Raw genomic sequence first — 72,089 nt, forward strand, 5'->3', positions numbered from 1 at the left:
TTTTGGTCTTCAGTTTTACAATGTTCTGAGATTATCATTATGTCTCCAGTGTTGTTATTTTGGCATCAGGAAACATGAGGTCAAACAGTGGAATTTGGGGGGAAAGAGGTTTAAGTCCACTGTCACTATCTTTAACATCTCACCCAAGAGTGATCTAATCTTTGCAAAGCCTTCACCTCAAAGGCACTTTTATTGTTAGGTCACACTGGGAATTCTCTGTTGCATTACCTTTCTGTTTAAAAAATAAATTAAAACAATCTAAGAAGGCAGATGATGTTTAATGGAAAAGGGCAGCGATGGGCTAATGGTTGCCTAGCAACCACCAGACATTGTTTTGCTGCTTCACTCTACAGAAGCCAAAATGGCGGCTATAATCCTCCTATAGCCCCCTGGACAGTGTATATGTGAGTGACAGTTCCCTCTGGGCCCAAATCATTTTCTTCTTTGTCTTGGGCAGCAGATCGTTCCTTTCTTAGCTTCCAAATGGGGAAAACTCTCTGCCTAATTCTTGAATACGCTAATACGTACACTTTCATCTTCTCAGAAAATCTATGGCTGAACTTTTCAGGTTCTTCCTTTGGGCAGTTCTACTTAAGTGTTTTCACACATTCCCCATTTTCCCCTTTGAATCCCCCTGTCAGTCAATTACCAACCCTGGTTAAGTATTTTTCTGAGGTCAGGCAAGGCACTTGACATGATTTAGTTTGAGAAAGTCTTGCCTTATCCTCCTTTCTGCTTCCAGAAGGGTCTTGACTGCTCAGTTCCCTAAGGGCCAAGAGAAGCTTGGTTATTCTTTGACCATTGGATGCAGAGAATCCACAACTGAGAATGCAGGGGGAGAAGAAATATGGTTATAGAAAGTATGTTTAGAATTTTCAGGATTGTAGGCATGATCAGTAAGACTGAATTACTTATTTTTAGAAAATAACATTTCCATTAGCTTAGCTCAAAAACCACAAGTCTGTTGTAAGAAACCCAAATGACCTGAATCACTTTAACTCTTTGCAACCCCTAAATCACAAGTAGATTGGAAGTCAGTCTTCTGTGGCCTTGACAAGAGAGAGGAAATGGCCACTGTGATGTGCACTGTCCATGATAGCTTGCTGATTTGGGACAGGATGTGATTTCATAGCCACCTTAGTGGGCTGGGTACCCTAGCACAGGAGTGTTTAAGCAGGGTCCTCAAATGGGAAGAGTTTAAGAGGGCTGTGAACCATTGGAATCATGTCAAAATGCAGTGTGTATGTTTACATGTATATCCGTTCAGAGAGAGGGTCTGTCTATAGGTCTAGAAGGTTAAAAACCAGCGGCAGAGGAGAAAATGAGAGAATAAGGAGATTTGTCAAGAATCCTGTGGTTTCAGACAAAGATAGCGATGGCCCATTAAAGAAGAAATGTTTCCAAGGGAGATAAAAGAAAATAATAATTTGTTAACTCGTTAGGAGTTTTGCTCATGAATTCAGTCAACAAATATTTATCGAACACCTGCTGTGTACCTGGCATTGTGAAAGGTCCTGGGGATACAGTCATGAAAGGAGAACAGTCCATTAAAGCATGGTGTTGAGGCCTAGGGGACTAACATTAGTTGAACACGTATTACGTGCTAAGAGATTTTTGCACATTAATATAATCGTCACAACCAACCATACAAACTTCAAATTATTATATTATCATATTAAGTCTTAAATTATAAATACAAACTGAGAGTCTTTTGACTCCAAAGACAGTTCTTTGTCCAACTCACCTATAGGAACTTAGCTTTGGGGATTTCTTTGGACAGAATCCAGAGATATACCGAGTTGGGGTTTGGTTAGTTCCACATAAAGCAGCTTCTGCCTGCATTACAGAACAGAATAGGGATCTTCTCTCCCTAAAGATCCAGGGAAAGCACAGAAAATGCCCTGATTGTATTCTATCCACAAAATAAATACAGTAACACCAGCTAATGGTAAGTGTTTACTGCATGCCAGGCCTTCTGCTAAATTCTCTACATGCATGATCTTAGTGTCCCCAGCTTCACAAGGTAAGCATTCTGATTAACATCACCTTCCAAATAAGATATCGAGGCTTAGAGAGTTCCCATATCTAGTCAGAATCCAGAGCCTACATTCAAACCCAAGCTTTACTGTCCTTCATGTCAACTTTATGTAAATTTGAATTTAAAAAAATTTTTTTTAAGGTTTATTCATCTTTTAGAGACAGAGAGAGACACAGCCTGAGTGGGGAAGGGGCAGAGAGTGGGAGGCACAGAATCCAAAGCAGGCTGCAGGCTCCGAGCGGTCAGCACAGAGCCCGATGTGGGGCTCGAACTCACGAACTGAAATCATGACCTGAGCCGGAGTCGGACGCTCAACCGACTGAGCCACCCAGGCGCCCCTAGGTAAATATTTAACCTCTTTGGGTCACTGGGAAACTCTTTGAAGTCTGGAGCCACCAGTCACATTTCTATTTCTTTCGGAAAATTGGCACACAGTGGGGAGTAATAACAGTAAGAGCAACACACGCTTACAGAAGCCTGGACACAATATCATCAAGAACTGTGTGGGAGCAGAGATTTCACCCTCCTTCAAAGTAGCAAGTTAGCCTGACACTGTTTTGTGGCTGCTGGTGGGAGACATTACATTCCTGGACATTAGAAGTGGCTAGATTCAGAGGCAAAGGGACAATTTGTTTCTCACGAGCAGCAGCCATGGTCTCAGCATTGTTTGTCCCGATTTCCACAATGTGATACTGAGAGGCCCAAATGCCACCTGCTCGCCGCGTGCCTCTCATTAGAGGAGAGGAACTCTGAGCTCAGGCAACTGACTCTCTTACAATGGGAGTAAGCATGGTTGCCTTAGCTCCAGAGGGAGATGTTTGCTTTATTATACTGGACAGTAAACACGGCTGCTCTTTGCCCCAGAGGGAGGCACTATCTCAATCTTCCAAGGCTGTTTATATACAAACACCCTTGCAAAGATAGTTTGGAACAAAGGGCAGCCCACTGCCTTGCTTGCAAGATGTGCAGAAATGCAAGAGACCCTGGAGAACTGTCCCCCCACACGGATATGATTTGCCATGTGTCGGGATCTCGGTACTTTCATATTCATTAATTCCTTTAATCCTCGCTGCCCTATCAGATGGGTACTATTATCTCCATTTTTCAGAAGGAGAACCCAAGATGCAGAGAGATTAAGTAACCCGCTTGAGGTTACACAATTCATCGTGGCAGAACTGGAATGTGAATCTGGGTTGCTCCAGAGTCCAGTGTAGGACCCCTTCACTCTTTGAACATTTGCGGGGATCAGCGTGACCCTCTCTGGATGCTCTTTTTCTCCATAGCTTCTCACCATTTGAGAGCACAGAGATTCTCAGATGTGAGTGTGCTGGAGGGCTTGTTAAAACAGTTTCTGGCTCGGGTCTGACCTGGGATTTGAGAACTTGCCATTTCTACATTTCCCAGGTGCTCCTGGTCAGGGACCCCACTCTGGGGACCATTGTGATGTTATACAATTAAATTACTATCTGCCCTCCCCACTAGAATGTGAGATCCATGAAGTTCAGAATTGTTTGTTTGTTTGTTTCAGGGCCATAGCCTCAGAGCTTACGATAGTGCCTGGAACATCCCAAGTCCTCAATACATATTTATTGGAAGAATCGGGAAAGAAAGTCGGGGGGGGGGGGGGGATCTATTTCTTCCAGGTTCTGTTACATGCCCTTAACTTTGGAGAACACTCTAGTGCCACCAGCCCTGAGTGGTCCTTACAGCCACGAGGCTAGAAGTAAGGAACCAGGACACCGAATCCAGATGAAGGCAGCTTGTTCCTGATGGAGCTGCCCAATTTACACAGCTTTCGACCTCAAGAATTGTTGGAGCCACTTCTGGTAATTTGTGGATTTCATAAAAATGCCTTCCAAGGTGCAGAGAAACATCTGAGGACTTTAATTAAGCCCTCCACCATGGGGAATGGAACTTTTATGTTCAGGGACTTTGGATTTTCGTTTTCTTTTTTATTTTTGAGCATTGTTGGCAAGGAGGCAAGTACCAAGTAAGGATTCCAATTGAGTTCTTTGACACGGAACCTTTTCTTCCAGTACTTTTTTTTTTTTTTTTTTAAATGAAAGTGGTTTACTGAGTAAGAGCCAGCCAAGTGGGGGGATATGGCCACTTATATTAATGGAATTAGACTCAGTATTTAAACTACATAGTACACCTCCCCTCCCTACGGTTTGTGATAAGGCGTGTGCAAGTTTCAGTGGCTTGCTTTCCTTTCCCGTTCCTGCTTCCCTGTGGAGCAAGGAGGTGCTACTCCAAGACGATGATCCTTCAGTGTTAGTAGGCATTAATCACAGGCAGCTTATTAAAATGCAGCATCCCAGGCCCCAACCCCAGAGCGGGACCTTGGAATTTGCATGTTTAACAAGCAATACTTCTGCCTGCATGGCTCACACTTTGAGAAACACTGGAAGAGGGAGAAAGAGCAAAGGCCTGGCCTGGGGCTAATCCCGACCTTTTCTTTATGCTGCGGGTATGGTTTTAGTGTTCTCTCTTAAAGCTCCCGGCATCTCAATTTCCTTGTCTATAACACAAGTATAATGTGTGTTTGGTTTCCAACAGCAATGTATGTAACGAGAACATGTCAGCTTCTCAACCTGCTAGACTTTCCTGTGATATATGATTAAGGCATTTCTCTAAAGACAGAGCAATACAACCCTGCATTCTCAAAGAGTTTTTAAAAACAGTCAGTAGATGAGTTCCTTGGAACAACAGTTCCAAGGTTTATGTTCTCAATCAGTCATGAATATTTAAGAAGACAGGATTTCGAATGGTTCAACTGGAAGGACCAGGTATGTATATATTCACCCAACCACCCATCCTTTCATCCACATAAAATGTTGGCCTGCAGTCCTGTACCCAGCTAGCTGCATGAGAATCACCTGAGAGCTTTAAAACAAAAGATCCAAACCACACGCTCATTCGGTAGGTCTGGACTGGACTCAGAAATCTACACGAGGGTTCCAAGGATGTGATTTCCATGACTTGGAGGGAGATGTCAAGGAAAACTTGGGAGTATGAGAATTTAAGGTGAGCCTCAAACAAAGGATGGGTCCTACTAGATGGGGACGGGAGTTCAGTACAAACAAACACAGAATGGAAAATACATACAGCCTCTTCCCAAAGTTTCCAGAGCAAGAGAGCTGTGGGTCTCAAATGTTACTATTCCATAGTTATTGTACAGTTAGATTGTGTTTCCCAGAGTGTTGCAACTAAATATGTGAATTGTTAACAAATGGTAACTGACAAAAAAAAATCCGTATTTTAGAACAAATTTAATAAGCATTGTGATAAGAGCCTTTGATATGCTGATGATGGGCGCTTTCAAGGTCACAGTGACAGCATGCAATGTTTCCCAAACATATTTGACCACAGAAACCCCTATTGGACCACAGAAACCTGTTTTTTTAATCGGTTGAGGTTCCAGAGAACTTGTTTTGGAAGTTACTCCTCTCTCGGTTTATATCTGTATTTATTTATCTATCTGTAGTTATCGATTTATCTACACATTTAAGCACATATAGTAGTAGGTGGTTTCCATTTTTACTCCTCTTCCACTGTCCAAACCTCTGCTCTATGCAAGATTGTGGGTGATCATGAGGTGGTGGTGTTTTTTTTGTTTTCTTTGTTTTTTAATCTTTAAACACTCACTAATTTACATAGTATCTCAGAGACGGTTATTAAAGAGTTTAACTTATTCTTGGAATCAATACTCCCAACACTCAGTGCTACATGGAAGCCTGCTGGATTTGAAATCCTATCAGTCCTATCAGCACCATCAATTCTCATTTACTCAGGTCACCGGGCAAGGTGTGGATTATTAACATCCCCTGACCTCAAGTCCAACACCCCACACTGCTTGTCCAAAGAGTCTCCCTTGGACAGACCTGGGCCGAAAGCCCCGCCCACGATGGTCTGTGCACACACCCACACACATATTCACATTCCTCGTATCTCCCCTTTACTGGGTCAGTGTGTCCGTCCCCAGCTGCTGTTTAGGCTGCTAACAGGTCCCCCTTTCTGGAGAATTGCCCACCACTGAGGGAGGCCACCTTGCCCCGGGAAGTAATGCCCCTCTGCCCCATAGAGCCTGACTGACCGACATGAGGGCAGGAGAGGCCGGCTCCTTTGCTGCAAGGGCGGGGTGGGGGTGGTTCACAGAGCCAAGGCTCTACTGGCTCTTTCCCTTCCATGCCAATGTCACTCCCTCCCTTACAGGTTTTTTCCCAGAAGCACACACCTTTAAAAAGAACTTCCATAAGACATAGGAGACATCACTGGTAGGAAAACTGGAACAAAGTCACCGTCTATTGTGATCATGCCTTGATCTTGGATTTGGCCACGATACCCGGGGCCCTCTGATGTTGACTCTAACAGCCCTCCCCGCACTGGGTCCTTGCTGATGGCTCAGAGGTATCCACAGGCACCCCGACACAGTGAAATTCCACCACCTACACCGCTGAAGGTGACTTACTACCAGATGTCAGATTTGGCAAGACTAAATGGGAGTAAGTTGCTAAAAATGGCCTACATTACTTCCTCACGCCACACGGCCATCCAGAGGCACCCACCCCTCCCCACACCCCACCCACCCCACGTGGTCACCCTGTCTTGTCAAGTCTGCTGCCCGAACACCTCCGGGATTCACGCTGTCCATTCCCACAGCCCTGGGTTAGGTTCTCATCTCTTCCCCGGGCTACAGAGACCACCTAACCGGCCTACCTTGTTTGACCTTCCAACCCACCATTTCCTCATAGGTGAGTTGGCCTATTTCTCGCTCGCTTAGTACGTGTGCATGTCCCCTCGCTCCTGAGACTCATCAGTCCAAACTTTCTAGCGTGTCTCACAGGCTGGGCAAGCGCGTTCCAGCCACCCTCTCTAGTGTCGTCACACAGCTGCTTGACCTCCAAACTCCACGCTACCCGCCCCCCCCACCTCGCTCAACTCCCCGGGGAGCCTCCAGGGTGCCTCGCAGCTCCTCCTGCCCGGGGTGCTCACGCTTCAACGGTGTCTCCCGGGTACGGTCCCAGGTACCCTTTACGACTTCCGCCGCACGTCGCCTCGGCCACGAAGCCTCGACTGACTCTCCGCAGGTGAACACCACATCCTCGTGTGAGCCTCGCTGAGCACATAATTCTACTCCAGCACTTCTACATCATGGCCCATCCGTGGCACCTCTGCCACGCACATCACCTGGTAACTGACTGGCTATTTTGATCAGCTCTGTCAACACATCCAAGTGAAAATGCCTACATCGAATCACAAAGAGCAGCTGGTGCTAGTCAACGTCACGCCTCGGCGGAACTTAGTTACCACGCCAAGTCGGGGTCATTTGTGACTGAGGCAACGTGGCAGACGCTGCTATTTACTAAAAGAGGTTTCGTCTTCTTGAGAAACGGCGGTCTGCATGTCACTGCCTCCCTTGCAGTTAGGCGTGGTGGCTTAAGGAAGCTGCAGCCAGTGCAGAGTGAGAAGTGACGTGTTCCGCTTCCAGGCCGGGCCCCAAACTCCCCGCAAGTGCTCGCTCTCCCGCGCTCGTTTCCCTCCCAGCTTGAGACGGGGACACCAGGGTTACTAGGTCGAGAAGGGGGCAGAGCTGCCGTCAGCCTGGCTCTCTCAAGACCTACGTGGGGCAGAAGCCTCCTTTGTCCCACGAGCAAGAAATAAACCTCTACTGTGTCGAGTCATCTTATTTGGGGGGCATATTCGTTGCAGTAGTTGACGTCGCCCTAACGCGGGCAGACACTAGGGCGCAGCCATTCTAACGTAAAGGATGTGTTGATGCGATTTCAGAAAAACATAAAGCTTAAAATTACCAAGTACTGGGCAAAAACAGTTGCATGCGTTCCCCAGCCTGACTCCGTCGATGACCCTCACCTTTGTAGCGAGTCTCGGAAAGAGTGAAACTCAGGGGTCAACGCCACTCGCCGTGAGGTGGGCACGTGTGGATCAGTCACTAGGCTGGCGAGGGAGCCTTAGCCAGCTGCCCTCCAGGAAACTCCTTCCTAGAGACAAAGCGTGCCCACCCATGGGACCAAACTTTTAAGTTCAGGTTACTTATCACATGTACATCACTCCTTTGCATTTGGCAAAGAAAAAGCCACAGACAGGTAAAAATCAAGTTGTCTAAAACATGGGTTACAAATGCTTCCCATCAGACTGTGCTGATTCCTCTTTGCAGCCACAAGAGGTAGCGTGCTCTCTGGCATACGGTAGGTATTCAGTAAACGCTTCTTAGATATTATGTAGGGAGGAATTCACAGCAATGGAAGGCTTCGTTGTTTCACTACTCCTGTGGCATTCATAATTACTTCTTCTAGTATTAGCACATTACAAATGAAAACTTTGTATTCTGGGCAGTCATAATTATACACTACCCGTCAAACCATAAAATGTTTATAGCCGAGGCACATTCAGCCTGAAGATGAGGTGATGTATTAACTTCTTGATCAGATGCCAGAGCTTACAGATGGATACGAAACAGACATCAATAATTACAGCTTGTGCTGTAGCTGCTGGTTTCTAGACCTTTAAGTTCAATGAACAAGTAATAACTGGACAGACACACCCTTCAGAAATTAGAGGTGGGAAAAGATTACCTCATTCCATACCTGTCACACAGCAGACCCCCTGCAGCAATTCAGCAAGAGGCAGCCCATGGCCCCTGGAGGAGGTTCGGGCCGGGGCTTCTAGAGCAATGCCAGGGAGTAGGCACAACGCAAACCGGGCTAGGAGCACCCAGGAGCCGAGGTTTTTCTTGGGCACTACCCTCTGCTCTCCTTCCATCCCCTTTTATTCTGCACCTCCTTAAGAAACCTGTTCTGGATCTAAAAGGCAGGTACCTAAATTCAATGTTTTAAAAACGTCATCTCAATGAGGAACGTTTTTATGCCTTTTCTAACAAATCTAAAAAGCGGCTACTAACACTAATAAAAAGAGAAGTATCCCTCAGCTAATTCTTCATTTTACAAGCACGTCTGAAAACACTGCAGACCGCATGGCATTTAACGGAGAGTCTCCCCGAAGGCCTGTAGCTGTGTTCCGGGGATCAAGACCGCAGGGGCCGGTGTGGCGGGAAGCGACTCTGATGGCACCACTGTATTTGAAGAAACGCTAGCAAAACGAACACTTATCTCCTTCTACTCAGAAGGAGAAACACGCTTCGTTTTAACGCTGGCACACAATGGGTTGGGGGCTCCTTTCTCAGTCTCTCCATGGCCGTCTAGATTGGCTATATACTGACTGCCACGTTCTTGACGGGAGTCACAAATCCCTTTCACACCGAGTCTCGATGCGGAGGACAGCTCAACGCTGAGAGTGCGTGCGTGTGTGCGTGTTTCTTTCAAGGTGAGTAGTATGGAAGGAGGATAAAATAATAAAGACTAAAGAATGCAGTTCTGCTCATTTTATCAAAATCTACAGAGAACATCCCAACCTCAAAAATGGAAAATGGGTCTTATTGTCTCAGTATGCTACAGAGGTCATGAATAGATACATGCTGATAAAGCAATCGTTTGATAGTTCGTTGAAATTTACTCTAACATATATTCCACTTTCTAGCAGAAAGCCTCTCACTAATTTAAATCTGAAAACCTAGAAAGATGCTCTGATTACTTCATAATAAAAATTAATTCCTTGAAATTCATTGCCCTGGGTTTCTAATGCTTTAGACTTTCAAAGTGCTTTCAGATCCATTACCATGTTAAAAGGCCTTGATGCCACAAATACCAATCTACATTTGGTTTTGGAAAAAGATTTTCGTGTACATATTTTGTCCAAATATTACTATTTGTTTCATGAAAGTCAGGACTAAGACTTTTAGTAGAGTGTAAATTTTAAGCCAATGAATAAACAGTTGGCTTGAAAAAATATTAAATTGACATGCAAAGCATTTGTTGCTGTGCCAGATACTAAAAATAAAAGCAACTTCTGCCAACATGGAAAAACTTGAATTGTTTCAGTTGGTTCTGAATTTGACTACTGGGTTTCACGAAGCTAATTTTCCAAAATGAGGTCTGACATAACATTACCTTGTTTCCCCCAAGCCTTATCTCATAAAAAAACACACACAATTGGCATCTTACTCAAATATCAACCTCATACGGTACTTTTTATAGGTTAGCAGGACATAACATTTCTAAAACAGTGGTATCTTTACCTAACAAACAGAAATTTGGACATTTTGAAAATTAACTTTCATATTTTAAGAATTAAACTCAAACTTGTCTTAGCGTAAACAGTAAGCTATGTTGTTAAAATACTGAAAAGAGGGCATTTTAGACCAAAGGTATCAGGGAAATCAGTAGATTTTAAATGTGAGGTTCTAGGCTGTTACTCAAAGTTCAGATAACATTTTATTCCCACCCCTGGCCTGCCACTCCCGTAGCTGTCTCTCTAAAAAAAAAAAAAAACAAGTGTGCTTAAAATACGGAGTTTGAGATTTATGATCAGTTGCAGAAACCTGTTTAACTAGTGATTTACAGTTTGGGCCAAGGTATTTAACTCTGTCATCAGAACTAATTATAGCAAACCTGAGATTATACATCCAAACTCTCCTTTTGGTGAAAGAAATAGAATGTTCTGCTGAAAATCAGAAACATCCTGAGGGCTCCCAACCAACTTTACTTCTCAGAACCAGCGCTATAAAACTCAAAATTACTGTTCCTTAGTAAGTTGTTTTAGCCTGAAGTACTTAAACGGTAAATCATAGTTACGTTAATGCCATACCAACGACCTGAAACATATTAATCTCAGTTAACAATAACTGACGTTTACACCCCTCATCTAATTCAGGCACTCGAGCAGTAGTAAACGCACATGCTGAAGCTTCAGGAACTGAAGTTATTACTGATCCAAAAAGAATCCTCATTTCACTGTGGACAGATGGAGAAGACAAATGACTATGCTTTTTGGGCAACATGGGTGCTCTAAGAATAATGTTCCCATTTTATTGCTTTACTGAGCAAAATGTCTAATTCAAATTAAAGCTGGTAAAATAAAACCGGTCCCAAATGACATGTCAGCAGGGTCAATCAACCAGCCCTTTCCTCTCCCCCGAACCCCTCTCTTACCCCCACTCCCCCTGCTGTACCGTATTTTAGAGCTTTTCACAAACCAGGTCCCCCCAAAAATGGAGACTTATGAGATCCAGCTCCCCTCATCGAATGAGTCCGCTGCTACATCCGATTCCACCAAGGCGCCTTCACCGGGTTCAAATGCTCCGTGTGTGTGTCCGAGCCCCGGGGCGGGGCAGGGCAGGGCAGGGCGGGGCAGCACAATTGTCAGCGAGGGACAGGCTGAAGAAGGGCTTCAATGGCTGGACTTCAGGCCACAGGCTCCCTGATCAGCCCCCAGAGAGGCCACTCTGGCAAGGCCTCAGCATGAGCAGAGGTAAAAACATGCCTGCAAGGGCCACTAAATGCTCTCAAGAAGGGGACACAGGAGAAGGAAAATGAGGCAGAGGCTGCAGGGAGATGCTGTCTCCGGGCCCGGTGTGCCCAAACGTCTACCCCACCCGCCTGCCCAACAACAGCTTCTTCCTGTTTCAGACAAAACACTGAACCGTGTAACGGCACGTCCCCCACGATGGATTTTTTTAGGGAAAAGATTCCCATACCGTCAGTCTGTATTCACCTATTAGGAGTTTGAAATGTAATGTCGTGGGTAAACGCAACAGGGGATATTAAATCATAAAACATGAGATTTTCCAGTATTTGGCCTGGACACCTTTTCGTGATGAATTCTGTAAGCAGAAACACAACCTCCTAAAATCTTGCTTTTTCCATACTGGCTTTTCTCACCGAAGCGGAAGCAAGATAGGATTTTTATTCTCTTAAATACCAACTGGTTATTGACTTATTCCAGAACACAGAAAAAAACATTAAACACGCTACCATGAGTTATGAAAATTTTGTTGCTACTGTAAGTCTAAAAATAACAAAGTAATAATAATGAAACGATCATCATGACTCATTTTCTGTGTTCCTGAATTTACATTCTCAACCCCGAGGAAGTTTACGCCAGACAGCTAGAAACCCTCTGGCGGAGGCTGAGGAAGGCAGGTGAACGGCCAAAAGCTGCGATGGGCAATTCTTCCCTCTTCTAAGCGCTGGGCAGGGAGGGGCCAAACCAGCCAACGTCCAGGCCTATTTGCCAGCTTCTTACGGGATTTCTCAAAGCCCCTCTAGGAAGGCCTATGAAACACACATCTAAGAACAACTACTTCCCCGGCACCGATCCACCTCACCCTCATTAACACATCGAACCTTTTAAGAAGGAATGGGGAAGAGGAGTAAAAATAATCAAACTATGTTCCTGGAAGGTTCCAAGTTATACTGTCTGGAGGTAGTTGTAACTGGCTAGTACGGTTTTGCCATTTTCTCTCCTAAGAGCTGTATCACAATTTAAGGAACAACAAGGCTGAGAGAGATATTTAGGAGGACATTTCCAGGCCGAGCTAAAGTTAAGTCCTCCTCCAAATACTACTTTCTGCCCTTCTTAAAATTATGGTATTTTATCTCAAAGTATACAAAAATTAATCAATTGCTTTCATCATTTGATTGGGAAATATCAACTGTATTCCCTCCAATAAAGAATCAATAATTACTTTTATGATATTAAGATAATTCAAGTCATCTGTAAAAGTATCGATTGAGACGTTCTCGCACTTAAGACTAATCCTTCGTAAACAAATGCCAATCTTACAAACACAACCGCAGACGAAGTACAGGTACGCTGGGGACAGAGAAGGAAGTACGAGGAGCTCACTGACTATGCTACACCAAACAGACGAAAAGTAAAACTGACTTTATGCTGGAGGGTTACATAAATAGATAATTAACAAAATCCTATCTTTCTTCCTGGTACGGATACTTCGATTTCGTGCACAAATAACAGAATGCCACCTCATTCGTGTCAACAGAATGAACTCTCTAGAAAAAAACTAAAAAGGTTTAATAATCAAACCCCACATTTTACACTTATGTTTCTGGCTTCTAGCAGTTCCCTGACACAGTTAACAACGGCAGGAGTATCTTCTCAGTCAACTGAGCAGCTGAAGACTCAAAGAAAAGCCCAAGTGAAGACTCAAATGCCTTGAGGAACGCTGGCAAGCTACATATATCCCATGTTGCTCTTGGTTTCCCATCTCTTCTTTGCTTCAAACCTAAAATAGAAGACATAAAAATCTCAATTTATTTCTAAACACTTTCCTAAACACGCTTACTCAGTGCCAAAGTAAAATAAACCGAAACATTTTCACATACTCCACTGATGACAAACTAAATATGAAAAGGGATGAAGAAATGCCCCTGTGTTTATAATCTGATAAACGTGCAGCAAAGACACAAGGACTAAAATGAGTGAACAATCACACACAAACTGGATTCACACAGCGGATCCCAGGATTTCTGTAATTCCTATGCAGTTATTCGAATCACCAGTAAAAATCTTAAACTCACCCCCATGCAAGCTTCTTCTTTTTTCGAGCAACCTGTGAATTTTCAGCATCCCTTTTGGCTTTTACAAAGTTGTGGCAGGCAACCGCTTTAGCAATTTTCACACCAAGCTAAGAATTACAAAGGAGAAAACCAAACAAACAAAAAGGTGAAAATAAATATTCCAGCTGATACAAGAATTACAGTAATACAAACACTTGAGAACTTGCGGCTAAGCCAGCCATACCCGCAAATCAGAAATTCTTATGCTCAGGCCCCCGTGAACAAGCAAAGTAAACAAATGCACTCGGTGTGGCCCATACTTCCCTCACCTCCCACAGGCCCTAGACCCCGGTTGTGCCAGTCTCCTGGATGGAAATCCTTCCTAAACAGAGCCCCTCGAGGGTCCACAAGGATATGATGAAGATCTTCAAGCTATTCCAGCATTTCAGTAGGCCAAACAGGAATTTACCCCTGATAAGGCTGCGCAGACTGACAGAGACATCAAGTTTCTTTGCTCTGGGCTAGAATTACAGCAACTCAGTATGGTCACATCAGCTATCTCCTGCTGATCAGAAGCTCTGATTGGCAGTCATAGATGTGATTAATAAAACATGGGAAAGCTAATTACTGCTTCATAAATGCACTTTGCATGATGGGCCACAGCATTTAATTTGCCGAGAAAGAAGAGAATGTAAGGGGTGCTAAGAGGTGAAAAGGCTGGGCACGCGGACCACAGTACCTAAGTGCTTCCTCTGCAGGCCCCTCTACTCCTGCTCCACCTGACGCCTATCTGCCCTGGGCCGGAAAGGTCAATGAAAACCAAGCCTCCTACCCACCCCACCTCTACCTCCTAAGTTTTCTCTAAGCCAACCTAAAACAGTCTCTGTGTCTGTATTTCTCCAGCCCTTCAGCCTCTACGCCATCGTCTTCGGTTACCACACACAGGCCTACACACGGCTCTCTGGCTGCAGAACTGTTCCTCAGAGAGTATCTCCAGGACAGGATGGTCATCTTCCAGTTCTGGCGGCTCTGATGTTAAAAATACCTGCCTATATGAATAGCTCAGAGATATCTGTGAAGAACCCAGGTTGAACAACAAAGGCTAAATATACATCTCCTTCTGGGGTCTCTTTCCCTTTCTTTCCCTGGACTCACCCTAATGAACGTTACCGGACAACAGACTTGCGGAAGAGAAGAAAGGACCTGGAAGCCGCTGTCAAATCAATGTGTTAAAGCCCGAGTTTTAGGGATCTGCTGGCCAACGGTGAGGCATCATGGGTGGCTAAGACCACACGCATGAGAAGTTGATTTAGGAAAATGAGGTTTCACATGCTTGACATTTCTTTCAGCTCGTTTTGGAGAAGAGTTTCCTTTAGGATGAAACGAACATGTAGGAATCAAGCACTGCTCGGGGCTTATAAATGAGAGCATGGAGTGGTTTGAGTTTCCAGTCCAGGTAAGAATACGCACCAAGAATGGAAGCAACCCAACAATCAAGCCAGAGCGCTGAACTGGTCAACACCAACAGCACAGGCACCGATGAAAGAATGATCAGCTGTGACTCGAGGGCCCACCTGGGGAAGCAGACCAACCTCAGAGTCTCAAAATTCGTAGCAACGCGAGCAGCACTTCATTATCTTTTTTCACAGGACAGTATTCACTCAATAAACATCAGGAGGGCGCAAACGCATGGCTTTGCCAGGCACTGTTCTAGGCACCGGAGACACGGCACTGAACAAAACCAGGCTTCTTTTCACACTGGGGGCTGGGAAGAAGGGGTCGCCAGTTGTGCTGCTTCAAAACTGGCCTTCTCTTGGTTGTCTTTTGGTTTCCGGGTGTTCATCACAGAAAAGTTCAGATACGTCAGCTAAGAAAGGGCTAAGAATCAAAGGGCTACAGCATCATCATCTCCAGGGAAAATGAAACGGGAAGGGCGCCGTGTGGCCAATTTATCATTAAGACGGATTCCCCTGAAAACCTTCCCATCTGCCATAAACGTGAAAATCAGGTCGGCACCTGTCGCGTGAGGCCAGCCGCAACTACACTTATCAGACAAATCCCCGAATCCCACTGGCTGCCCTTGGACTTTCTGTTCCACTTCTGGTCGGCTGTGGCATGGCTGGGCTCTCCTCCGTCTCGTGGTGCCCCGCCTCTCAGCGTGTGACTTTCGGGTTCGCGGCGGCAGAGGAAGGGGGCGGCTGGAGGGTCTCACACTGGCTCTCAAACGCTTTAGCACGGAAGTGACACACGTCATTTCTGCGCACTGTCCTCTGGTCGCAACTACCCACACAGTTCCCCCTGAAGCCGGGCAGCCGGGGACGTGGGGTGCTGCGGGCGAGCAGGGGAGCAGCGAGTGCACCTAGTGAACGGCCTACTGTCGCAAAACCCAGCTGGCTACCTGTGCTGATACGTGTGCTAGGTCTCTCCACACTCACGTAGAACATTCAGTATCTTCCCTGCCCCTCACCCTCCAAAAGGTAAAACGTGGAACTCTGCGTTTTCTACTTAACCATATTCCTATGTGTTATGTATCAAATGCCAACTTGGTATGGGAGAGTTTTGCCAAGCCCACCTCCCAACAGAAGTCCCAGTCGCCTAGTTCATCTCCTATTGAAACCAAGCCTGTGCAAGGAGGATAAAACAAAAATGGTCCGAACCATATCCGCCATGTACCGTCAACCACGTGAAAACATTATCTCCTAAAACCGTTGTAAATTAAGAGGTAGCTTACATGTCTAACTTACTGAGATTTTCCAACGTGGGTTTTCTGGATTGGGGACTGATAAACCAAAGAGTATCTCAGCGTATTCGACTTAAATGGGACTCTTCATCTCGACGCGGTCACGCGCTCTAAGAAGGTAAACGCTTTTCATTTTCTGGCAACGTTCAGGCCAAGCCAGCGCACTCAGCACCACAGTAAGGATTTAGAGCATACATTCCACAAGACATGGTATGAATCTGTTAACAATAATTCATTAAAGTGCATGAAACATGTATTTACACGAGAGGGCTCCAGCATTTCTGTGGACTAAGTACATGTAATAAATGACTGGGTACGTAGGCAATACTTTCAAACAGACCTCTTCGGGTACAAAGTGTATTTTCTAACTGTATTTTGCCTTGGGTTAGGTTAAATGGAATGTTCTTCGACTGATAAACATTCAACAAGCCTGGTCTATGTATTTACAGAAAGAATCTTTTAGCTTGTAATGATGATGAAAAGTCATATCAATTTTGTGTCCTTCACACGCTTAAAATGTGTCTCACTTATTCCTGTGGGGAAAGAAAAAAAGAACGGAAGTATTTGGAAATATGAAAGGATAATAAGATCTTCTATGGAAGAGACAGTTGAGAAGAAACTCATTTTCCCAGGCAAGATGACGAAGCCAAGTTCCCGGAGATAAAAGAATATCGTGCTATGTTTCAGTATTACAAATAACACAGGCCAACGAGAATCCTTTCACTCCTGTAAGAAGAAAAATGCATCCTCATGCCCAAAGTAAACATCACAAAAGCTTGGCCGATGGTTTTTATATTTAAAAAAAAAAAAAAAAATGTTTTGGGTCATCAGATAACTATAGCAACACAATGTGGCAAGAAAAATTTTTAAATGAATAAAAATATATATAGAATCTCTTGTATGTGTAGCCAAAGTATCAGCATTTTCCATATAGAACATCCAATATTTTGCTGCATTTTAATTAAGGTGTCTAAACATTATCACAAAGAACTGCAAATTGGTCAGAGCAAGCGGTAAGGAAAATTAAGCTCTAAAGGCTTTTTATCACCATATTTCAGGAACCAAGGGTGTAAAATGTTCTAATTTGGGATATATTAAAAGCCATAAAAGGTCTTTCAAAAAGATTAATGGTACTTTGCTTGGATTTAAGATAAGGGCTTTAGCTGGTTGGAAAAGCAGGGCCCTGGCTGGACCCTTGGGGCATTCATCTTTACAGCCACTTGGAAGATTTGTAAAAGCGTCTGCATAACCTCAAGCAAATGCACGGCGACATTTTTTTAATTCCTTTCAATTTTACAGGTTTCGCACGTGTAAATCATATTGGGTTGTAAAAGAGATATAATGGCGCATCTTGTAACACAGTAGAGATTTTTAAAAGACAAACTTTCAAAATAAAGTTGGTTTTTCTTGCTCAACCTTTGCCATTCTGAAGTTTGCTGATAATCATCTGAAGCATCTGATTCAAACAGCTTAATCTAGCATAACTGTAAACTTCTTATCCATTTCATAAAATATTTTACTCATCTCAAAATTACTAGCTTGTAGCAGATTTATGAAGTTTTCCTCCCTTTTGAACACTTTCAAGGCACTTATTTAAAAATACCAATTATCATACTTTAACTTTTTATGGAATAATAGGTCTCTATGAAAAATATTTATGCCATTCTCTTTTGTTCTTTAATTAAATGAAAACAGATGTTTTCTGAAGTAAAGCGGAACCATTACTGGAGTACTTAAAGTGTTAAGGTCTTTAATTTTTATATCAGTTTGGTCGACAATTCCTGATTGTCTTTACTCAAGCTCAACATTAATGTCAAGCGAGTTACCTAGGAGACGAAAGAGATCAAAGAGACAAAAACCCCTCCAATGTCTGATTAATCAAGCCTGCAAACAGCTTATTTCTTTTAGCCTGCATGCAAGTATGAAAATGAGATTCTGGGAGCCGAACATTGTGCAGATTTGTTCATTCTTATCAGAACAAAGCCAGCGGCAGCTTATTTCATGGATCATTGGCACTGTCATCAGTGCTACACAGAACGGGTGACAGCTCCTCATTTTGAGGCTTGAACAAAATTAGCAAAAAGTCGGCACAAATTAGCCTCTCATCTTTTTGGTAATATGACATTATTCATTTACTTTTTATCCAATTTTTAATTTTTTCCTCGTCAGCTATCCCCTTCTAGTGTCTCTTGCACGGCATCATAAAACGCCTTCTTAAAAACAAGCAAAGAAATAGCCAAAGTTGAAATAACATGGGAAGTTCAAAAAGCAAATAAGAAAAAGCTCTTCCAGGAACTGATAATGCTTTGTGTTTTCTACAACTTTCAGAACTTTGCACTAATATGGATAAATAGCTCAGGACACCTTGCAGTTCAGGAGTTTCGTGGAATCTGTAGCATATTTCGATACAGAGTATGATGTGGCTAATGTGTTTCACTCAAACCACAATTCAGTGTGGTGTGTGCTATATATAAAGTACACTCGGGGTGTCTGCGTTTGGACCGGTACCTCTCCGCGGCCCCACCTGAGATGCCAAGGCTGTGACGGCTGCAAACAGGCTAGGCTCCGCCCAATCATTTAAACTCCGACCTGACTTCCAGTCGTCCTCTCTCTGTTACAGTCAACGGCCTAACCTCACTGCCATCTCCAAAAGCACACGCACACACTTACACATTTGTGTACTACACACATCTATGTGTATATACAATGGTACAAGCACCTATCATTCATTTTATACCTACGACTGCCTATCAGTTAAAGCCAAGTAGTTTTTACTTTCAAAGCATAACCCAACAAGTTGTTTTAAAAAACACGTAAGTGTATGTGTGTGTATATATATATATATATATATATATATATATATACACACACACACACACATATATATACACACACACGCGCGCGCGTATGTGTGTGTATATACATATACATATATATACGTATATATTACTCACCCTGCAATTTATAAAAATAGTATGTATTCGGTCTATAAAGTGTAAGAAGATATACTTTGATTCATATACTCAACTTTGATTTCATAGTGAAATAGTTTATATAACACCTGTTTTAATGATGACTATTAAGGCTTCAAATTATATGTAGATTACTGTATTCCAAAGGAGGGTGAAAAGACGTTATACTGTTGAAATTACTCCTGGATATAGATGATTTATATTCAAGCAACTTATCCCATTCATAAGGGAAAAAAAGCATTAAAAAATTAACCATAAGCTGTTAGATGCTTTACACAGTCCCCATAAGAAAGACAGTTTTTTTTTTTAAAGAACTGTAGTACTGTTTTCAGCAATTTCTTTATCTCTGTTCTTCTAAGTAAGAAAGCTTATTAACAAGCTTTGAACTTAAAATCACATTTACAATAATGTGCCATCAACAGTTTTATAAGCTAATTAGAAAAAGATTAATTAATGACTGGCTGCTAATAAAATGGCAATCATGAAGAAAGAAACCAAGGGTGCTAAGCTTCAACTACCACCAATTAAGAGCTAATTACAAACAAATTATATATGTGTTTTGCTGTGGGCTTTAATTTACTAAAATGGTTTTAATTAAAAGAGAAAACATGCTGATTAATTGAACTGCAGAAAAAATCTACAGTATAAACTGTGCTTTGTCTGTCTCTTTAATTAGACTTGTAACATCTGAAATCTTTTCTTAAGGTTTGTTAAAAGCACAGATAAACATAATTAAAAGAGAGCATAAGGAACACCATTCTAGGTGATCACCCAATCATACCCCAAAGGTTAAAAGAAAATATCCTCAATGCAAGGAGATATGAGTAAGCACCCCTAAAAACCGGAGAGAAGAACCCATCACTCAGTACCATTTTTATTTTTCCCATATTAAAATGCTCCGACTTCAAGCCTATACACAATTTTTATGGGGATGAATAGATCTTTAGCCTCAATGTAAAGGAATTCGAAGAGCTGGACCTTCCCTTACCTGGACAGGCAGGGCTTATTTTCCATACATTGTGCTAACTGTTCATCTGTATGAGACTACTGAAATTACTTCTAAGGACTGAGGAGAACAAGGCTTCAAAGAATTAAAATCACCATTTAAAAGTCCCCTGGACTACGTTCAGACTACAAAATGACACACAGAAGAACATTTAAATTACAAAACCACTGAGAAATGACCAAAGTTAATGAAAGTAAGTCAGTTCTAGATGAGCCTTAGCAGACACACGTCGCCCCCCCACAGCAGAGAACACCCAACCTCCCCAGGTGGCTGAGCACGCTGTGACAGCAGTAGGCTGCCCTGGGAGGGCTCTTCCCTCCCCAGTGTCCTAGGTTCCTTTCCACTGCCAATCAGAGAAATATACCACAAAGAAAACGGTCCTAACCTCTCCTGACTGGAAAGAGGAAAAAATAAAAAATTAAAATTAAAAAAAAAAAAAAAAAAAGAGAAGGAAGAAAAAATAAGGGACAGAAGGCAGAGCAGTAAAATTTCAAAGACAGACATAAAATACCAGAGAGTTCGCAGGCATTAGATGACTTGTATGTAATAACGTATCCTTCGTACACACCTCCTGGTCCTAGCAACAAAAATAATAACCCTGCTGTAAAAATGAAATGTTGAAATGAAGATATTTTAGAGTCTATATATTTGTAATATTCAATGCACTTTACTTTGTTTACCCGATCTTCAGTGGCATGAGATCACAGTAATTAAGAAAATACAAAGTACCTGCCATCCTTCTTAGGGGCACATATCCCAGTGGCAGATTCTTGTAACAGCTAAAGGGAAAATACATTCAGCCTCGTATCTGAAGGAACCGTTTTACCTTCGGAAACATGGTTGTTAAGATATTTCTACCCAAGAAAAGCATCCACAAAAATGAAAAGAAAATAATTTTGCCCTCCAGATTATAAAATAAACGAGCTTAGAACGACAAGATTTGCTTCACTGTAATAGGTCTTTCAATTCAGCTTTTATTTATTTATTTTTTGGTATGTAATGCAAACACATTAGCTTTGAAAACAGCACTGCTGAAGAGTAACTTTAAGCTTCCCAAGTTTGCCAGAATCTCTATTTCAAAAATTTAAACAAATATTTCAATTCTGAACTCTATATAAGATAATGTTCCAGGTATTCTGATAGGTAAATCTGACAAAATTGTATTATCTGGGGAGGGTGGGGTCATTGAAGCTCTTATTCCATTAAGATGACAGTGCATGTACGTCAACAGAAAACTAAAAACCAAAATGAAGAGACTGAATTGTAGCCAGAGTCCCCTCAGAGAAACCAAAGCCTAACGATGAAGCACACCGGAAAAGTTCTGAATGCCAGAGCAAGTGCCGTAGCACCCGAGCATTTCTGAGAAAGGACGTCTTAGATGTGAACATAAAATGCAGAAACTATCTCAAATGTATATATACCCTTCTTCAATGAGAATGCCTTCAGAGTTTTGAGGAAATTGCTCTAGAAATAAAGCATAGGCGACAAATTAATAATCTCCCCAAATTAAGAGAGCATTTATTTAACTAGGAAAGAACACAACCCCACCAATTCAAACATCAGGTTTTTCAAAAGGCCATTCCTACCTTTATTTAAATATTAACAAACTATCTATATTTCAGCATTATTAACTTTACCTATGTTTCGGAATCCAAAACTTTAAGTAGCCTTAATTTAACAAAGTTAAAATGTAATTCTCAGTTTAATTCATACTGCCAATGTAATACCCTTTCTAGGTCACACAAAATAATTACAATCTTACAACACGAAGCACTGACGCTTTCAAAGAATTGAGTTTAGTTTTGCTGTCAAAGGCCATCCTATTGGGAGTCATTTACAGAAAAAATATTCTTTCAGGGCGTAAGCTATACAAAGTTCAAACGAAATTCACAGGCAACCTCTACTCCCCATTCATTCCTACTCGGACACTGCACACTTGTAACTGAAATCAACCTGAGCTATGTATCCAGTTCATGCAGATGTCATTCGTTCCCTGGTAGGAACCCACTGGTGCCAAACCAAGGGGCTTTTATTTATCCGTGTCAGGCTAACAGGAAGATGCCTAGAGAAAAATCCCCTTTCCAAAATGTGACATCCAACCTAAGCGCTGCCTACTTAAGTAAACCGAGGCTTTAGCATTTAATCTTAGCCTGTTTGTTTCTACTGATTTCTATAAAATTTGGTATCATTTGGATTGTAAAAAAGATAACGTGTCAGAAAAGACCAGTACCAAAAGATGGAATTTGTTCAGGATCACTATCGATGAATGAATGGAATGTACTTCCAATTCAGGCCTGAGGTTAACAAGTCACAAATATGCTCAAATACTTTGTGTGTATGTGTAAATGATACTTTTTGTAAAAAAAACTTTTTTTTTTTCAAATTAGAACAGTTTCATCAGTATGACACAAACCCAAGTATATTTCTCCTCTCTATCTCCTCCAAGATTGTTAATGAAAAACAAGTATTTAATCAACAGGAGGGACAGTCCCAAAGCAACTACATTACAACATGGCAAAACCAAAGATGTTAGCACAGTCAAGACTTCAAACATGTGAATTTGAGCCTTCCCCTAAAACCAGATAATATATACTTTGATGTCATCATAAATTTAAGGGAATGTGATTCTGGGAAAAGTATGCATTTGCTTTGTCACAAGGACAGCGCACGGACAACTGGCAGACCGTTGTTCCGTTTTGTTGTTGGAGGACCTGTGTTCAAGGCCCATTCGCAGGCATGGTTCTACTTTGGGCTTCATTTTTTTTTTCAATACTCATGCTGCCCTATTAGTTTCACAGGCTTATAAACGTTAAACATCAAAAATTAGTTTCACTTATTATGGTTGGAAAAGGCTTTAAGAACTCTGGGGTCTGTGCCTCTGAGCAAAGGCTTTATCAGTAGGTCCCAGTCACTGCTTCTTGAAAAAAGAAAACGGGACTGATTAAAAACCAATATACCTGATTTCCAAAAGGACACCTACCATGCACGTATACATTTAATTCATAAAGGGTTTCTGCCCCAAACTCACAATTACTTATTTCTCAAAATCCCATCTCTCATATCCATGGTGATTAGCACCAAGGGGATAAATATGAAAAATTAAATCTCAAACTAAACTATTTATTCAAGAATTCCATCTTGATTACTTTAGTCATTCTTCACGGGTGTCTAATTAACACGACATCAGTATCTTTCCAATGTCTGTGCCTGAACAGCAAACACTTTCCAGATGTTTTGCCACTCACTTATACAAGGAAAAGAAGAGAATTTTATTTTTTCTTGTAATCAGAATTCTGTAACACCACACTAAATAAGTTTAATTTATTTTACTAAAACAAGGCATTATATTTATATGGAAGAAAAGAAAAAAAAAAACACTTGAGGAAAACATTTCATCCTTACAAGTGATGAAAATATCCTGTATTTCTGAAGCAATCTCACTTGTCATAAAGGTAATAGGAAATCACACCCTTAAAATGGAAAATACCTAGTCAGTGCCATGCAATTCCCATTTCTAAAACAGCAGCATAACAAAACAAAGCACAAAAAAAGAAACCTAATATCCTCAAAGAAAACACACGTCTCTGCAGCTGGGAAGGCACATCTTCCGTGCTTTCTGACATGCGCCTTCAAACGGCAGAGAAAGGGAAGCTCACAAGCGATCACTGCTAGCGGGGAAGGCATCCCTCCCAAGTGCAGCATTTAAAAAAACTATATCCACTTCTCGACTGTCCAGGCTTTTCTGTGAGATTTAACGTATACATAGAAGATTACATAATCCACTACCTCATTCAAGACAAATTTTGGGTTTAGTTCGCCAGGTAAAGATGAAAAGTACAATCAAATAATGTTTTAAAGATCTGGTTTGGCAACCACCATAATAATAACCGTCCCAAAGATGAAAAGAATTCGCAGTAGATGCTAAACCTACCGGGTAAAGTATAATGAGAAACAGGATATTTACGTAGTCTCAAATTCTCTCCCATCTCTCCATGAGATATGTATTAATTACATATAGGACAACAGTCACGTTACAATAATGTGGAGAAACCTGGTGACACCACCTTAACCAAAAACTCAAAGTAACATCAAAAATTGGGACAGACAGATAACATGTGCCTCCTGATATCTTGCATTGAGAAGGACACAGAATCATTTCTGCAACACCCCTGCCAAAAATGCATGAGGAAACATCAGACAAACCAAAATCGAAGGACATCCTGGAAAATAACTGGCCTCTACTCCTCGAAAATGCTAATGTCCTAAGAAATACAGACTGAGGAACTTTCCAGATTAAAGAAGAATAAAGAGACATGACAACAAAATGCAATGTCCTAGACCAGGAAAACGAAACTGTTCTTTTAGCTATAAAGGAAATCTGTGAGACATTTGGCAAATCTAAATGAGGTATATAAATTAGAATGAATGGCAAAGCAAATGTTAAACGTTAACATCTTGGGTATCTGGGTGAAGGTAAATAGAAAATCTTTTCATAAACTTCGCAACTTTCTGAAAGTCTAAAATTATTTCAAAATAAAACTTTTTTTTTTTTTAAATCAAATGTATTCAACTCTTAAAATTTTAGCATGACTAACTTTACCTATGGAAAACATAGAGCCTGCAGTAAAGTAAATGCTTCTCTCCGAATCACCCTTGCCTCAGGTGGGGGTGCTAATGAACTGAAAAACCCAAAAACCAGAAAAACAGCCAGCCATGGATGGGTCATGTGGAGCCCACATTTTAATGCTGTAGACAAGGCCTTGCATTATTCTTTCTTCTGTTACTAAGCAAGGACCTGAGAAAACCTACTGACCTGGGGCCACTGGATGAGTCACGGCCAACTTGTTATTTGGTAGAGATCACAAAATAAACAACTCCTGGGTCTTCCAAAAGGAAGAATGGACAAGCACCAACCAGGGTACACCAGTCCGTCCCATGATCTTTGGGACAGAGGTAAAGATAAAGAAGTCTGCAGTGTTTCTGAAAGCAATCAGGAAGCCACACCCTAAGGCCCTGCTTGTCTTTATTAGGCTGCTATCCTTAGCTTTACTGCAACCATACAGTCACCTCGGAGATCAGCCACACGCTGACAATATAGCATTCGCTGGAGAGCAAACAGGAACAAACACCCACAATTTTTAAAGGGCTTCAAGAGACACGTGCTCAAGCACGCGTCACAAAATGCACTTTAGTGGTATATGTTAAGCACCGGTTCTCTAGGGAGCCTTGCTTCTGACCCAAGTGAGAGATTCAGAAAAAGCTGCCAAAAGCTTCCACACCTACCTATTTACAGGTGACCAAGACCAGTGATTGGTGTTGCCGCCCTAAACACCTTCAGTCTCTGAAAGTCTCTGCCACTTATGTCTTCAGCCACTCCTCCCTACCTCCATCATGTGTCCTACTGTGTCCACCCCTCCCTCCCCTTGCAGCCATATCGACTTTACTCTCTTCCAGCCCCATAAGCATGTCCCTCCCCACCCTCCTCTGACATTTCACGGTGGACTCCCCCAAATTTGGAGATGATATAAACTACTGATATAATTTGCTACATTGTGTATATTTGCAGGCTACCCGAGACGCTTACCTACTACCTCTAACAACAGCTCTATGGAAAACAAAGTGCCAAGTGCCAAAACAGAACCAACAAACACTAAGTGCTCGACTGTCGAACAGAATTTTAAAGACGGTCTTTCGACACACAGCTGATTTGTAGAGATAAGTGCCAAGTACCTATCAAATTGAAGAAGCCACTCTACTCACTGCCAGCTAACACTTAAGTCCAACTGAAGTTGCAGGACCATTCAACACACTATCAAATTCATTTCGTTAAAAGGTTATCCCTGAATCTTCTATTTGAAAACAGAGTGATAAAATGCTATTCTATCCAATGAAGGCTATAATCAATAAAATCAAAACACGGCTACTCTAAAGATGAAAGAGAGCAAATGTCAAACTTGCAGCACAAGAAATATAAGCTGGGAAGGGAAGAATGAATTTTAACAGAAAAAAAGGAAACTGATTTTTTTTAAACGTCGCTTTTTTTTCCCTAAAGTTTTTCTTTCTTTTCTCTTCCTTTCTTCCTTCCTTCCTTCCTTCCTTCCTTCCTTCCTTCCTTCCTTCCTTCCTTCCTTCCTTTCTTTCTATGTTTGTTTATTTTTGAGATCAGGACCTGGGCCAAAGCTGGCCATTCAATCGACTGAGCCACCCAGATGCCCCAAAATGTCACTTTTTGAAAGGCTGCATAACTGCCATTTATGCTGCTTCTTACCTATGTCCCAAACTCAAGCTCAGAACTTCATAATTTCCTTTAGATTAGCCGTTAATAAATAAATACACAGACACATTATAAACAGAAGTATTTAACGTGACAACTGATTTTAAAGGCCTATGAGAAAAAAAGGTAACTTCTGAATCCCTAAGCCTCACTTCTGAACTTGTTCATTTCCCTACATAAAAACCCAAGATACTTATGGCCTGTAGCCAAGAACAGAAAACAAACCAGCAAACAGCCATCAACAGATTGTCTGATACTGGAAGACAGAAGGGTGAGATGGTATTTCCATAGAAGAATTTACCGAAATAGTAATTCCATCGTTAATCTCAGCATAGAACAAACGTTCACCTGCAGGCAAGTAAGAAAGAACAGCACATGTGGCCAACAGTTTACAGAGATGACCTATGATGCTGCCTATGTAATTAAACAGCAGGGAGTAGAGTTTAAGAATAAGGTGAAGTTGGGACGCCTGGGCAACTCAGTCAGCTAAGTATCCAATTCTTGATTTCAGCTCGGTCGTGATCTCATGGTTCGTCTGATCGAGCCCTGAGTCGGGTTCTGTGCTGAGCGTCGAACCTACTTGAGAGTCTCTCTCTCCCTCTTCCCCTCCCCTGCTCATGCGCTCGCTCTCTCAAAATAAATAAACCCTAAAAAAAAAAAAAAAAAAAGGCAAAAGCAAAGAAAAACAAAAACAAAAACAAAAAAGAATAAGGTGAGGTAAGTAGGCAGCTTACCCAAAATGGGAAAGGTACGGTCGATCTTTTTTCCCCAAAGAGGACAAAAAAGAACCACAAAACAACACTAGCAACAATAAAACATACGCCAGTATGAGCTCTCAGCTCTTGCTTAGTGACACCTGACAGCAATTCCCAATTGGAGAAATATTCCCCCCAAAAGGTGCAGGCCAGAATCTTCTGGAAGCCTTGTGTACTTGGAAAAAGAATATGCGATATATCTAATAGTTTTATACTATAGACTATAAGTTTTAAAAAGCTGAAAATTATTGGGGCGCCTGGGTGGCTCGGTCGGTTAAGCGTCCGACTTCAGCTCAGGTCATGATCTCACGGTCTGTGGGTTCAAGCCCCGCGTCGGGCTCTGTGCTGACAGCTCAGAGCCCGGAGCCTGTTTCAGATTCTGTGTCTCCCTCTCTCTGTGACCCTCCCCCGTTCATGCTCTGTCTCTCTTGTCTCAAAAATAAATAAACGTTAAAAAAAAAAAATTAAAAAAAAAAAAAAAGCTGAAAATTATTTAGGGCTGAGGGAGAAGTTCAGAATATGCAGTAAGAAAGCGTGTGGGGGAGCGAGGGCCAGAAGAACGTTGAGAGATGTGGCGCACAGCTGGCCTCAGGGAGAGTTAAACTGAATTAAAGATGCAAATGGAAAAAGAAAGCCAGTCTTTTCATCATAACTGGCAAAAAGCTCTCTGAAACCTAGGTGAAATCTAGGGTTGAATATCAATCATGGATTATTTCCACCACAAGTTTCAAACCAGAATGATTTAAAAACATTAAAGACAAAAGTAAAACCCAGCATTTCAGCATAAGTGGCAGAATAAGAGGGAAGAAAATGGGCGGAAAAGAAAATCTAAGATCAAATATTTGAATACTGAACTTACTCATGATCACAAAAAGAATGTACATTTATTTTAGAAAATCTGCAAATACCAGTTTGACTCACCTCTCGCGTGGCCAGCTGGTTGCTGAGTTCCTCCGCCTTCTCGATGTCCCAGTCTTCCACAGCCTGGTCGATGCTCTTTTCAAGGCCGGACTAGAAAGTAAAGAAACCTAAAACTTAAAGGCAGGAATGAAAGGCAAACATTTGCCAGCAAAGACTATGTCACAGGACTACGCCGAACACGTTGCATACTTAGGTCATTTAATTTTCACAGTGAGCCCTGTGGCAGTCTGTACCACTCCCATTTACTGAGGAGAAGGCCCCGCAGAGAGATCATATGGCTTTTTCGAGGTCCGATAACTTTTTTTTTTTTTTTTTTTTTTTAATTTTTTTTTTCAACGTTTTTAATTTATTTTTGGGACAGAGAGAGACAGAGCATGAACGGGGGAGGGGCAGAGAGAGAGGGAGACACAGAATCAGAAACAGGCTCCAGGCTCCGAGCCATCAGCCCAGAGCCTGACGCGGGGCTCGAACCCACGGACCGCGAGATCGTGACCTGGCTGAAGTCGGACGCTTAACCGACTGTGCCACCCAGGCGCCCCGAGGTCCGATAACTTCTTGAACTAAGAAAGAGGAGATGCCAATCCAGACTTCTGTGACTTCAAGGACTACGCTTTCCCTTACTAACCATACAATGCTAATGATAATAATGGTTAAATCGACGGCATGCTTATTATTATTACTGGCTTAGTACTATAAGAAAGCTCATTTACCCTCACAACAACTCCACAAAACAACACTGCTTTCCTGTTTTGAACACGAGGAAACAGGGAGGCCTCAGACTAAGTAGGCCAAGGTCACAGAGTCTGTAAGTGGTAAGGCCATCACATGAACCTGGGTGTGCCCAGAGCCTGTGTTCTCAACCACCCCTTTCCTCTGCCTCTTTTCTCTACTGCCCCCTCCTGTAGCCCAAGGCCCTCCTTCAACAGCCCGTCTAGTCTCTGACCAGAGGGATTAAGCTGGATATTAAATACAGGAGGAAAGTTACATACCAGAATGATTTTACTTTCCTATGGAAACGTATGTATTTACCAGCTGAAGATGCTTTAGGAAACGATAATTAAAATTTTCATGGGATTACCAAACAGACGAGGTAGGATTCATCACACATTTATGGAAAGACGCTTAGACTTACATAATTGAGTTTTAGCTCATGGAAACAGTTACTACGGAAAATTAAAAAATTTTTAAATGGTCTAAGACGTTTCTCACAAGAACGTTTTGCCCTAACAATGGCTTAGCGCATGTGTCTTCCATGTTTTCAGTTCCCGACTTCTCCCTCATCTCGTAAAGGGGACCCAGGAATGCCTCCTCCCGTCAGCCAACTGCTTGATTATACCCATCAACGAGGAGAAATTTTGTTCCTGTGCAGCCTCTGCTGAAACAAGACTTAAAAATGCCCACACATAATCTGCGTAAAAAGATTACAGAACACAGACCCAGGAGGTTATCACCAGTGTCCCTGCTGAGTAAGGATCGTTCTTCCACACAATCCCTCATCCCACCTAAGGAAGGACCTGAGAGGATGACAGCCTTTTCTCTTCCTTGCTCCCAACTGCAGCCCGAGACCATCATTCAATAGCCCTAGTCCCTGAACCCAGGCCAGGTGGCTCTCCTGTTCTTTTCCCATGCGGGTCCTACGATCACTGGTCGGTCGCCAGCTATTCTTTTTTGTATTTCTGCAGAAATAGTCTCCCATAGTCCTTCTCCTCATAGTCCAAAAAACATGTTGGACTCACTTTTCCAACGTCCTTCATCCTCAGGGACCTCTAACTAATGTCCCACCCCAGAGTCCATACTCTAGGCCGGGGACACTTCAAGTGTGGTCTGTGCACCAGTTCAGGTCTGTGAATGGTGCCAGTCCATGAACTGAGCTTGTGCCAGGATGCAAATCAACTACATGCCTATACAGTTCTGACTTTTTTTTTTTTTTTTTTAGGGGAAAGGGATAAGGGAGGAGGACAGCAGGACTTTCTCAAAAAAGAAAGCAGTACACGGAGTTATATTCAGACATAAGCTCTGTATCTCCTGGAAGACCAATACTCTGAATAGGCTTGCTCTGGGCCACGCACTACACATCACCTGAAAGCTCCAGTTCCAAAGCTTTACAATCTGGAATTCTCTCTGAACTCAAGATTCTGTCCTTCCACTTATCCCAAGTCTTTGCAGCCAGTGAACCTGCCTTGTCTTCGTTTGTAACCCCAGTCCTGGCACCACTGTATTTATTCCCGCCGTCCTCCAGCCCCTTTCTGGATTCTCCTATCCTCCCTCTCTTACCTACAACCCGTGATTAATCTTTTCAAACTCTAAGCCAGCGGTTGTCAAAGTCTAAGTCTGGACCAACAGCATCAATATTACCCAGGAACCTGTTAGAAATACAAATGCTCTGAATCAGAAACTGGGATCGGGACCCAGAAGTCCACTGATGCTAACTAGGCCCAAGTTTGAGAATCACCGACCTAAGCAATATTTTTAATTTCCTCCAACATCTTACTTTGTTTTGGCCATTCCCAATCACTTGTTTCTATCACTTTAACACCTAGGTGTCTCAGCAGTGGCAGAGAAAACCCAATAACTCAATTCACTGGCTTCTACTAAAAGTTGTTTTTCAAACTTAGCTGAGTGGGCGCTGAATTCTGCCCTTGAGAGTTCCCACATTCCTCTAAGAAATTGTTACTTTCTTTATTTTTTCAAATCCCCTCAACCCTACCTCCTTCCTTCTCAGATTACAACCCCACCCTCTACTTCATGGGAGGCTGAGACAAGGAGAGAAGGGGAAGAGAAGAACCAAAGGTACTGGATGTTCTGTGTCCTTTCTACAACCCTCCCCTCATCCAACCTCACAAGGTGAATCTTCACCCGCACTGTCCCCTGGCCCTACGGCCTCCGAGAAAGAATCATCTCTTTCCAAAACTCACCCCACCACCTGTGCTCATCACAGTCCTACCTGCTTACCTGTCATTCAGAAGCCTGTGTTTAAATATTCTCCTCTCTCTTTTCTTCATCTTTCTCACCCTACAAACACACCTGTCCACCCCATTCTGGACCTGGGGGTGGACGGCATGACACAGCTTGCTTTCCTTAAACTGATTTCTTCTTAGGCTGGTACTTCATTTCTCTCTTGTAAAACAATGTATCAGTTGCCTCATGTCACCCCCCCCCCCCAAATTCCATCCTCCATTCGTCTGGTCCACATCCTTCCCTGAAACTTGCTCCCTCTACAGTCACAAATGACACTTTGTCCTCCTCCTATTTGATCATCTACTATGTCAACTATATCCTTATTCTTAAAATATCTCCCCAAATACCGACCTTCAATTTCCTTGGAGGCCCTTCATCTTCTCTTGTTGAATTATAACTCTAATTATAACAGTCCTCAAGGTTCTGTGATTGGTCCCCTTTTCTTCTTACTCTTCCCTCTTCTCAGTAACGTACTCAGTGCCAGGGCTTCAATTACTTCTTATAAGCTGCTCTCTGTATCTCTGTGTAACTCAAACCATCTGAGCTCTCAGCTATACCAAGATCTACACCTCCAGCTACTTCCTAGTTACCTTCATATTGAAGCCTTGCAAAGGTAGGGTCTCCAACTTTTTGTTATGCCTAAAACCAAGTTCATCACTTCCTTCCCTGCTTCCCCCTTAGAGATGACCACCCACTGAGTCACCCCTAATAGAATCCTCGGTAATCTTCAGTGCCTCCAATCCTTCGCTTATTTTAACTCTTTTTGTAGGGTATCTCATGCCACCTTCCTGGGCTTCTTCAGGGCCTCATCATCTCCTGTTTGGAAGATGAGAACCCTCTCCAATCTAGGCTTCTATTTTTCTAAAGTAGAGATACCATGTCATTAGTCAGCTTGAAAACATGATCGCTTCTTTATTCCTTTCTATTGCACTGAAATCCCTTCACAATAGGGTCCCCAAATGCTTTCTTAACCCTATCTCGGGCAATGCTATACTTCCCAATCTCTGGTCACATTTACTATTCTTATATGTCCCCTGTGCCTCTGATGTGTTTCTACTGGAAAAATCTTAACCGTCCTTGTACATCTCATGGCGAATGTCATCGTCTCCACCTTTGCAGGTTCCCTCACCAGTACACACCCACCGATCCTGCTTCACTCTGCCCCGTGCCCAGTACCTAAGTGCCTTCCGCACTGCTCTCGCCACTCTCTTCAGCACTTGTGGGTCCAACACACTACAGTGAGTTGTGGGTCTGTCTCCCCAGCTGGGTTCCAGGCTAAGGACAGACATGTGTGTCACTGGCGTGGTGTGTCCCAGCACCCGGCCTGGTCTTCTTACATGTTACTGGGTTAATGATCACAGTGCAATAATCCACGGTTGCATTAATACTGAAAGGACGCCCACCCAAGGGAGGAACATTTATCCACCACTTGGACAAGAAAATTCCACAACAGTAATATTGGGGTATTAATACCCCAGTGGTTTAAAAAAGAGTCATATTTTATGGTACTTATTTATATATAAATCTTTCCATTACTAGAATATTCGTTCCTTTAGGGCGTGGAGAATACCTTCTCCATCTTGGACTCCCAGGACTTAGCACAGTACCTGCCTCTGGACCTTCCTGTTTACTATTTTTACAGTATAAGTAAAGCATTTTATTTAAGAAATGCTAACACAATGGCCTAATGGGCACTCCTTCCTGAACAGATTAAGTATCTCCTCAAACAAGTAAGAAAAGAAAATACTAACAGCAAACTCCAGTCTTCCCTGTTCCACAAATTCTGGGGGAGCCAGTGATCTCAACCTTTTATTTCAACAACCTGGTCACTAATAGCATCCATTCTTGGGCCTGTCTGGCTTATTCCACTTATTAGCTCTATGTATTTCCCTCCAATTCCACAGGCTTCCTAAGATTAGGTAAGACCTGGCTGCTGCACTCTTTTCCTCCAGAACCTGAGTAATCATACATCCATGAATAAAAAGGAATCCATTCTACTTCTTACCACCAATACCTTGAATAAACCAATGATCCACTTGTCAAGTCATTTTGCTGCATCAACTTGCTAACTTACGTCCTTTTGGTTTTTATAGAACCACCCTTTCCAGTTAACATCACAAGGGCAGAAAACAAGGATATTCCCCTCCTCTAGAAACTTACATCAACTGCTGAACTTGTAAGTATAATTTTCACTTAAAAATAAGTCAGCTAAAATTATAAATCTATTGCTTCGCCATCAACCCACTCCCATTTCCCCAGCCATTCCCGGCACTGGTGTAATACAGTAGACAGAGACTGGAACAGAAACCAGGAGACGTGGCCACGGCTCCGGGCAAATGAGATTTCCCTAAAGGAAGGGTAAAGCCTTGGTTTCCTTAAAGAAAAAGGGACGACTGGCTTGATAACCCAAATTCTCTCCTAGAAATAAAATTCCACTTACATGTTCAACTTTGTTTTTAGCTCTTTTAAGTTTTGTTTTTTTTTTTTTATTCAACATATTTCACTAGACAGAACTGGGATTTTTTTCCTCCCTTTTCTTTTTTCCTTTTTCTTTCTTTTCTTTTTGACAGTTTATTTAAATAAAATATAATAGTGCCATTTGGCTCTGAAAAATCTCTGATTCTGTATGCACACCCAAACTTTCTGCTTCTATAAGAAGACATTAACATTCCAAATACACTCGAAATGCTTCACTTGTGGAAAAGCATCCTAAGGTAAAATATTTCCACTATGTTAAGACCGTAAGTTAATAATGGTTTACAAAGAACATGGCTGGTGAGGTCAGACCCAGAGTTCAAATCTGAGCTCCTCTACTTACAGCCAAGAAACTCTGGGTGATTCCTAAATCTCTACAGGTTACAGTCACCTCACCCTCACAAAAAAAGTGATACCGGAGTCGCCACAAGTTTATGGTAAGGGTCAAAGAAAATATATGTAAAATACCTAGCAAAAATTTTAGAATGTAGCATCATTCGATAAAGAAGCTGGTCATATTATTTTATCTAAATCAGGGTACCATTATTAAAACCAAGATAAGGCTTATTAGCTCTGTATGGCTACAGACCTCATCACAAATCATCAAGGGCTCAGCCCCAAGCATAAGACCCAAGAATTCAACGTAGAGTCAGTAGGTAGTCTCATGAAGTAAGATTTGAGTATTAAGGCTTTTACAGTCTTAAGTTGGACCCGAGAGTACCTTTCCTGGAGTCGTCCATGATGTCTCTCACACCACAGAAGGTGCAAGGAGGCACAGAAGCACTGATGACTCAGCAGGGCCTAGGTGTGCTTCTAAGATGCCTTCCGGCGGGAATCAGAATTTAGCTGAAGATATCTATACCTCAGTACAGACCAGTTAGGGTGCCAATTTGGCCACAGATGGAAAATCATCGAAGGCCGGTATCTAACAGGTCCCCAAAGAGGCAATAAGTAACCTCTAACTAACAGTTTTGCTGCAGATGCCAAGAAGGCAGGATGACAAACATCAAAGAAACTTCTGGGTACTAGGTTTAACATTAAGGACCAATCCTCCATATGTGCATATGCACAATCTCTTTAACATGTGATTAAGACTCCTTCAGTCAAACTGCACAATATATTTCTATAAAAATGTTGCTGTTAAATATTCATTTATTTAGATAATATATTCAGTTTTTAAAGCTGAATATAAATGAATTGTCTGCTACAGTTTGTTGTACTCTAATTAGACCTAAATATCTAAGGGAAAAAAAATAGGTGATCTCCCCAAAAAGAAGTGGGGGGGGGGGGAGGGCAGAACTAAGAATCAGTGGTATTACCTTTATGTATAAATCATACCTACTTAAATTATTTAAATCAGATAAATAAAAACAAAGTTGGACTATTACTTAGGAAACATCTAGATTTGAGACCAAATGACTTTGGTTAAAGTCTCATTTCACTTCTTACCTGTTTGTTTTCTTACAGAAAATCATGCTAGGCTTTAGTCAGTCTACATTATGAGAATACTGGCCCCACCTACACACCCCCACAGGGATCAGCTGGGGATCAAAAGTAATGCTCTGTAATGAATGCCAGTGGAACAGTCACGCGTGGCGCCTCTACACCTCTCCCCTCCAGTGCTACCACTTCTGCCCCCTCCGCACCACTACCCTTCTTCCTCCCTCCCTCCCACTCCCTCAGGGCAGCTGGCTTTTTATATGATTTGTGTATTGGAGTTCCATGTAAGATTCTGATTGGGAAAAGCATTCTGCTAAAAATAAATAAATAAATAAATAAATAAATAAATAAATAAATAAATTGGAAAAAAGATACACTATACAGGAACTGTTTCCTCTCATAAACAACTAAAAAAAAAAAAATCGGACGTTGTGCAATTATTCTTAAAATTATTAAAATTTAACGGATTTTTCATGCCAAAAAGTATCCACGAAATACATATAAAACTACTTCAATAATGACTGGTGACTCATCAAACTGATTCAACTAAGGAATATTTGAGATTTTTATAATGAAGTTAATGAGTGAAATTTGTTCTAAAGAAATTTCTATATAGATTCAAAATAATTACGTTATGATTACAGAATGGTAAGTCCCAGAACTACTTCCAGAAACACAATTATAGCTGCATTTAATACAAACTACATTTTAAAACAGCTTTGGATATTGGGAATACTACATTTTAAAAATACAACCCTTTCTGCAATGTTAAGAAAACAGGTGATGGCAGTGTCATAAATACATATAATCGGTTGAGCCACAGCTTTAGCTTGACAGTGTTCGAAAAAAGAAGGTAGGAAGGGAGGAGGAGAAAGAGAGAAAACTGGGGGTTGGTTGTGGGGGGGGGGCGGGTGCGGAGAAGGATTGCACAGTAGACACAAGATTAAGAAGTCTGTTCTGTTTTACATTCTTGAGGATGGACTGAATACAGAATAAAAGGGCTCTCTCACATATGGCAAAAGATCAGCCTCTGCTCCAGAGAAATAAAATAATGGACTAGAAATTCATGCTAGTTTTCTCCAAACTGCATCACAGATTTTCATGAGCCTCTCTAGATTTCTAGCCTTACATTTCTTCTTAGCTTTTATCTTGGCGCCTCCAGCATGGACATTCTTCAATGTCTATTTCTTCTGTTGGATTCACAGTAGACTTTAGCATGAGCAAAAGGGGTGCGTGTAAAACAGTGAAACAGGATCCCAAACCGAAGTGCAAACCTGCTGGCGTGCAATGATGCTAAACTACCAAGAGAATACGAAATCTGGCCTCACTAAATCTTTTCCTTTTATGCTTACATTTATTTATCGAATATTGAGTGCCGGCAAAATCCTGGCCAGATGCAAGTCTGGCCAGCACCGGTTTCCTTGTTTAGAAAAACGCCATAACTTTCTTAGTCAGATGTCGCTCATATAGAGGATGTCTACCATTAACAAAACCCAAACTCATAAAATAGATCACTGTTTTTAAAATGATGCTTGACTTAAAACTTCTTTTCCTAGAACACATCTAACGTATAATGTGAAAGAGAAGACTAGTTCATAAAACTGAGTCGTTTAAAAGATTTTGCACAAGGAATCCTAGTATTCATAAGGCTCCTCTACACAAACCTCAAATTTTTGACAACGAATGACAGCCATATCTGGCCCATATCAAGAAGGGACAATTTCGTATATAAGGTAATAATAACAATCTGATACGGAGAGACTTTTAAAAAAAAATCTCTCAAATTTTCTACTCTTCAGAACAGTTAAAAATTTTAATTTAAAATTTAACTTCAGAGCCCTAACTTCAACTATGAAACTCGTTTAGACACTCTAAAGTCAACAGTTATGAAAAAACATAACAAGTGCTATAATTAATTGAAGATCAAAGACCACCTAATTCAGGAGTAAAACTTCAAAACAATTTCCTATGAGAAGCAACACTGAACCATCCCTTCCCTCGAAAGAACAACCAGCGGTGGGGACTCTGCAGGTCGACCAGAGCCCGGCCCACCACCACAGCATGACCCTCCTCCCTCGTGCTGTAGAACAAGCTTATGCAGTCGAGAGCATCCTTCTCACAAAACCAGTCCTCCCAGCCCACCACAATCACAGGGGTCCAGAACAGGACGACGACACTTTATTTTTTTTTAATTTTTTTTTTTCAACGTTTTTTTATTTATTTTTGGGACAGAGAGAGACAGAGCATGAACAGGGGAGGTGCAGAGAGAGGGAGACACAGAATCGGAAACAGGCTCCAGGCTCCGAGCCATCAGCCCAGAGCCTGACGCGGGGCTCAAACTCACGGACCGCGAGATCGCGACCTGGCTGAAGTCGGACGCCCGACCGACTGCGCCACCCAGGCGCCCCAGGACGACGACACTTTAAAGTGCCGACCAGCGCTTCTGCGGTGAAGGCAGACGACTGAGAATGGGGTCATAAAGCCTGGGTTTTCATGGGATTTTTTTTTGTAGGCATTTAAGCACTTCTGCATCTGCTTGAACATTTGTGAAAAAGAGATTGCTCAGAAGCAGCAATGATGTAGGAGAAAGTGATCCTAGTTTCAAGTCCCCAGTGCTCTAGAACTTGACGGCAAGAATTCTTAGCAAAGCTGGAATCAAAAGGTTTACATGCAAAGTTCTGCTGTCAGTTCCTTAACGCACGTGCCCTCAATGATGCAATACCCCCCAACGATGGGTTTACAGTCTGAGGTCTATTTCACAAGAAATATTGATTAATCAGTAAATGGTAATGGTCTCTGTGTACACACAGTGATCTACAGAAATGATTCACCAAGGAGGAATCTGTCTACACAGGCAGGATACAATATACCTGGGCTTCAACCAGGCAGGCCCCTGAGCCTCTAGCCCTACCATTCAGTGCTCAGTTTTCATGCTCCTGGAGTCCAGGATGTGAATATATAAGTTACTCACTCATTCAAGACTCTACTAAGGATTCACATCATCTATAGACTGAGGACGTCCAACTGTGTATCTCCAGCTCAGATTGTCCTGAGTTCTTGCCTCATTTTACCAACCGTCTCTCTATTCCTGCCTGCTCATACCACCCATGCCCTGAACTGAACTTTGGACAGAGGCCACCCTAAATCTTCTCCCCTCCCCAGCCTTCCCATGTTCGTAACTAGCATCACTATTCATACCACTGCTGAAGGTAACACTTGAATGGCTCTCTTTCCCTCCTCACGCCCCAAATCCTCTCTATCACTTCACAAGCATCAGAGGCAAATAACAAATACTGCCAACTCTCCTTCTACAGTAGACCTCAAACCTGTCCACTCTTCTCCATCTTCTGTAGCACCATTCTTGTTCAAGCCACCGTCCTCTTGTGCCTAGAAGAGACTCTTACCTGTTCTCTTCTTGCCTACTTTTGCTGATCCACAGTCTATTCTCCACACAAGAGCAATCTTTTTAAACACAACTTCGATCATATCACTCTCTTAACTTAAAACCCTTGAATGACTCTCAACTGCACTGTAACTAAAACCCAATTCCTTACCAGGGCCCTTAAGGTGCTTCATGCTTTGGTTCCTGGCTGCCTGCCTCTCCAATCCTATCCTGGGCCACTCTCCTCCTCGCTCACTCCATTCCAGCCAGGCTGACCTTCTTACAGTGACTCAAATGTCCCATGATGACTCTTTCTTCCCCAGGACCTTTACGCAGGTTATTACCTCTTCACGAGAATTCTGTGTACAGATGGTTCCTTCCTATCCTTCAGGTCTCAATGGAATGGCATCTTCCAAGAAAGGCCCTCCCTGACCACCTAAAGTGGGGTATCCATTTTAAATTTCTTTACAACAATCCTGTTTACTTCCTTCTTAACAGACTTTTTTTTTTTTAATTATTTATAACTACATATTTACATGTTTACCTAGCATCTTGTTTGGCACACAGGAAGTGTTTTAACTTTTTCACTGAATTCATTACAAACATTTTCAAATTACAAGCATTGCAATTTTCAAACATTTTCTACTGACTAATCTAAGAGGCCATAAAAAAAATATCTTACCTTGTCAATTTTTTTCTTTTTAACAGGGGGGTCAAACCTATCATTGATTCCAAAGTACTGAGTAAGCTCCTTCCACTGGGCTTCACTTGAGGTCTGGGCACTGAAAGAAGAGACAAGAACTCATTTTTAGTGTTTTTAATTGGTCACCACAATTACGAACTACAGAAACTAGTTCCTATGTTTCAGAGGTAAGTAGTTCAACTATTGGTAAAGGTTTTACAAGACTGTCCAGAGTAGGCGAACATTTTAAATTCTACCCACCTTTGAGACTCTTCTTCATTCTTCAATTTACCTGAAAAGAATTCATAAAGTGTCAATACCTGAGTATTCATTTGTTATTTCAAAATTATGTTTATTAAAAATTGTTGAGCTCAATTAGTCACAACTTAACATTAGCACTACTGACAACTAACTTGAATTAAAACAAAGCACCTTTCCTGGAGCGTTTTCTTTTCCTTCTTCTGAATCCTGATGCTGAGCTTTTCTGTTCAGAATGTTTTTTATGCAATTCTTGAAATTTCTATATAAAAGTTAAAACAAGAAAAACAAGAAACAAATACATCTTGAAGCAAGGCACATATTCAAGAAATTACAAACATGTTACGGATTAAAAATATATTCTAGCATAGGGGCGCCTGGGTGGCGCAGTCGGTTAAGCGTCCGACTTCAGCCAGGTCACGATCTCGCGGTCCGTGAGTTCGAGCCCCGCGTCAGGCTCTGGGCTGATGGCTCGGAGCCTGGAGCCTGTTTCCGATTCTGTGTCTCCCTCTCTCTCTGCCCCTCCCCCGGTCATGCTCTGTCTCTCTCTGTCCCAAAAATAAATAAAAAGCGTTGGAAAAAAAAAATTTAAAAAAAAAAAAAAAAAAAATATATTCTAGCATTTATAAAAATACAAATTTAACGAAAGGAGTTCAGTTCTTCTTGAGATACTCTATTCTCTAAGACTCCTTCACAATCTGAGTTTTTATCTTCATCTATTTCTACCTAAGTCAATCTGATTATCTGAGAGTAAAATTCAATGACTCATACAGATGACAAAGAGATCAAATTAGGATAGAAACTCATGTATTATGTTAGGCAAAGTAGCTAATCCTACCAGTTTTTTTCTTCCTCTTTTTATAAAAAACAAAATAAAAATGAAAGCAAGTACCTGAGTGGCCAACGGGTTGACCGCAGACCCACAGAGTACTCTGAGTCAATCTTCCCTACCTCTCATCTCCCCAGAACACAGGCGTTCTGACCACGGCAGAAACACACACAGGAGCATGCACAAACACACAGGCACCGGCTTCAATAAGAACACATCACAGAGAACCTACATTCCACATATTTAAGGGAACTCCAGAGGGGCACTCTTCATAGGCATTTACATTTGCCTCCACGTCGGGTTTTGGTCCATCTGTAGGGAAATCGGAGATCTCTGTTTTTGTAATGGCCCCATCTTCGTTATCTTCCTGTAAGTTAAGTCCAGAGTTCTTTAATGGGGCTTCATCTTCAGAATTCAACTCAATATCACTTTCATTTAGGCCAGGAGGTAGCAGCCCACTCCACATCTTTTCTTCTAAAGGGAAAAAGATGAATGTAGACATACAAAGTAGAAATGGAAAGAAATTTAAAACCCCAAGAGTCTAGCAATTATCCCAATGGTTTGGGAACAGTCCACATATGCTTTCCTTCTTTTAATCTAAAATGGGATGGGATGTACCTTCCGTATTAAAATAACTGAAATCTTTGCTTGGATAAATTCTTTTTTGTCTTGTTTAAATCTGTTAAGACACACCTACAGATGAATGACTTAAAGAAAATAGGACCTGGATCTCTAATATATGGATAATTTTGTCTAAAAAAAAAAATAAATTCAGTAAAAGCATTCATTGTTCAAGAATGTTAAGGGTCTAAAAACATACACTCACACAATTTAAGATTTATAATATTGCATTTCAAGCTAACACAATTAAAGAAAGAAACTAAAGTCGGATTTTCACCAGTATTTGAAATTGGAACTTTCAGGGGACTTATTGTCTAAGGAGTAGAAGAACAATTTTCAAAGGAAAATTTTTAGGCTGCGCAGGTAGTTTGAGGAAAGCGTGGTGGTAAAAAGAATGTCCTAGTTTTTATTTTTACACTGTTTGCTAAAATAATACCAAATGGAGTATAATCCTAACCATTTAATAAAAACATATAGCTTTTTTGAATAAAAATACTGTATTTAGGAAACTAGGGTGAAAGTTCAGGATAATATTTATCATTAGCTCTATGGCCCATTGGTAGAGAGAATATTAACTGCTGTTAAGTTCATCAAGTGATTTTTAAAAATTGGAGTTACAAGCATTTGCTAAAATTATGATAATTGAGCACATTTTCACTACTAATCTCCTGGCACAGTCTATTCTAGCATACATATTCAGTCAAAACCACTTGGTTCAAAAGATGCCTTAAAAAAGAGAAGTTGGTTGTACTGCTCATGGTTTACTATCAACTTCAAGGAATAAATAAAATGCAAGGATCGAAATATTTTTTGCTGAGTTTTCTGCCTCCTATTGTGATCAACCTAATGAGAAAACCATCACCATTGTCTCTGAGACAAAAAAAAAAGCATTACGGATTTCGCACTAATCTGAATAACGGATTCTTGATAACCTTTAAGGACCTCCTCCTAGGTCAAAAGAATCAGATCTTATTTCTGGCAGTTTGGGTGCAGCCTCATCAGTTGTTAGCCCTCTGAAATAGCCTCACCAAAATACTCTTTGGGTTTTTTAAGAAGGGATCTGATAGCTAACTGCTCCAATTATAATCCTCATCCCACCACACACCAGCAAATCATTTTCACCACCTTTGACCCGCAGTTTTTTTCTTCTGTGATACGAGGATAATTATATTGGGTACAGGGTTATTCTGAGAATTAAATGAGATAAGCTATGAAAACGCTCACCACAGTTTGGGAGGTTCTAGGGGCTGGATCAATGCTAAGCTCTTCTTGCTATTAGTATTCCTGTGACCACACATTACATTTTTATAATTTCTATTGTGGGTGGCGACATTCACAAGGTAGGTAGTTTTGAGGTTTCTAAGGTGGAGGTGCATTCGCTGCATTGATACAAGTCATTTACTTCCCAGATTTCCACCATCTAACAGAAATTTCTATAAAAAATACTGGTGTCTGGTTTCCTGAATGGAACAATAAAACCAGAAGCAGGAAGATAATGGAGCCCAAGTTTCAAGGCTCCTCTTTTGCACAGCTCGTTCGTTCCAAAGCATTATACCTAATTTTCTATTTAGAATCTGTATTCCTTTTCTTAAGGAGGAGACCCAAAATTACATAAGCTCCAAGCCCCGTAAGGCCTGGATCCATCCTAAACCTGACCTGGGGGTTTTCATAGTTGGAATGGGTAATAGATGCTTTGGTAGCACAAAAGACATCACGTGAAATATGCCACTATTGAAAAATGGACGTTATGCTATCAACAAAAATATTTCTAGCGTTCTGAGGAGCAGACGGAGGGGGAATGATAAAAAGCACCAACGTGACTTTGCCGCTGACCTATAATATACCTTTAGGCTCATTATCCATTTCAGAACTGAAGGACAGTAACAAATTTCAGATTTAGCTTTCTTAGCACAACTGGGGCTCTATGTTTGAAGCCACTGTTTCTCTCCCCTGTCCACAGCGTCTTGTGCATGGCCACTGTGTGCCAGGCACTCTTTAACACATGGGGACAGCAGTGTACAAAACGGGCAAAGATACCTAACCTCGTGGAGCCGACACTCTACACACACGGCAAGCCTCTGTCCGTCAGCAGCCAAGTACGACTTGGCCCACGCCGTCAGCTGTGGCTGCTAAGGAAAGGCAGGTGCAGTTTTTCCACTAGAGCACTACTTTGGCGTCCCTACAGGGTGGGTCTACGCCTTGGGCATCCAAACGTGCCTCACGCTGGGGAGCACTGTCAGTTGCCCTGGAGTGGCCTTTCCCCGCCGGCTCTTCAGCATTTTTTGATCACTTTTAGACTTCCTCACAATCATCTGTTTTTAGTGCTTGTTGATGTGGCATTAAGGGTTGTCTTCAGGAGGACACTGGCTGGTGTGATAATTCCTTGTGTGTGCCCACAGAGAAAAAAAGAAAAATCAAAATAAACTTTAAATACCAGATTCGACATCCAAATCCATAAAACAAGACAAAATTCAAATAACGCACGTTTCTGAACTCGATTCCCAAACATCTTTAAAGGGATGTTCAAATGTCTGTGCCATTCTCCTGTGACTGTTTAAAACATTAAAAAAAAAAAAAAAATAGACAGAGGGACAGACAAAGGCAACTCGACGACCACCGACAAGCACAGATAAGTCACTGAGGAGCCTGCAAGGTTGAGCTGTCCACGTGGGCAGCAGCCGAAGTGTAAATCAGCCAATATGAAGGGGCTGCTTCGCGACTTGCTTTGGGTTCACGTTTGAAAACAGTCTTTAAATTCGTAGCATCTATATGTCATTCACACGCTTCCAATTGTACTACGTTCGGCCTCCTGTTACCCCTGTTTTGGCTGCTCCGAAAAGTGACTCTCTAGTTCTTTGAAGCGTCCCTCACCCCGTGCCTTATTTTAAAGCAAGTCATTCCAAATTACCCTTTCAATGTGAAATCTACTCAGCCCTTCTCAAGAGACGTGATATACGAGTCAGAGGCAACACTGATTAAACCCCAATACCCCAGTAGATAAGGTTTCTCTCTTCAACCCAGCCACCATAGCCAAGATTTCTAGTTTTCAGTAAGACTGCGTGTCAGACAAAACACCGGAAAGATGCTCTGGAGAAAGCAAAAGGGACTCCAGTTACAACACAAGAAACAACTAGAAAGAAAAACAAATCAAGTCAATGCTATATATGGCATATAAACAATGTGACAGAAACTCTTTTCCCGTTAATCCCTACAGCAACCTTCCACTAGGAATTACTATCTAAATCCCTTTTAAGGTGAAGTAACTGACTTGTCTGATGCATTGTGACCTGTTTGTTTTAGAAAAACAGAACTGTATGGCTTCAACTCAAAAGCTTTTGGAGGGCAGAGTCTGAGCAGTAATATATTCCTGGAGACAAAGATTTGAGAGTGTATATGAAGAATGACCTTAGCCTGTAATTCTGTTATCATTTGATCAAGAAAAAATTTTTTCTCACTCTTTAAGTGCAGAAAGTTATCTAAGATTCTATACTAACTTGTATACATAAAACTCACAGTCAGAGGTGTGGGTAATAATGTCAAATTTTCTGGAAGATCAGCAATTGCCTGTCACCAAAACCCAATCTGAGCAGTTTAATGGGTAAAGGTCTCCCGTCTCTGATATTCTGGAATTTCAATTCCACTGTCACTGTATGAAGCTGTCTTATTTCCCGTATTTTATATTCAATTAGACATAACCACAGAAATCTGAATTTTGTCTGATCTGAATCTAATCTTGACTTTTGTGTAACACTCATAAACCACCATCCACCATCAATGTTAAAACAATTTGCACGATAATCGGTTTCTGTGACTTGGAATTAGTTACTTAACAACAACACTTTTAAGTATGCATCAACATTCAGGTTCAACTGAATCAGAGGCCTGACTTCCAATTTAAGGTCCCAATCCGATTACCCAAACTATTTAGCAGGACTTTGTACGTATGCGTATGTTTCAATGCGAGGCGGTATTTGTTTAATCCAGGCCTGGAAAACACGTCCCAAGACCCTGCATGGAAAAGACTGACCGTTAACCAATAACATTTGGCGGCTCGTTTTTAAGTCGGATGCCGCCGTGAGAATACTTACTGCAAGAGGGTGGCTCTAGAAAGGTACACCTCTTCCTGCAGGGCGGCACCACCCCGAGCTCGGCAGGCTCTCCGGCGGCAGGGCCACGCTCGGATCCCCAAACGGGAAGCATCCCATCCCGGGCACAGAACTAAGCGCCGCACAATCGGGGGCAGGACGTCTAGCCTGCTGACACTGGCACTAACAGCAGCTCTTTCCCCGGGATACAGCAGTTGTAAACAGGAGCCTGCTTCCCCGAAGGAAAGCCTCTTCCCCCCCTCTCACTTCGGGGTGGGACGGAGAACCCCTCTGCCACCAACAAGCTCGGGAAGGCGCTGCGACGCCCCTTCCGAGCAAAGCAGAGACCAGCCCCACCAACGCTCCCGTGGGCCCCGGCGGGGGCTTTGCTGGCTCGGCCGTGAGGCTGTGAGGCCGCCCATACTGGCTCGCCCGCTCCCCGCACCCGGCCCTCCCGGACCCGTCTCGTCAGAGCCCCGGCCGGCGGAGAGGCGGCCCGGCGATCAGCGGTACTCACCCGCCAGGAGCCGGCCGCCCGGCAGCCATCTTATGACCCCGCCAACACCGCGCCTTCTCATTGGCTCCGGCATCTCGGCCAATGGGCTGGGGCCGTTCTGGCCTCGGGGTCGTCATGGCAACCGGCCGCGATTAGCTCCGTTTCGAAATCTATTTGCAGCAATGGATTCGTCTCTTTCTACTTCTTTTCTCTTACCGTTTCCCCCTTTTCTTCTAAACGTTTTTAAAGGCTTTGTTTTTTTTTTCTTCCCCATTCCCTGCTGCTCACTGGTGTTGGGGGTGAGGAAAGTATTGGCTTAGACTTTGAACTAAGTTCATTCCCCAAGGAGGGAGGTGCTCTCTAGGCTCTCCTGGGAACGTTTCCATTCATTCCTCCTTTTACCCCTCGCTCCCGCTTTCTTCCCTCCCTTCCTTTTTTTTTTTTTTTTTTTTTCCTTCTGTACGTATTTATTGAGCAGGCACCGTGCCAGCCTCGTTTAGCGGAAAACAGTCCCGACTCCTGCTCTCCTGGCGCTTACCATCTGCTTCACTGACCAGAAGTGTGACATTGGCTAAAACCTTGAGCCCCTTTTCCGTGACCGCCACTGGTTCGGGCCCCAGGGAGGGGCTTGGGGTAGCGTAGAAACTAAGTAAGAAAAAAGAAACCCAAAAAAGCGCTATGAAGAATATAAAGCAGTATAATGTGATAGTGATGGGAATGCGCGCTATTTTAGAAATGCTTCCATTTTTTGAAATAGTGTTCTGTAATAAGACTAAGAATATTTTCTTATTTTCCAGTGTCGTGAGGATGATAAAAGAAAATACGCATAGTCCATAACACATTGCCTGGCCCACAGTAATATTAAGTCTTAGCTACCTGTTGTCACTGTTGGTAACATGATCAATAAACTTTTCTTTGAAACATTCTAAAAATGTGTAAGAATTTTTCATCGCACTCTAATATATCATGATTTAGTATAAACAGATGTTTAAGCTTATTAGTTAGCTACCCATTACCTCACCCTCAGGTCCCAGAAGGATATGCCAGGTTTATGGAGTTTTCTGTAACCCCAGAATCATAGTAAAACCTGAATGGACAAGCTCAGATCCCTAAAGTCCTTTCTCATGCTGACCTCTGAATCTAGAACGGAAGCAGGTCTGAGTGATTTCAGGATCTGTGTGAAACCCTCCTGGTCAATTGTGCCCACCTTCCCAATAGCATTTCCCCCCAATCCAAATCTTTAACAAGTCAGGCAAAGAACTGATATGTATGAAAACGTTGCTGTAGCTGTTGCGTTTGAGCCTCTTAATGGTGGGTCTTAGTCTGCTCAGGGTACCATAACAAAATACCACGAGGCGGTGGGGGGCTTAAACAACAAAAATTAATTTCTCATAAGGGCTGGGAAGTCTACGATCAAGGTGCCGGCAGGCAGATTTCATTTGGAAGCCTCCTCTCTTGGCTTGTGGGCAGCGGCCATCTTGCGGCGTGCTCAGGGTATCTCTTCGTTTGGTGTTAGTAGAGAGAAAGAACACGTGTGTGCAGGTAAAAGCTATCTGGTGTGTCTTCTTACAAGGACACTAATCCTAGGGGATCAGGGCCTCGCCCTTATGACCTCATCTAACCTTAATTCCTTTGAGGGCCCCATGTCCAAACGTAGCCACACTGGGGGTTAGAGTTTTAACGCAGGAATTTGCAGGTACATAAACATTCAGTTCATAGCCAATGCTGTTGGTGGAAATGTGACCAGCATGGAGAAAGAAAGCACAGAGGGCGAAGAACTGAGACACAGGGTAGGCGGCAAGTGATGTTGACCTGTTCAAGAACTATCTGGATTGCTTCTATATATATTCCATCAAAGAGTCCTCATTATTCAGTGCATGTAAGTGTGCAAAGGGTAGAGGAGGAATATAATTATTCTAGAAGCCTACAAACAGCAGACCTCATATGAAAATATTTAGACAGTTGGGGCGCCTGGGTGGCTCAGTCAGTTAAGCATCCAACTTTGGCTCCCGTCGTGATCTCATGGCTCATGATTTTGAGCCCCGAGTCGGGCTCTGTGCTGACAGCTCAGAGCCTGGAGCCTGCTTTGGATTCTCTGTGTGTGTCTCCCTCTCTGCCCCTCCCGCACTCGTGCTCTGTCTCTCTGTCTCTCTCAAAAATAAATAAACATTAAAACAAAAAAAGACTCAGAGAGTCCTGCTCCAAAAAAATGTATTTTAAAATTCAAAATTTGAGAATTCTCAATCATCTGTTTATCACATTATTGGATTCCTATAATAAATGTAAATAGCTCAGACGTTTCTTCTGGCTCTGGTTGTAAGACTTCCAGTCTATGAATATCATTGTTTTGCCAGTTTTCTGGGGGAAATGTCAGTCATTTGATTTATTTTAATCAATAAATTTACCTTGCCTCCAGCAAATTCCTGCCCTGGAAACCTGCCAAACCGTGCATTTTGTGAATGAAATACTTGTATTTGTGAGATTTCTATGAAACATAGAATCGTTGAATACCTTTTACTAAATCATAGTGATGTGATGCAGCCAGTGAATTGGGCTTGAATTGGGCTGCATCTGGCACTAATTTCAAACATGTACGTTTCATTTAAATTCTCAAACATATCTTTAAAATCATAAAGCAGTTTTTCTTTGCCAAGAAATATTATAGTTTATGAAGGGTTTCCCCTATATTTAGTTATTTTTTTTCTTAGTGTGGAGATTACAAGTCACACTCATGTTATAAAAGATTAATTGTGGAGGTCTTTTTTGGTAGCTGTTAAATCTCTGATTGCTGAAAATTTCCCCAAATATAACGAAATCCCTTAAATATTTCTCAGTTTGGAAAACTGAATATGACTTTGTTGAACATAGAATAAATGTCCTTCTTGCTGAAACTGAGAAAGAGAATAGTTAATTTCCGTCTGTACAAAATGCTTCATTTTCTGCACCGAAGAAAAAGTAGTCTAGTGACTTACGCAAAAAAATAGAAACAAGGGAGTTCTGAATTCTAGGAAATGTGTGACAATTTCTCTGTGTGGATTTGTTGGCAAACTGAAGCATCCATAAACAAGGTTAGCCTTCCAAGAATATGTCGACCAGCTAACACCATGACATCAGCAAGAGTCGACATTTGAGGGAGCAAAATGTCTGTAATAAAGAATGTTGCCAAAGAAAAGCACTTTTGCTTTATTGGTCATGTCTGGTACTTTCAAACTCTTCAGTTCCAATAGATTGTACATAGGAAGGGAGGGATGGCAGGAGAGGAAGGCTTACAGAGCATTTCTGTATGCTAGATATTATGCAACTAATATACAATTTCATGAGGTAGTTCCTATTGAATCCATTTTACAGACAAGGAAATTAAGGCTTCAAGGGTGTAAGAAACTTCCTTAATGTGACACAGCTAGTAACATGGAAAACCAGGGTTTCACTGGACTCTGAAGCTCATGCTTTCTTCATTGTCACACACTCCCCCTTTTAAGGTGAAGTCCCTGAAGAATTCCAGCTTAGTACAGTCAGCAGCAAATCATAGACATCACTGCTACCAGGTGGGATGGGAAGCTCCCATCCTTTTCACGGGAGCTTATGAAAAGAGGGGCTTCAGGAGCGAAATGTGTCTTCTCTTTCCATTCCCCTTGGTACATAGTGACTGATTAAATGCCATTAGAGGCATCTTCTTCGATCATTCTGGGTTTGCTACATTGAAGTCTATATTAGTCTCCCTTTTCCTAAGTCCTTCATCCTCCAAAATAGCCCACTGCCTGGTTAATCTCTCTACAAGAAGGAACACGTGTAAATCTTTTAACACAGAACCTAGCATGCAGTCAGTGGTCAGTAAGCATTAGTTTCCTTCCCTTATACATAAAAACTAAGGTGTGTGTGTGTGTGTGTGTGTGTGTGTGTGTGTGTGTGTGTGTGTTGCAGGGAGGAGGACTGGACAGGCAGAACACAGGGGATTTTTAGGGCAATGAAAATATGCTATATGACACCATAATAATAGATACATGTCACTATACATTTGCCCAAAGTCACAGAGTATACAACACCAAGAGTGAACTCTAATGTAAAATGCAGACTTTAAATGATTATGATGTGTCAATGTGGGTTTATCAATTGTAACAAATGTACCACTCAGTGGGGAAAATGGATTGTAGGGGAGGCTATGCATGTGTGGGGACAATGAATATGTGGAATATTCTCTGTACTTTCCCCTCGATTTTGCTGTGTACCTAAAACTGCTCTAAAATATTAAGTCTTTGAAATATCAAAAGAAGAACAAGAATTCATTACTTGTGAAAATTTTATGAAATCCGAATTTTAGTGTCCTAAATAAAGTTCTGTTGGGACACAGGCACGAACAAATGAGTACACAAACGCTGACAGATTATTGGATTAATCTGTCAACATCTCTGTCGTCCTAACTATGTGCCCAATGATCAGCGCTTTGCTAAGGTTTAAGGAGAATACAAACGGAGTATATGAACTGGCTTGTCAAGAAGTTTGTTGAGGTGGCTAATGTGCTTATAATTTTAGGGGCGCCTGGGTGGCTCAGTCAGTTAAGCATCCGACTTCAGCTCAGGCCATGATCTCACGGTCCGTGAGTTCGAGCCCCGCATCGGGCTCTGTGCTGACAGCTCGGAGCCTGGGGTCTGCTTTGGATTCTGTCTCCCTCTCTCTCTGTCCCTCCCCTGCTCATGCTCTGTCTCTGTCTGTCTCAAAATAAATAAAAACATTAAGAAATTTTTTGAAAATTAATCATTTTACACCATAAGTACTGAAATTGTGAGGTCCATGATGTAAGTATAGACTACAGAAGTTCTAAAAACAGAAAAGTAAGTGAGGTGTAATTAGGCACATGCTATTTCCTTTGCCTCAAATACCTTTCTCTTTTATACCTGCTGACCTTCTTTTCATCCTTCAAAACCTAGATCAAATATTACCTTCTAAGTTAAACCTTCTCTGACTTATGCAGTTCATGCGTCCATAGTCCGAGGCCTTCATAATACTTGAAAAATAGCACAACCAGGGCTTTATTCCATTGAGAAACAATTCGTTGTCATAGGTCAGTCTACCTCAATAGATTGCGAACCCATTTGAAGGCACAGTCCTTGCCATATAGTGTCCAGCAAATGTTTGTGGAGAGAATGGATGAATGACAAAAGAGAAGATGTCAATGCATGGAATGAAGAGAAAAGGGGAAGGTGACACAGGAACATCACGTGAACCATCGCAGAGAGGCAAGAATGCTGTGGTTTAGGTTGAAATGTAAGAAACAACATTGGGTCAGACTATGGGATCCTTTCCTCAGGCAAATAGACAAATTCCGCCTGGATTCAGTGAGGGAATTAGAGAATTCTGATCAAGGGAGTGATGATGCAGATTTTCAAGGGAAATGAACGTTATAGTCTTGTGAATATGAAAGATGGATCTGGAGGTAGTTGAGCCAACATGACAAGCACATGGCTGGCAGACCATGATGGCATGAGTGGTCAGCATCTGGACAAAGGCAGCGGTCATGGAGGATGGAGGCAAATCGAGCAGCAAGTCTAATATTTTCCTCATTCATTCATCCATTTCCTTTCATTCTTGCTTGCCTGCCTTTGACCTATTTTTGCTCCCTGCTTCCATCAATTCATATTTTGCATTCCAGTTTTATAAATTCAACCCAACCTTCAGGGATGCTTCCTTTGCCATGAACTCTGAGCTCCCATAAAACATTTTCAGTTAAATCTGTCTTTCAAATACCACCACCCCCCCCCGCACACACACATACACACACAAGTAGCCTGTCACACCACCTCACCTCCTTTCCACCGTCAGCGCCACATATCCTCCCCATTGACTCCAAAGAATAACAAAGCTCTTCCAGTAGAGTACTGGTGATAGGTAGTCTCCTCCTGGTCTGCTTCCAGAATGACCCAACACATTTTCCTCTTGGTGCAGAAAGAACATAAAAAGTGCTCTCTGCTTCTCCTTTGATTCTGAACGGTTTAGAGTATTGAAATTCCACATCAGCTAACCTCTTCCTCACAGATACAGGTACACCACCTAGAAACCTCTTTCCAGTTTTAGCCTAGTACCTTCAGTGTCTTGTTTTCCCTCATCTTTTTTTGTGACCTATAAAACACCACTACCCACCACACTAATCCCGACTGCCAAGCACAAGATGATGATGTGCTTGCAAAGAAACAGAAAGCTGTTAACTTTGAAGTGAAATAACTAATTAAAGAACTTGGCATCTCACCTGAATGTGTCCAGAAGAACTCTTTAGAATGTCTTCCAAAGCTTCCACCAATTAGAGTCAGGGAGAGTCATTTCTTATTCAGTATTATTATTTAATTATTTTGTCTTATTTTATCTCAATGTGGCATTATCTTCTATGGCCTGGGAATCGAATCGGCATTTAGGATACTGTCTCCGGTGAAATGATTCTGAATTTCCTGCAACTCTTTGGAAGTAAATACTTGAAACAGTGTATTTGCTAAACTGAGGACATCCTGAATGATCTGCCCCTTACAATCTTACCCTTGCAAGGTTCTGTCTTGGAAATTGTCTTGAGTTGCGTTCTATTTTTAAACTTTGGCTAAGTTACCTATTTTATTTGAGTTGAAAAAAGCACATTCCGCTCTGTGGTCTTGAATTGTAGACATGTTCTCAGTGGATCCGAGTGCATCTAGTACTCAGCCACACAGACCTTGTCACACTGCCCTCCCAGCCTTGCCTGTCCCTAGAGCAATGTCTTCCCTCCCCCCAAGCTCACTTCCTACATCCCCTCTAGAATGTCATTTTAATTTATATATTGGCTTTTTACATTTACCTCTTTGTCTTATATTTTAGTGATCACTATGAGGATTACTATTTGCATCTCTTTAATATTTCACAGACTACTTAAGGTTGATATTTTAACAGTTCTTACAACATGTAGAAACCTGGAAACCATACAGGCCCATATACTGTTCTTGACCCATCTTTGATGTTGTCGTATGCATTAAATCTACATATATTATAAATCCCAAATACAGTGTTGTGTTTTGCTTTAAAGCATGTATGTATTTTAAGGGAATAAAGAGGGAAAAAATGGTCTTCACATATTTACTATTTCCAGTGCTCTTCATCTCATTCTGTGGACCTGAGTTTAATCTGGTTTCGTTTGCCTTTATTCTAAAGAATTTCCTTCAATATGCCTTGTAGTACAGTTTTGCTGGCACTGGATTTTCTTAGTTTTCTTTTATCTGAAAATAACTTTGTTTTGCCTTCATTCTTTTTTCCAGGTCAGGTTCATTGAAGTCGCATTTATCTACAATAAGATTCACCCATACGGTGCACAATATATAAGATTACCTAAGATGCATATAATCTGCCACAGTCAATATACAGAATATTGCCCTCACCCAAGTTCCTCTATGCCCCTTTGCAGTGAACCATCCTCCCACTCGCAGTCCTGAAAAACACTGAGATGTTTTCTGTCCTCACAGTTTTGCCTTTTCCAGAGCGAAGCCGCATAAGTGAAATCAAATAGCATGTAGCCCTTTGAGCATGGCCCATTTCACATACCATCACACATTTGAGGATCATTCATTTTGAATGTATCAGCAGTTTGTTCCTTTTTACTTTTAATGTTTGCTTATTTATTCTGAGAGAGAGTGTGTGTGTCTGCGCAAGTGGGGGAGGGGCGGAGAGAGAGAGAGAGAGAGAGAGAGAGAGAGAGAGAGAATATCCCACTGATAGGGCAGAGCCGAATGCAGGGCTCGAGCTCACAAGCCATGAGATCATGACCTGAGCTGAAATCAAGAGTCAGGAGCTTAACCGACTGAGCCACCTAGGCGCCCCCAGTTTGTTCCTTTTCATTGTTGGGTAGTATTCCATTTAGGAGCTATAACAGTTTATTCATTCACCCGTTGGGGGTTCTTTGATTATTTTCCGTATTTAGCAATTATAAATTATAAACAAAGATGCTAAAAATACTCTCATGTAGGTTCCTGTGTGAAGAAAGGGTTTCATTTTTCTTGAGCCCATACTGAGGAGGGGGATTGCTGGGTTGCACGGTAAGTTTAACTACATAAGAAACTGCCAATTGTTTTCCAAAGTGGTTATGCCATTGTTCATTCCCATCAGCAATGTATGGAAGTCCCAATTGCTCCACATTCTTGTCAGGGACAATAAAAACATGTAGCCACTCTAACAGGTGTATAGTGATATCTCATTGCGGTATTAATTTTAATTTTCCTAATGACTACTGATGTCTGTGACTTGTCTTTTGATTTTCTTAACAGTGTCTTTTAAAGAGCAAAAGTGTTCAATTTTAATATAGTTTACTTCATTGATTACATAAAGAAATTACATTTCTTTAAAAACAAAAAGCTTGTGCTTTTTTTGTGTTGTGTCTAAGAAATATTTGCCTTACCCAAGGTCGCAAAGATATTTTTCCTCTATTCTATTCTAGATACGTTTACAGTTTTAGACTTTAGATCTGTGATCCAGTTTAAGTTAATTATGCATATGGTTCAAAATATAAATCAAGGTTTATATTTTGGCAATTTGTTGAAACTATTTCATCCACTGACTTGCCTCTGCACTTTTTCTGAAAATCAAATTGATCGTATTTATGTACTGTACTCAATTCTGTCCCATTGGTCTATACATATATACTTTCTCTAATAACACACTGTCTTAATAACAGTGGCTTTACAGTGAGTTTTGAAACTGGGTAATGCAAGTCTCCCAACCATATTCTTTTTTTCCCCAAAATTGTTTTGGCTATCTAGTTGTTCACTTTTTCATACAAATTTTAGAATTAGTTTTTTAACTTCTATAAGATATATGTATATACTGCTGAGGATTTGATTGAGAATGCATTGAATCCATTGATCAGTTTGGAAGGAACGGACTCCCTAATGTTATTGAGTCTTGGAACCTGTGAGCAATTTATCTCCTGATTTATTTAGGTTTTCTTTAACTTCTCTCATGAATATTTTGTGGTTTTCAGCCTGTAGGTCATGTACATATTACAGATTTTGCCCAAGTATTTCATGGTTTTTCTGCTATATTGTACATGGGACTGTTTCCAATTTCAATTTCCAACTGTTCATTTCTATTAAACAGAAATGCAGTTTAAAAATTTTGATCACACAGCGTGCCTGGGTGGGTTAGTCAGGTAAGTGTCTGACTTGGGCTCAGGTCATGATCTCACAGTTTATGAGTTCAAGTCCTGCGTCAGGCTCTGTGCTGACAGTTCAGAGCCCGGAGACTACTTCAGATTCTCTGTCTCCCTCTCTCTCTGTCCCTCCCCCACTCACACTCTATGTCACTCTCTGTCTCTCTTAAAAATGAATAACCATTAAAAACAATTTTTTAAAATTTTGATCCCACACTTGAGAAGAATGTGGATTTTTCTGTTGTGTGAAGTGTCCCATAAGTGTCAATTAAATCAAGTTGGTGCATACTGTTTACGTTTTCTACTTCCTTATTGATTTTCTACTTGTTCAATTAATTATTGAAGAGGAAAGCTGAAATCTCCAACTGTTATTGTGGATATGTCTATTTTTCCTTTCATTTATACCAGTTTGCTTCTGGTATTTGAAGCTAGTTTTAGGTGCATATATATCTGAGTTTTTAAGACTTCTTTATGACCTCTTTGTCATTATGTAACAGCTATCTTTACTCTCAGCAAAACTCTTCATCGTAAAGTCCACTTTGCTTGACATTTATATAGCCACTAGTTTTTTTTATAGTAGTATTCTCATGGCATCTTTTACCACTATTTTATTCTTAAAACACTGATGCATTTACATTTAAAGTGTGTTTCTTATAGACAATGTATACTTGGGTCTTTCTTCTTTATCCTATCAATCTCTGTCTTTTAATCATAATTGGAATGTTTACATTTAATGTAATAGTCACATGGTCAGATGTAAACCTGCTGTCTTTCTAGTTATGTTCTCTTTGTTCCACACTTTCTTTGTTCCTTCTGTGCTTTTCTCTGTTCTTTTTTCAGGCGAGCCCGTGATTCCATTTCATGTCTCCCTAATGGCTCTGGCATTCCTTCAACCTCCAGCTACTTGTTTGCCTGAAAACTTTGTCTTCGGAGCACTTTCTTATTTTTTAGAGTAGAAATGATGTTCTTTCCAGTTGCTACAATCTGGGTGGAAGTAGAATCCACTTTCATTTTTAAAGGATATTTCTTGCTAGATTTTTTCTTTCATCATTTTAAAGCTGTGCCTCTGCTGCTTTAGTTTTTGCTGTTTCTGATGAGATGTTAGGGGTCCATCAAATTATTGTTCCCCAGTATGAAATGTGTCACTTTTCTCAGCTGCTTGAAAGATTGCCTCTTTATCTTTAGTTTTCAACAGTTTGACATTAATGTTTCTAAATGTGCAGTTTATATTTTGCATATTTTGCTTGGAGCTGGCTGAACTTCTTGAACTAGAAAAATCATGTCTTTAATCAAATTTGGAGAGTTTTTAGCCATTATTTCTTCAAATACTTTTTTATCACCCATCCTCTCATTCCACTCCTCATTTTGTTATTGTTCTGCAGGACCCTGAGGCTCTGATCATTTATTATAATTTTTTCCCTCTATTCTTCAGATTATATCATTTTTAATGGTGTATCTTTAGGTTGTCTGATGTTCTTTTAAGTCATATCCATTCTGTTGTTAAGCCATGCAGCAAAATTTTTATTTTATGTATTTTATTTTACTGTTCCAAAATTTTTATTTAGCTCTTTTTTAGAGTTTGTATCTCCTGACTGATGTATCCCCATGTTTTCATTTGCTGTATTTTCCTTTCAGCCCTTAAGTATAACTATTTTAAAATTCTTATTTCTTTATTCCAACATGGGTCATCTCAGGATTAGTTTCCACTGAGTTTCCTTTCTCTTGAAATGGCTCATGCTTTCCTGTTTCTCTATATAATAAGAAATTTTGGATTTCATCCTGGAAATTGTGAATGATATGTTGTAGAAACTCCAGATCCTATTCTGTGCCCCCAAAGAACACCGTTTTCTTAAAGCAGGCAGTTAATTGGCTGAGCCCAGAGTACAAGCTCTGTCTCCCCATGGTAGGTGGAAGCCCAAATATAAGCTCAGTTATTTTAGCATTGGGCTGCTTGGAGTCTGTCCTTCACCTGAACAGTTCAAGGGTCATCCAGAGATTTGGGCATAGTTTAAATGTAGAATTTAGGCTCACCCTCTCTATCACTCTTGTTTTCCAGATTCCCTTTTGTTTTCTAGCAGCTATGATTGACCTAAACCGTTTCCCCAGTAAGACCAGATTTCTGTCCAATATCTACCTTTTCTACACTGTGCTAACTATGGCCTTTCCTCAGAATCAGAGCAGTAAGACAATGCTAAACTCATCCCTTGAAATGTTTTTCTGCCAAGTAACCAACCTCTCCAGTATCTGACTGCTTTCATTCACTCTCTAGGGCCTTCAAGAAGTTATCTTGCTTCTTCCAGAGTCTAGAGGTATTATCAGTGGAAAGATTGGTCAGACAGAGCTTGCTTGGCTATGACTGGGAGTGGAAGCGTTTCTAATTCAGATGGGTACATATGTTCTTAAACATCCTTGTTTTTCCGTGGAATCTTACTGTTGTTAGACTTTATTCATTTTAGGTTATACTCGTTAAGATCAAGGGCTGATACTTTTTACTTGGCACGGCCTCAACAGCTGCACTGCCCTAAGGTGGTATACAGTGGGCCCTTCGTAAACATTTAAATGATGAATAATGAGTAAACATAGCATACATTTTCCCTTACCTATACAGAATACATTCAGAATGTATACAAAATACATTCTTGTTGAGAAAAATTATTCCACACAGGAACATTTAGTTAATAATTGCTATTTTACAATTTGCCTTTGGAAAATTGCCTTTGGAACTGAAAAAAAAATGCTGAAATTTCTTTCAAAAACACAGAGCCCCACTTTCTTCTATTTTAAACTGGAGTTTTAATTTAATTTATCCAACACTGATTTAATATCTGTTAGATGCAAAGCACTGTGGGAAATACTGACTGTTTTAGGATGAAAGGGAAGGATAATTGCATAAGACAGATAAGACATGGTCCCTGCCATCCAAGAATCCCAAAGCTAGTGGGGAGACGGACAGATGTAAATAACCTTAATACGAAGCAGACAATGGTAAGTGCTATTTTGAGATTAGAACAAAGTGTTTTGAGTACAATAAGTAGGAGGCAACGAAATCAAATAGGGACTGCAGGACAGTTTCTTGGTAAAGGAGGCTATAGGCTGGCCTTGGGAGGGTATAAAGAACTTAACAGCTATATCTGGTAGGGAAATTCATTTTAGGGAAATTTGGGAAATTTAGGTCACGCTTAGGAAAGAGTAATATGGTTTAACTGTAAGACTTTGGACTTTGCAGTCACAAGGATACACGTGACTATGTTCAACTTCCTAACTTCCTAAACCTGAACCTCAGTTTCATCGTCAGAAAAAAATGGGAAAGTTAGGCAATCAAACTGTGGAGGGCCTTAAAGACGGGTTGATGGAACTGCGCAGGCTGGCGCAGGGACGCGGGTGACCAGGCTGCACAGTGACCTACGTGACAAATACCTGCAATAGCACTAGATGCGAAAACAAACAAACAAACAAACAAACAAAAAAACCTGTGTTTTCTGTTTCAGCTATAGACTCCAGAAAAATAGAAAAAGAGGTTAAAAACATACAGGATTTGGCCACAGATTTTATGTAAGAAAGGAAGAAGTGAAACCCAGGGAGTTTCATAGAAACAGCTAGAACCAGATTGTAGAGGACAGTTAATGTGAGTTTGGTTTATGCTTTGGGTTCTGTTTTGCCTATATAAAGGCAATGAGCGGACATATTATATTTTAATATAATCATAAATGGTAATGGAGCTTTAAAGATGCTGAGAGAAAAAACAATTTTCAGAGTTTTCTAATTTTCCCCCCAAGATTTTATTTATTTATTTACTTATTTACTTACTTACTTATTTATTTTTAGTCCCAATATTATTCTTATGTGTGTGGGAATCAGTAGGAGTGGGAAGACTTGGGGTTTATAGATTTTTCCATGAAAGCACGCAGTTCTAAACTGGTCATTTTCATTCCAGAACTTTTCCCTCTTTTCACTTACCCTAGATGCTCAAGAGAGGGGCCCTTCATTCCTTTCCACTGTTTTATTCCAATCCTGTCGCTACTTTCGTATTCTTCTCCTTGTACTGGAATTATATATAGCTTTGCGAAAACCTGTTGTATAAAATTAAAATTGCTTTTCCTTTGAATATAGTAGCTGCAGCATCCCTTTGACTGGTTGAAGAATGTGTCCTGAGAGGCAGGAAAAGTCTTGCGTGGTAAGTTACAAAAGGCAGGACTTCCCTCCCAGAAAAAGTGGCAAGAGTTTCCTTGGCCAGGGCTTTAGCAAGTCATATCAGAAGCTTAGAAGTGACCATGGGACTCAACATTTTCAAATTTTTTAGTTAAAAAGAAGCTCAAGGAACTTTCTCCATAATCTTGCTTAAAACACAGAATTTCTATACTTTGTTTCTACTTTTTTTGGTCATTGGAGTCTTATCAACGTATACTTCATCCTTACCCATATTGTAAAGTTTTCTTTATGGGAACATCCTACTCACTAGCACCTCCTTGGTCCTTCATTGGAATGCTTTTCCCAAATGACACTCTTGTGGTTTTTTGTTGTTTGGTTGTTTTGGATAGTGGGGAAATATTCACATAAAGGAGTTGGTATTTATGGTCCATAAGCCTATAAACTGTTAAGGGCAAACAGGCTGACATCATGTTAAGAGACTGTAAGAGGCAGGGCACCTGGGTGGCTCAGTCAATTGGGCATCTGACTCTTGATTTTGGCTCAGGTCATGATCTCACAGTTGGTGAGATCAAGCCCCTCATAGGGCTCAGTAGGGTTCTGTGCTGACAGCCTGGGACCTGCTGGGATTCTCTCTCTCCCTCCCTCTCTGCCCTTCTCCCATGTGTATTCTCTCTCCCTCCTTCTCTCTCTCTCTCTCTCTCAAAAATAAATAAATAAACTTTAAAAAAGAGAGAGACTGTGAGAGGTAATTTAATATTTTAAAAACTGTGCTATTGCCTTCAAATATGTGTGTGTCTTTTGCCTTTATTAGCATCAACAGCAACAATTCATTAATGCAAAACACCTTGTTAAGCACAATGTATGCATTCTCTCACTTAGTATAACAAGATGAGATACTTGATTATCCCTATTTTCTACTAAAGGAAATTAAAGTCCAGAAAGGCTAGGTGCCCACCACACATAGCAGAATCCAGATCCGAGCCCAGGATCACCTGATTTCCCACCTAGAGCATTTTCTTCTATGCCATGGTTACCTCCTCCAGGAAGAGGAGGAGGAGAAAGAGGAAGGGAACACGAATATCTTAAATATTAACAACATACTTGCTAAATGCCAGCACCATTCCAACTACTTTTTACACACAGTAACTAATGGAATCATCACAGCAAACCTGCAAGAGAGATTTCTTTGTTACCCTCATTGTGTATATGAGTAAACTATTCCAAAAAAAAAGAGAGAGAGAGAGAGAGAGTAAGTCATCATATGGATCAGAAAAGGAACCAGATCTTCCACAGGTCATCCAACAATTCTACAAGTAAAGTATCCCTAATAACCAAGAACTTGGATCTAAGTCACAGTATTTAATAGTCACTGGGAACATTGACCTGACCTCTAAATATTTTTGCCTGGAATTTATGCCCACTCAAGATGAAGGTAATCGTGGGAATAAAAACACAGGAAGCTTTATTAGTTAATAGCACTGTTTTCTGACTAAAGGACCAGCTGGTGTCAGGACAGGGGGCTTTAACAGGAGAAGGAGGACTAGCAGACCACAGGGCGCCCAGGAGGAAGGGGCATTGCCAAGGGGAGGAGGGTGTGAGGGGACACTCCTGGGGAAGGTTGAGGCACAGGACACCAAACTCGCCTCCTTCACGTTTTCCTGGGCTTGGTCTCCCTAAAGCCAAACTCATATTTGTGATGCATAAATGAGATGAGACAATTAGGTGCATACCCCGTGTTCCAGAGAAGATGCTGAATTAAAGTACATTTGGTTTTTACTAACAAAAGAACATATTACACTTCGTGTGAGATTAGATGTTAGAAGCTGTACATCCAGCTCTGCTAAATATTAACTCACATTAACCACGGGCTGCCCAACCTATCATTCACATGACAATATCAGAGTTTTAAATGACGCATTAAATTGTTCCTCTAGGCTGATGCTCCTCCCACACTGAATGTCACAGGTGATATGCCATCCTACCTGCTTGGGTGTATAATGCTGTGAGCGACCCCGTGGCAAAAAGAGAAGAGCAAACAGAGTGAGGCAGGGTTCGGATTGAGTCCGGATCATGCTACATCCGGGTGTGATATTGAATTAAGTTAATCTGTGAGTACTTTCCTAACTGGGGACTGAAACATCTCATTCTCAAGGAGTGGTTTTGACTTTTAAGCAGAGGATACTATAAAAAGTAGACTCTTATACGCTCTCCTGAAGCAAAACACTGTAGTTGCTTTAAGTAAATAGCCTTCTCAAGGTAATAAATAATTAAGGCACCTCAAAATAAAATAACGTATGAAGCTCTGAATTTCTAACCAAAAAGACTTCCCAAGATCTACCTTTGGAAGAGGATGAAAGGATCACAACTACATGCAGAAAGCATTACATTCGGGGCGCCTGGGTGGCTCAGCTGGTTAAGCGTCCGACTTCAGCTCAGGTCATGATCTCACGGTCCGTGAGTTCGAGCCCCGAGGCGGGCTCTGGGCTGACGGCTCAGAGCCTGGAGCCGGCTTCGGATTCTGTGTCTCCCTCTCTCTCTGCCCTTCCCCCGCTCATGCTCTGTCTCTCTCTCTCTCTGTCAAAAAATATATACATCAAAAAAATTTTTTTAAAAAAGGGGGGACCACTCTGCTCTAGGTGTCACATGGACCCGAGCACTAATTATTTTCTTAGATTCACCATCTCGGTTGCTTCACCGTCTCGGTTAGACCTTAGACGTTCTCGCCTCTGAAATAGGCACCTGCTCTGCCTGCCTCCTTGTAAGGCTCAAGTGCGGAGGCAGCAATGAACGTGGAGTGCCACCCATACCAATGGAACACTACTGGTGTCCTACAAATCAGGACACAGTTCTACATAGCATACAAAGTACACACAGCAGTGCCACACTGTGCAGTCTGGCACAAGCCCCAGCCTTCAGACTGTGCCTGATGCCACTCTTGGGCCTTGCGGTACTGCTCGGGAAAGGTTATTTTGGAAGGTGGAAATCACCAAGAGCGCCTTAGAGCTAAAGCAGGATGAGAACTTGCTTCAATGTCCTGTTGAGGAGAAAGGGCTGGAAGGAGCGGGGCGTTCAGCAACCTGAAATTCTGGGAACCACTCAACTTTACAGGAAGACAGCAAATAACATTCTTAAAATGGGTTAAGTCAGAGACCGGGGCAAATGGGGCAGGCGCCTGTCCCGGAACCTCTGTTGGAATGGGTTGAAGAGGAATGGGATGAGACTACTGATTTTGTTGCCCTCCAGAGGATATGGAAGTCCTCAAGTCTGTGAAAAACAAACACTAGGCACTAGCTGTGTGTGTACCTGGATGGTGGGACTATCGGCGGGCATGTGTGTGATTTTTACTCTCTGGTTTAGACTCTCTAATTCTTCCCTGATGAAAAATGTGTTATTTCTGCAAAAAAAAAAAAAAAAAAAAAAGATGTTGTTTATATAAACCGGAAATACAGAAAATGTAGATTTAAAATTCCATATCATATGCTTAAAAAAAACGAGATGTTTTCCCACTTCCCAGGCACATTGTTTTACAGGTCTCATCTGTGAAGACAGAAAACGTGCTTCCTGACCATCAGCCACTGTTCACGGTAGGTAACCAGTCCTTCCACTCCCTTCCGGGAGTTACAGCGGCCTACTACTTGGCTTGGGGCACGCTCCGCTAAGAAGGGATTGGTTGTGTGAAGGGGTGTGGCACAAAGAACCCTCAGGAATATAGGCCACAGAGCTAATGAAGTGCCCCAAGGAAAGAAAGTCTTACCTATCAGCCATGAATTCTCTCCCCCCACACGGGAGACCTGAGGGCGCGTGACCTAGGAATGTGCATCCCAAGATAATACTACCTTCAGAGAACTCTACTTATAGGTAAGTAACTCTCCTTTATAGGAGGTATCTTTGTGTGGCACACTGTTTATGGGAGCAATTTGAATTGAACCTTAAATGAAAAAGGCATATCTCTGTAAGTGGTAATAATTTTAGTCATCTCGCTGTGGCTAGGGGTTGTGGAATTCATTAGCACAGATTAACATATAAAGTGGGTGAGATATCTAATAGCAAACGGAGAGGTTTAGGGGCCTTAATTCATCACTGAATGAACAGCGTGTACAGTATTAGGGACTATGAAATTTTTAATTTACACAAAGTGTCCAAGAATATAGGGAATAAATTTAAACCCAAAACAGATAATGGAGCTATGCCCTGCCTGGCTGGCAAGTTGAATTGTTTTTACACTGAGTGAAGAAAGCTAATTATCCCAAGCACAAGGAGACTGCTAAAAATAATAAGATTATAAGGAATAATTTGCTGATATAATTACAACAAAATTGGGTACACACAATCGTCAGATACATGTATTGCTTGACCTGGGTGAGAAAGTGAAATAAATCCTTCTTCTATAGCCTTCGTAAATTTGTTTTTATCATCTCCAAGTGCTGTTTGCACAGGCAGCACAATTTGCATGTGTAATGTGGCTGTACAAATTGACAACAAGTAAATTATTCAAGGAAATAGGCTGGTCGCGGGTCTGAACTATCTCGCAAAGCCTATTCATTTTGAAGAATCACTGAGACGTGAAACTCATACATCAACCGTTTTCTGACAATCCCCAGACTTATTGTCTCCTAAAATGTCATTATGGCTATTATTTATGAAGCTAATTCATTTATTAATATATATTTAACTCTGACTTGTCATGCACCTTAGCAGACATTCTGTGCACTGCATATTTTTGTACAGATGAGAGACTTTTGCATGCTTTAATGATTACTGTAAGCTGCTATAGATTTATAGAATGCAGCTTTATTATCTACTCGTGTTAATACCTTTTTATAACTTTTTTTTTTTTTTGCTTCAGGCCGTCAGATATAAATGGCAAATGACACATCCAAAGATTGTATAGGAATGAGATTTTCCAAGAGTTTGTCAAATTTTAGAACAAAATGGGCAATCTGCCAGTTAAGGCCTAATTCACCTAAAAAGATGGGTATACCCCAATTATGTTGAATTTTGCTGACAAACGTAAGGCTGCGGTTTTTCAAGAAAAAAAGGAGAAGATGCACGATTCACTGAGCTCTCTCCTTCTGAGAAGACAGCCCATGCTTTCATGTGCGGAGTTTGGGCAACGCTCCCCAAGAAAGCTGAATCTTAGGTGTTCGTTAATACTTTGGGCCTTGCACTCTGCCCTTTACATTGTCTTTAATCCATAAATAGGTGTTGCAAGAATGAGCGAATGGATGAATGACCTCTAGGTTTTCTGATAATGCCATGAATAAAATCAGTAGAAACCGGCTTTGACCTAGAATACTCTTTTATGCGTTTCTGCTTTCTGCATTAGCACTTCTAACCTCTAGAGAATGTTCTGTGACTCCCACTATGATTTAGAAATGAACCAGATGTATATGTAATCAACATACAGAACACTTGTTATTTTTATAGCATGCATAAGAATATATCAATACTTGATGTGCATTGCTACTTGTGGCTGTCCCTGCATACAGTCACTAGCATCTTCCACCACATGTGACCATGGCTACTCGTGTGTGTGTGTGTGTGTGTGTGTGTGTGTGTGTTGAGAAGGAACTGGAGAATGAAAAGGAAGAAAAATACAGTAGTTTGAGATATTCTTCTCTGAGCGCTTCACGCTAACCATTTAAGTATTTGTCATTTTTCTTTTTTTTTTCATTTATTTTTTTAATGTTTATTTATTCTTGAGAGAGAGAAAGAGAGAGACAGAGTGTGAGCAAGGGAGGGGCAGAGAGAGAGGGAGACACAGAATCCGAAGCAGGCTCCAGGCTCGGAGCTGTCAGCACAGAGCCCAACGTGGGGCTCAAACCCACACATTATGAGATCATGACCTGAGCTGAAGTCAGACGTGTAACCGACTGAGCTATCCAGGCGCCCCAGTATTCACCATTTTTCTAACTTAGCATTCCTACACTGGTGTAGGTATAGATCTAGAGCTTGTGTAGTACCAACCAAGAAGGGCAGCACAGGTAAATACAATACTACCAACCGATCTGAAATATTGCAAACCAGATAGATGCTTTGTTTTAAAGATGAAATTGATAAGAAAATAAAGAAAAAATACCATTAGCTGAGGATTGTATTGAATGCATTGGCTTTAATAATGTCTTAAAATCACCAAAATTTTTAGATAATTAAAAGTTGTTTAAAAAAAAAATACCACAGGGGTGCCTGGGTTGCTCAGTTGGATAAGCGTCTGACTTCAGCTCAGGTCATGATCTCATGGTTCGTGAGTTCAAGCCCCATGTTGGGCTCTGTGCTGACAGCTCACAGCCTGGAACCTGCTTCGGGTTCTGTGTCTCCCTCTCTCTCTGCCCCTCCCCCATTCCCACTCTGTCTCCCTCTCTCTCAAAAATAAACATTAAATTTTTTTTAATTATTTAAAAAAACACCACATAATCTATGGAGACAAAAAATAGATTAATGGTTGCCTAGAGCTCACATGGGGTGGAGAAAACAAGGAGTGACTGCCAGTGAACACAGGATTTCTTTGGGGGGTAATGAAAATGTTTTAAAATTAGACCGTGGTAACGGTTGCACAAGTCTGTGAATTGACTAAAAACCCCTGGGTCGTGCATTTTAAATGGGCAGACTGTGTGGTGTGTAAATCAAATCTCACTAGAAGTGTTTAAAACCTACTGTTTGACATATGCCAGAATTAAATATTTTACTGCATATAACCAACACCACGAACTATAAGTAAGAGGAAATAACTACTCAGGACAGTGGCTTATGAATGAAATGAATGAAACTAAGTTGAAATATAAAATAAGTAATGTATCCACAGAAGTGGAGGAAGGAGAGCTGCTTTACAGAACTGCAGCCTTCCACAAGAAGAGTAGCCATGTCAAGTCGCCTGACAGGAGAGAAAGAATCCTGGCATCTCAGATACTGACATAAGCCACCAAATGAAGTCAAGAAAAATCTTTAGTAAATGCATAGGGAGGTGCTATATTTCATTTAGAATTACTGTAGAAGACCAACAAAGCATCAAGAATCTACTTTTAAAAACAATTTTCTTATCTTAAGCCTTCCCTTAAAATATCCTTTTCGACACGGAAAGCAAACCACGGGCATATATACGAAATGTCTTTCTAACTGCGTGACCCTAGCAGGGAAGGTTGACGACATTTTTATTAGTCATATTAATCACATACTTAAAAGAAAAAAAGTCTCACTTTTCTAGGAACCGTAATATTTACCTATTTATGCCTTTTAAAATTTCAGTAACTCCAAGTTAGGACCCTTAACCCCCATAACCTTCAAAAATCAAGTAAAATGAAAATTAATAAATGTTCCCTAGTGTGCTATGAACCATTAATTGTACAGACTGAAAAGCTTTAGCCTAATGAGAAACATGCCTTCAGCATAAATGTGAAAGTCATCTGTGATGTTCATGATTTAATGATAAAAATGTGCAGTCAATTTTCAATGAAGCGAAGACCTATAACCCAAGAATATTTTCACTCACAAATCCTCGCAGATACCTGAGGAACTTTTGAAAGGTGAACAACCTGAATTAAATAATTCATCTCTGAAGTGGTCTGAAGATAGAGGCAATAGAATTTCTAGCAATAACAGATGATCAGAGATGGATTTGGCCCATGCTCCAAGAAAGCAAGGCATTTCACTAATCTAGTGATAAAACGATTTTATTAGTAAATTTTTAAAGAAGAAGTAGTATAATATGAGGGGTAAAGACATGTTAATAACACCATTGACCATAAATCTCACCTAAGTTTGGAAAATCATCTCTCGGTGTAGCTATAAAAGTCCGAAGCATAGGAGTCATCGTTCAAATAAATATTTACTTAGTTCTTATTACGAATCAAGCCTGGGGTCGGTAGGCATTCCAAAAGATTGTCAGGGTATATAAAGATAACTAAAACATAGTCCTTGTCCCTAAGGAACTTAAAATCAGAGGAGGGTTTGTAACATGCTTGCAAAAATTTTGCCATTATTGTTCAAGTTGTTTACAATGAGCAATGCCTTATTTTTGTAATCATTTAAATGTTACTGAGTGAGGTACAAAGTTTCATTGGTGTTCATAAGAGGGGTCCCCAGCAAGGAAAATTTTCAAGGAAGGGTTAAAATGCAAGCTGGGCTCAGAAGGATGGCCAACGTCATGGCAGACTCAGTTGGAAAAGGCAATCCAGGTGGAAAAGATTGTGTGAGGTAAAAGCTGGAAATAAAAGCAATATAAAGTAATGCGTTATGACTTCAGATTAGGGTGCGTGTAGAGTAGAGAAAACAGAACCTTATGTCGGGGCTGCATCATGGGAAGCCTACACCATCACGCTTGGGAATTCAGATTCAGTCTGTGAGGTCATGGGTGTAAGGTACTTAGCTCACAGTACTAGGTGCATTGTAAGTGTTCAGTATATATGAGTGCTTATTATTGTCCAAGGTCTCCAAAGGAGCTGGGGCCAAGCGAGCGCTGACAGTCGCCTGGGTAGCCAGTTTAAGTGCCCTTCTTTCCATCCTCTAGGTAGACTCTAGATGAATGCTCCTCAAGGGTAGGTCCCTATTGGGGTGCAATCCACTCTCGGATGGCCCCTGACCCATCTCTAGCCAGCACTCCTCATATCCTTCAGAGGCATGCAGGGAGGGGTCAGAAAGTTCCTTTAGGCGAAGGCCATGTTGTCTTTCCTTTCTCTGTTCCCCAGGCCTTAGCATATGTTGGGTGTTCAAGAAATGCTTGTCGAACCAACTTTCCTCCCTCGTTGGGTGTGCACTCCCACATAAGTTAATAAATTGACACTCTGGCTTATACATCAGAGAAAAGGGCTGGTTACTTTAGTAGCTGACTTCATCATTGCTGGACATACTAACGATATCTTGTTTCTGGACCTGCCAGGTTCCCAGATCAGGTATTGTCGTGAAAGGCCCTCGCCTGTCCCCATGTGGGTATTGGCATCCAGCGGTTCTCCTCCACCCCCAGAGTACCAACGCACCCGCACAGGGGAAATGTGCGCGAAATAAGCTGTGACGAGTGCCCAGCATTGCCCCTGCTGCAAAGCAACTTTCAGAGCGCCCTAAACATCAGAATTGCTGACTTATCCACCCATCGGCTGCAGGTGGCTCTATCCACCCCTCGTAGCTGAGCTCCATTCTTGAAAACCCAGAATGATAGGTTTCAGGGCTGCACCGTCTGCCAAAGTTTGCTGTTTCTACAAGGAACTAGGGAAGTGAGGCCCAGAGGAGTCAGGTGACATGTCTTTGACGAATACTGTTGTGATGCAGGAAAAAGGAAGAACTTCAGTTTTCGACCGAGTCTTTGCCGTCACAAAGGCAGTGGAGCCTGGTGGTTAAGATTAAGGACAGGTGAGCTCTGGCCCAGAGGCCAAATCCTGCCCACCAGCTACTTTCACCAAGTTTAATCAGAAGAGAGCCGTACCCATTTGTTTGTACGTCGTCTCTAACTGCTTTCACACAACAAGAGCGGAGTTGAGCAGTTGCAAGATTATATGGCCCACAGAGCCTAAAATATTTACTATGTGGCCCTTTTCAGAAAGCGTTTGCTGCTTCTGGTTAAAAATAACGGCTTTGTCAGTCAAAACTGACAAAAATCCTAGTTCCGACTTACGGAAGTTAACCTCTCTACACCTCAGTTTCCTCATCTAGAAAATGGGAGTAATGGTAGTGTCTACTTCATAGGGTTATTGTGAGTATTACGTACCCCAAAGTATTAGCACAGAAACTATAACATGGTAAGATAGTTGAATATGAGCAATGATGGCAAAATCACCATCCACAGAGCACCATACCTCAAAAAGATTTAAAAACTGGCTTGGGGCGCCTGGGTGGCTCAGTCAGTTGAGCGTCCGACTTCGGCTCAGGTCACGATCTCACGGTTTGTGGGTTCGAGCCCCACGTTGGGCTCTGGGCTGACAGCTCAGAGCCTGGAGCCTGCTTCGGATTCTGTGTCTCCCTCTCTCTCTCTGCCCCTCCCCTGCTCATGCTCTGTCTCTCTCTGCCTCTCAAAAATAAAGAAACATAGTAAAAAAAAATTTTTTTCACTGGCTTATTGAAGGCTCACAGCATAATATAATGTAATACATATATTGTATATTACAAATACCATTATATATTCTATATAAGATATATACTACATATATATAATAAATACACATATCATATATATAATAAATACATATATAATACACACATATATAATATATATGATATTATATATAATATATATACATATATAATATATATTATATATATAATATATATATAATAAATACACATATAATAAATATGAAACACATATTTAAACACATATAATAAATATGAAAAAGATACATATATAGGTACTAATGCAAGGAGAATATGCATGCACATATACACACACATATATAATATAGGTCAAAAAAATCGGTATTGATGAAAATAAAATATATATTCATAAACACACACACATGTAAAATCCTGTGCCAAAAAAAAAAAAAAAAATCTTTCTCAGTTTCTAGGCACCAAACAACCACGTTGTGATGAAACTGCTCTACCTGATTGTGTGACCTTCGCACTAAAGACAAAAGGGCAGTCACATGGAGAGTGAGATTAGGGTGAATTTAGCAATACCTGAACAGCCTTCCCTTTGCCTTCCGTGCCTTCGCAATCACTCTCCAGCTCCTTTCCTTTTTTCCCACCCAGTGGTGAAATGGAGTCACTACAGGGACTAAAGGAGTGCTCGGGGATCACCGCCTAATTCTTAGTTCTGGGAAAACAACTCAAAAAGGCGGTAAAGTCGAGGGAAATGAAGATGTTGAAATGATTGCGATTCCCAAAAGACAAAACTGCTTTGGGGGAGAGAACTAGGGTGGCCAATTACCACCTTCTAACGTACCATCCTGCTTATTTATTATGTCTAGGTCTATGGTCTGTGTCCCTGTTCGTAATGTTACTCCCCCAAGGGTAGGGATTCTTTGGCTGTTTTGTTTATCAGTGTATCCAAAAGGCCAAAAGCAGAGCCTGGCACCTTATAGACACTCAGTAAATATTTGCAGAGTTCAATAAGCAGCTTCAGGTCTACAGATTATGCTGCTCTAAAGAAAATGCTAAAGTGTGGTCTAAGACAAGGTCATTGATAGCTTATCCTTATCCCTTATGGCCCCCTGGATTTGCTTTGAGCCTCTGGAACTAGAAAGATGAGGCCTGTTGGAACTATTTCAGAAAAGACTCTGATACTTTGGGCACCTGAAGAGCTACCCTGGGGCCCAGGTGGGGGGAAAGTGATAAATAATAAATAAGAAAAAACGACCCATGAGATACAAGCAAACTCAAAGAAATGGAACAGGTTTCTGGCTTCTGGTAATCCTCCTGCACATAACAGCTATAAATCTGGACAAAATATAAAAAGCAGCTGTCCAAAGGCACTAGAGAGCAGCCAAGCAGGCAAACACAGGAGTGGAGTCTGCATTTGGAAGAAGGCAGCAACAATGGGCAAGTTTCCCATTGGTACTGGTTTTTACCAGAAAGAAACATTCAATCATGCCAAATAGGAGTGACTAAAACTTGGAAAGAAAACATGTAGTCTTACGGGCAGGAAGAGCCAGGACATAGAGAGTCAAGGTGATTATAGTAACTGGAAAGTGAGGGAGAACCATGCAAAGAATAGAGCCAAAGAGGGGAAGCAATGAGCTCTGTGTATGAACTCTGCACAAATCATTGCTGGTACCCCAACCATGCACGTAAGCAGCCCCACTAAGGCTAAAGGAACTAGGTAGAGATTTCTGTTGCCGCTAACTACAAGGGAGGTAGTTTAGAGTGGGAGCTCAGCTAAGATAGCTGACTCCTTTTAAAAAAATCAGTACCCTTTGGAGGAACACAACAGACTCCAGAAGCTCTACAACGTATCATTCACACATTCTTGGATGTCATCCAAAATACTAAGCACATGAAGGAAAAAAAGAAAATGTGAGACAAAAGGCAATCAGTGGAGACTGGCAATGAGATAAGTTGGTGGCTGGAATGAGCAGAGAAGGATTTTAAATCAGCTACTATAGCTGCACTTATGAATGTAAAGGGAAATATACTTGTAAAGAATGAACAAATATGAAATCTCAATGGCAAACTATAATAAAGAACCAAATGGACCTTCAAAAGCCAAATGATACAATATCTGAAATAAATTTCATTGTATCAGCTTGGCAAAAATGGAGATGGCTGAAGAGTCAGAGAGCTTGAAGAAAGATCAATAGAAATAATCCTATGTAGAGGACATTTAGAAAAAAATATATTGGGAAAAAAAATGAGCAGAGCCTCAAGAACATATGGAACAATATGATCTAATGTACATATAATTAGAAGATGTGGAAGACGCAATGAGATAGAAAAACACTGAGGAAATTTGGTATATGTAGATGTGTAAGATACATGACAAATGCCATGGGGAGATGGGTATATTCTAAAATGTGGTTTTAGATTTCATATATATTACATATGAGTGTATATATTCAAATATAGATTACATATATATTAAATCAGGAAGACAAAAATAGTCAATATATGTGTGTCTTAGAATAGAATTTCAAAATACAGTTTTTAAGAAATTAACAAGTTAAAGGGGAAAATAGACAAATCCACAATCATTGTTAGAAATTTTAACTCTCTTTTCTCAATAATTGATTTTTAAAAGCTAGACTCAAAAAACTAATGAAGATATAGGTGATTTAAATAACGTTATCAACCACCTGGACCTAGTTGATGGTTATAGAATGCTCTCCCCAATATCAGCGGAATACACAATTTTTCAAGTACATATAGAAAATTCAGCAAAGCTGACCATATGTGGATCATACAAGTCCAAATATATATTTAAAAATTGAAGTGTATGTGCTCCAACCACAATGAAATTAAATTAGAACTCAACATCAAAAATACATCTAGATCCTTTCCTCCTGATATTTTAAAATTAAACAACACGTTCTATGTAACTCATAGATTAAAAAAGAAAACATAAGAAGAATTAGAAAATATTTTAAAGTAAATGATGGTGAAAATATAACACACCAAAATTTGTGTGTTGTAAAAAAGCATTGCTTGCAAGGAAATTTGTAGCTTAAAATGCTTTTATTAGAAAAGAAGAATGAAATAAGATTAATGATCTACATTTTGGCCTATAAAAATAAGAGCTAAGTGGGGTGCCTGGGTAGTCCAGTTAAGCGTCTGACTTCAGCTCAGATCATGATCTCATGGTTTGTGGGTTCAAGCCCCACATCGGGCTCTGTGCTGACAGCTCAGAGCCTGGAGCCTGATTCAGATTCTCTGTCTCCCTCTCTGTCTGCTCCTCCCTGCTTGTACTCTGTCTCTCTCTCTCAAAAATAGATAAACATTAAAAAAAATTTTTAATAAATAAGAGTGAAGTAAGCCCAAATTAATTAGAAAAAAGGAAAAAATAAA

At 41.2% G+C, this 72,089-nt stretch overlaps 1 protein-coding gene across 6 annotated transcripts; it reads right to left on the minus strand.

Moving 5' to 3' along the window:
* Window positions 1–9,425: 9,425 nt before the first annotated feature.
* On the minus strand, window positions 9,426–45,483 carry FAM204A (family with sequence similarity 204 member A). 6 transcript variants are annotated; one of them, XR_009252674.1, is made up of 9 exons: window positions 44,875–45,099; window positions 40,398–40,639; window positions 39,511–39,598; window positions 39,340–39,370; window positions 39,079–39,178; window positions 28,142–28,231; window positions 26,767–26,813; window positions 13,495–13,601; window positions 13,158–13,199 (listed from the first exon to the last, which is right to left on the minus strand). XR_009252674.1 is itself a non-coding variant. In XM_058697910.1 (8 exons), exons 1-8 carry the CDS (start codon window positions 45,459–45,461, stop codon window positions 13,148–13,150), a joined length of 783 nt encoding a protein of 260 aa, XP_058553893.1. In that variant the 5' UTR covers window positions 45,462–45,483; the 3' UTR covers window positions 9,426–13,147. The 6 variants fall into 6 exon arrangements, 5 of the variants coding, with proteins under 5 accessions (XP_058553893.1, XP_058553892.1, XP_058553896.1 ...); XM_058697910.1 differs by lacking the exons at window positions 26,767–26,813; window positions 44,875–45,099 and adding an exon at window positions 45,389–45,483 and having other exon boundaries at window positions 9,426–13,199; XM_058697909.1 differs by lacking the exon at window positions 26,767–26,813 and having other exon boundaries at window positions 9,426–13,199; window positions 44,875–45,069.
* Between the last annotated feature and the right edge of the window lie 26,606 nt (window positions 45,484–72,089).

The sequence above is a fragment of the Neofelis nebulosa genome, chromosome 13 (genome assembly GCF_028018385.1).
Source record: "Neofelis nebulosa isolate mNeoNeb1 chromosome 13, mNeoNeb1.pri, whole genome shotgun sequence".
Lineage (NCBI taxonomy): Eukaryota > Metazoa > Chordata > Mammalia > Carnivora > Felidae > Neofelis > Neofelis nebulosa.

Coding starts and splice junctions, on each gene's coding strand:
- FAM204A (XM_058697909.1), bottom strand. CDS start 44,986: ATGCTTCCCGTTTGGGGATCCGAGCGTGGCCCTGCCGCCGGAGAGCCT. Junction 39,179..39,339: donor AATGAAGAAGAGTCTCAAAG/GTGGGTAGAATT, acceptor CTCTTCTTTCAG/TGCCCAGACCTCAAGTGAAG. Junction 13,200..13,494: donor AAGAAGAAGCTTGCATGGGG/GTGAGTTTAAGA, acceptor CTTCTATTTTAG/GTTTGAAGCAAAGAAGAGAT.